At 43.8% G+C, this 70521-nt stretch overlaps 1 protein-coding gene and 1 long non-coding RNA gene across 5 annotated transcripts; both read left to right on the plus strand.

The window, feature by feature from the left end:
• The first annotated feature begins 19865 nt into the window (after positions 1 to 19865).
• Positions 19866 to 60612, plus strand: LOC121858630 (transmembrane protein 131-like). 4 transcript variants are annotated; one of them, XM_042355151.1, is made up of 27 exons: positions 19866 to 20027; positions 24103 to 24427; positions 37052 to 37116; positions 37724 to 38410; positions 40804 to 40832; positions 41894 to 41977; positions 42348 to 42471; positions 42986 to 43099; positions 43379 to 43501; positions 43726 to 43889; positions 44464 to 44647; positions 45046 to 45154; positions 46263 to 46415; positions 46933 to 47138; positions 47748 to 47918; positions 48355 to 48579; positions 49384 to 49575; positions 49780 to 50008; positions 50192 to 50361; positions 50558 to 50742; positions 51550 to 51790; positions 52854 to 53058; positions 53406 to 54637; positions 55046 to 55384; positions 55701 to 55907; positions 57246 to 57642; positions 58836 to 60612. In XM_042355151.1, the coding sequence occupies exons 2-27, from the start codon at positions 24193 to 24195 to the stop codon at positions 59201 to 59203; spliced, it is 6438 nt and encodes a 2145-aa protein (XP_042211085.1). In that variant the 5' UTR covers positions 19866 to 20027; positions 24103 to 24192; the 3' UTR covers positions 59204 to 60612. The 4 variants fall into 4 exon arrangements, with proteins under 4 accessions (XP_042211085.1, XP_042211087.1, XP_042211084.1 ...); XM_042355153.1 differs by lacking the exon at positions 37724 to 38410 and having other exon boundaries at positions 19877 to 20027; XM_042355150.1 differs by lacking the exons at positions 19866 to 20027; positions 24103 to 24427 and adding an exon at positions 35059 to 35874.
• Positions 60613 to 61773: 1161 nt separating this feature from the next.
• On the plus strand, positions 61774 to 65704 carry LOC121858746. Its single transcript, XR_006087503.1, has 3 exons — positions 61774 to 61867; positions 64459 to 64588; positions 65595 to 65704. It is a non-coding gene; the product is annotated as an uncharacterized LOC121858746 (long non-coding RNA).
• The last annotated feature ends 4817 nt before the right edge of the window (positions 65705 to 70521 follow it).

Genomic DNA, 70521 nt, shown 5'->3' on the forward strand with positions numbered 1-70521 from the left:
GAGAGAGTGAAGATGTGGCTGAGAGGAGAAGTGAGAGAGAGAGAGTGAGAGAGTGAAGACATTAGCTGAGTGAGGTGAGTGAGTGACGTGAGAGTGAGAGAGAGTGAAGATGTGGCTGAGAGTGAGAGAGAGAGTGAAGTGAGAGAGTGAGAGAGAGTGAAGATATTAGCTGAGAGTGAGAGAGTGAGTGACGTGAGAGAGTGAAGATATTAGCTGAGAGAGAGGGTGGTGAGAGAGAGTGAAGATATTAGCTGAGAGAGAGGGAGTGAAGTGAGAGAGAGTGAGAGGTGAGATATTAGCTGAGGTAGAGAGTAGAGAGAGAGAGTGAAGATATTAGCTGAGAGAGAGTATATGCAGTAGTTGTGTGTTGTTTTGTGTAGAGAAATGGTGGCAGTTCACCTTTAACATGTGATGTCTAGGCAACACCTCTACCACCACCATAACACCACTACAACATCTCCCATCCTACTTACCACTCACCATCTCTACCAACATTATAACACCATCTACCACCACCATAACACCACTACCACCATCTCTACCACCACCATAACATCACTACCACCATCTACCACCACCATAACACCACTACCACCATCTCTACCACCACCATAACACCACTACCACCATCTACCACCACCATAACACTACTACCCCCATCTACCACCACCATAACACCACTACCACCATCTCTGCCACCAACACGTTTACTGTTGTTGCTGTGGCAGGCGGACACCTCATCTTTAATACACAGCTTTGCCAACACCGCCAGTGCCACCTCTCACTATCACCGTCACTCTACCACCAATTCCCAATGTGGCACTATCACCATTGTGGCACCATCACCGTGGCACTATCACCATCACCGTGGCACTATCACCATCAATGTGGCAGAATAGCTCCTCAGATTTAACACTTGGCAACAACACGCGTAACACCACCACCACTACCAACCATCAACATTATCACTAGTATAACCAGTATTTGCATCACCACTATTTGCACCTGTATTACACCACTATCATTATTACCATCACTAAAACCACTACCACTATCACCCAAACATGTATATACTCAAAAAATTTCACACACACACACACACACACACACACACACACACACACACACACAAGAGTAATTCTGTCTGTGTGAGAGTGTGTACACCGAGGCGTCAATAATGACTTACTTAGAGAAGTCTTGAGTAATGCTTCTGTGAACCTCTTTATTACAACCTTGAACTAATATGTGTGTGTGTGTGGGTGTGGGTGTGTGTGGTCAAAATATCGAGTCATCTTTGCACCCAAACTTCCCGCGGTGTGAGATTTTGGCCACAACACACACACACGTTATATAAGAGTAAAGAGAAGACAGTGAGGTAAGTTTCTCCCTCCAGGTGAGTATTGACAGGTAGATCGTTTACCTTGATGCTGTACCGTAACTTACCTGTTGATATGCTCAGGTATTTCCTCTGTTGTGTCTGATGCTCTGTCGTAGGTGAGGTGAGGTGAGGTTAGGGTAGGTTAGGGTAGGTTAGGGTAGGGTAGGTGAGGTGAGGTTAGGTTAGGGTAGGTGAGGTGAGGTGAGGTTAGGGTAGGGTAGGGTAGGTGAGGTGAGGTTAGGGTAGGTTAGGGTAGGATAGGTGGGGTTAGGGTAGGGGTGGGTTAGGGTGGGTGAGGGAGTGAGGGTGGGAGATAGTGGGAGGTTAGGGTAGGGTAGGTGAGGTGAGGTGAGGTTAGGTTAGGGTAGGTGAGGTTAGGGTAGGGTAGGTTAGGGTAGGTGAGGTGAGGTGAGATGAGGTTCGGTATGTCCGGATAAGGAGGAAGTATAATACACACGGACTCGTTTTGTTGTCCCACTTCCTCTTCCGCTGTTATTGTTGTTCTATTCCACTTGTTTATTCTTCCGTCCGTCCTTATTCTTGTCCTTGTGTCTTTGCTGTGTTGTCCTTCTTCCTTCCGTCTGTCCTTCCTAGCCTCCGTCTGTCCTTCCTAGCCTCCGTCTGTCCTTCCTAGCCTCCGTCCGACTGCATTTGCGTCCGTCCGTCCGTCCATACGTCTTTCCGTCCGATAATTTAAACATTAACGATTGATTTCAGCCAAACTTTCTATAGAGACAGATAAACAGACTGACACATACAGACAAAGACAGATAGACAGACAGACATACAGCCACAAATAAACAGACAGACTTATAGACACAGACAGCCAGACACAGACATACCCTTGGGTGTCTCTTGTGGCCTGATGATGGTGAGCGATTTTCCTTTGTGTCCCTCCGACTGAGAGACCCTCCTCCTACCTTCCCTACCCCCTCCCCTATTCTCACCTACCCTTTACCCTCCCTTACCTACCTCTACCCTTCCTTTATCTCTCCTTCTCTACCCACTACGCCTGTCTTGGTCTCCTATTTCTCTCACCCCTTCTCCCTACCCCCCAACACACGCCTCACCCCTTCCTCCACCCCCAACACGCCTCACCCCTTCTACCCCCCAACACACGCCTCACCCCTTCTCCCTACCCCCCAACACACCTCCACCCCCTTCTCCCTACCCCCAACACGCCCCCTTCTCCTACCCACACCTCACCTTCTCCCTACCCCCAACACACGCCTCACCCCTTCTCCCTACCCCCCAACACACGCCTAACCTAACCTAACCATAATCAGGTGTTCTAAGTTATCGTTCTTATGGCAGTGAAAATAATTAATTGACAAGACCAGTCGACTGTGTATGTGTGTTTCGAAAAATCGGGTCAGCATTGTATAACTCTCCCTAATACGGGATTATAGCCGTGACCTCGTTAATTACAAAGGTCAAAGGTTATTAAAGTTTAGAGGTTATATTGGGGATGTTAACTACAGGAAGTTAGTGATTAGTGTAAGAGAGGGAGTTAGTGAAACGTGGGTAGTGGTGACCGTAGACTTATTTGGTTTCAAAGATAGACCTTTTGTGTGTGTGTGTGTGTGTGTTGGCCAAGAGGTAGCTAATATACCTGCTTATCGAGATACCAGCTGGTCAAGGTATGAGGCTTAGGCAGGTGGTATATGAGATCCATTCGCCAGTTGGTACATCAGGTAACTATACAGCTGGTTGACCCATAAGCCACGTGTTGGTTGAGTCAGATGGTTGGTTGGCAGAAGGTTGGCAGATCGAACACCAGCTGGCGGACGTGACGTGTACCAGCTGTGGGGATTGAGTGGGTTGGGGGGGGGGGTGCCAACACTGTTACGTCAGAGACACCCCCGCCACCCTGCCACCCGCGCTACCACCCACTGCCACCCACCCACCAACCAGTCTTAATGCCAGCCAGTCCTCGTGTATTCTCATCCACCGAGGTGTGAGTGATGTTGGCTGAGCTTAGGTTAGGTTAGGTTAATGATGGCAGTGATGGTAGCGGGGATCGTTACCTGGAAGTACCTGGCCGGTGGAGAGGGAACATGATGACACTTTTACAGGTAGCGATTAATTAGCGGTTCCCTGCTTACATGTTGTTGATCAGAGTCAGTTGTGTTTTACGAGGTAGTGCTGGCTACCTACCTCTACCTGGTGAGGGGGGGGGGGTAGGGAAAGATTGGGTAGAGGGAGAGTAAGAAGGAGGAAGAGATGGAAGGAACGAGGATGAGAGGGAAGGAGGTGTGTTTTTTTGCACCTGTCGTTTTGCTGTAAGTGATTGGATGTTTTATTGGACGGTTGGATCTTCTTCTCTCCTCCTCCTCCACCTCTCCTCCTCATCTTCCTTCCCTTCCCTCCCCTCCCTCATTCCTCTTCCTTCCTCTTCCTTCTCCTCCACCCATCCCCCATTCTCCCTTTCACTCTTTTCGTCCTCTTCCTTCCTCCTTCTTCCTTCCCTCTACCCTCCTCTTCCCCCTCTTCCCCCCTTCTCCTTCCATCCTAACCTAACCTAACCACCACACCAGCAAGAGAACCAAAATCAATAGGCGGCTCCCTCATTCACTGGTGGGTCTGGCTCGCCTCGCTCACGGGTTGCGGACCTGGCACTAGGGAGATGCGGTGTGGGTGAGTGGCACTGTGGGGGGGTGACAACAGTGGCACGTGGGGGTGACAATAGGTGAGTGGCACTATGGGGGGTGGGGTGGCACTGTGGGGGTGACAATATGGGGGTGAGTGGCACTATGGGGTGGGGGGTGACAATATGGAGGTTAGTGGCACTATGGGGTGGGTGGCACTGTGGGGGTGACAATATGGGGGTGAGTGGCACTATTGGGGTGGGTGGCACTGTTGGGGTGACAATATGGGGGGTGAGTGGCACGGGGGTGGGTGGCACTGTGGGTGGCACTGTGGGCACAATATGGGGGTGAGTGGCACTATGGGGTGGGTGGCACTGTGGGGGTGACAATATGGGGTGAGTGGCACTATGGGGTGGGTGGCACTGTGGGGGTGGCACTATGGGGGTGGGGGGTGACAATATGGAGGTTAGTGGCACTATGGGGTGGGTGGCACTGTGGGGTGACACATGGGGGTGAGTGGCACTATTGGGGTGGGTGGCACTGTGGGGGTGACAATATGGGGTGGTGGCACCATGGGGGGGTGGCACTGTGTGCACAGAGGATGGCATTGGGCAAGTGGCACTGTGTGTGGCACTGTTGGGAAGGCTAGTAGGTATAGGATAGATATGGAGAGAGAGAGAGAGAGAGAGAGAGATAGAGTGTTGAATTGATGAGAGGAAGGTGATGGAAGGGTTAAGAAATGAGAGATGAAGAAGGAAAGTGGGGAGATGGGAGAGGAGTAAACAAAGAAGGTCTTCCTCCTCCTCCTCCTCTTCCTCCTCCTTCTCTTCCTCTTCCTCCTCCTCCTCCCATTACTGCTACAGGTCAGGGTCTCAAGTCTCCTCAAGGTGATAGTAGGAAGCTGTCTAGTGTTGTAGCACACACACACACACACACACACACACACACACACCAGAGAGAGAGAGAGCAATATTCAACGAATCCCCAGGTAGCAGAAGACAATGGGGGAGGGGAGGGGTAACTGAGGTGATGGGGGGGTGAGAGGTAAGGGGTGGGAGGGGGGGGTGGGAGGTAAGGGGTGGGAGGTGGGGGGTGGGAGGTGGGGGTGGGAGGTGGGAGGTGGGGGGTGGGAGGTGGGGTGGGAGGTGTGGGGTGGGAGGTAAGGTGTTAAATAGATGACAATGTTCCCAGGTGACTATTGTGTAACTCTAGAGATGTTCCTACAGGTAAGTGAGAGGCGGGGGGAAGGGGGGGAAAGTGGATGGGGAGGAGGAGGAGAGAGGAGAATTGAGGAGTAAAGACGATGGAGAAGAAGAAGAAGATAAGAGGGTAAGGAAAGATAAAAAGAGGAATAGGAAAAAGATAGGAGAAATATAGACTTGGAAAACAAAAATGAAAAGATGGATGATATTTTAGAGATCAATTTCCACCAAATTATTCGACGTACAGTGAGGTAACACACGGGGCCCTGGTCTTGTTTACCATCACCTGAGTCTTACCTTGGTGGGTCCAATTTAAAGAGGTACTACAGGTGTGAGTGTGTGTGTGTGTGTGTGTGTGTGTGTGTGTGTGTGTGTGTGTGTTTTATTATTTATTTAGGTGTTTTAATATATATGTGTTTTCTATGGGTTTGTCTATGTACGCGTATCTATCTTATTTGTGTACGTTCATGTATGTATGCATAGGTCTTTTGGGTATGTATCCCTATGTATTTCTGTCGCCATGTATGTGTCTCGTGTATGTATGTTTTCATGTCTGTATCTATGTATCCGTTCATGTGTGTACAGCCCAGTTCATATACAAGTCAAGGGTTATTGAGATGTGTTTTACATTCCGTCAGATTGGCAGAAGCGCTGACCTGACCTGACCTGACCTGACCTGACCTGACCCGACCATTTTGTATTGAACAGTGAATTAACGATGATGTTGTGCCGCTTGTGACAGTGATTCAGCTCATTGACGATTATGTTAGGGCTGGTCAGGTCAGTTTAGGTTAAGTTAGGTTAGGTTAGGGTCCTTGGTCTGACTATATGGTCTGTTATGACACTGGGGGGTCTATTATGACGCTGGGGTCTGTTATGACACTGGGGGGTCTATTATGACACTGGGGTCTGTTATGAAGCTGGTAGAGAGGGAGGGAGGAGCCAGGCAGGTGTTGAGGCGCACAAAAGCTCCTCAACATAAAGGAGTATTGTTGTGAGTTATTACTGTTGCTGGTGTGTGTAGGCGCCTCCTACTGTCTCCTGCTTCCTCCTGCTGTTTCCTCCTTCCTCCTGCTGTTTCCTCCTTCCTCCTCCTGCCTCTTCCTGCCCCCATACTCCCTGTCTCCTCCTGCCCCCTCCTCCTACTGTCTCCTCCTGCTTTTGCCTCCCTGCTGTCTCCTCCTGCCCCCTCCTTCCCCTGTCTCCTCCTGCCCCCCCCTTCTCCCTGCTGTCTCCTCCTGCCCCCTCCTTCTCCCTGCTGTCTCCCTCCTGCCCCCCTGCTTTCCCCTGCTGTCTCCTCCACCCTTCCTTCTCCTGCTGTCTCCTCCTGCCTTCCTTCCTGCTGTCTCCTGCCTCTTCTTGTCTCCTACTGTCTCCTGCCCCATCCTCCTTACACCCCGACCCCTCCTGTTGTTGTATTAGCCACGCCCACGTCCTTTCCTGTTGTTGCCATAACCACGCCCACGTCCTCCTGTTGTTGCCATAACCACGCCCGCGTGTCCTGTTGTTGCCATAACCACGCCCGCGTCCTCACTGTTGTTGCCATAACCACGCCCGCGTCCTCATATTTGTTGCCATAGCCACGCCCACGTCCTCCTGTTGTTGCCATAACCACGCCCACATCTCCTGTTGTTACCATAACCACGCCCACGTCCTGCTGTTGTTGCCATAACCACGCCCACATCCTCTTGTTGTTGCCTTAGCCACGCCCACGTCCTCCTGTCCGTCTTCGTCAAGCTGCTGGTGCGTGTAGTGTAACGAGTCAGTCGGGACGTGGCTTAACGAATTGCTTTGGGACATACTTGTCAAGAAGTGCGTGGGTTAACGAGATAGTTAAACCCACACCTGTCAGCTATAGTTAAACCCACACCTGGCAGCTATAGTTAAACCCACACCTGTCAGCTATAGTTAAACCTACATCTGTCAGCTATAGTTAAACCCACACCTGTCAGCTATAGTTCAACCTACACCTGTCAGCTATAGTTAAACCCACATCTGTCAGCTATAGTTAAACCTACACCTGTCAGCTATAGTTAAACCCACACCTGTCAGCTATAGTTAAACCTACATCTGTCAGCTATAGTTAAACCTACACCTAGCTATAGTTAAACCTACACTGTCAGCTATGAATAACCCACCACCTGGCACTATAGTTAAACCCACACCTGTCAGCTATAGTTAAACCCACATCTGTCAGCTATAGTTAAACCCACATCTGTCAGCTATAGTTAAACCCACACCTGTCAGCTATAGTTAAACCCACACCTGTCAGCTATAGTTAAACCTACACCTGGCTATAGTTAAACCCACACCTGTCAGCTATAGTTAAACGTACACCTGTCAGCCCACACCTGTGATTGTGGTTGTAGATTTGTTTTAGTGTGTGGGTATGAGGGGGGGGCGTGGTTTAACAGGGTAGTTAGTCCTGCAAGCGTGTTTTCGTTTCTTGTTTAATGAGAGTTTGCATAGTTTAAGGCTCAGGTCATCCGGATTTATGAACACCTGAGGTATTTATTTACGAGAGAGAGACGACCTATCACCTGACAGTATTGAAAACAAATCAACCCACGGGGGGTCATTTCCGCATGCAAATTAGGGAGATGAAGCAAAATTATTTCCTTCATTTACTCTCCTTAAGATCATCAATTATCTTTGGGTCCGCTGAGGTGAGTGTGTGTGAGGTGTGGTGCGTTGATGGTCCGCTGAGGTGAGTGTGTGTGAGGTGTGGTGCGTTGATGGTCCGCTGAGGTGAGTGTGTGTGAGGTGTGGTGCGTTGATGGTCGCTGAGGTGAGTGTGTGTGAGGTGTGGTGCGTTGATGGTCCCTGAGGTGTGTGTGGGGTGGTGCGTTGATGGTCCGCTGGTGAGTGTGTGTGAGGTGTGGTGCGTTGATGGTCCGCTGAGGTGAGTGTGTGTGAGGTGTGGTGCGTTGATGGTCCGCTGGTGAGTGTGTGTGAGGTGATCTGGGTCTTCCTGTTGTTTATGGAGAGAGGAGGAAGTGGAAGGAGGAGGTGGAAGGGAGGTGGAAGAGGGAGGTGGAAGAGGGGAGGTGGAAGGGGGGGGGAGGTGGAAGGGGGGAGGTGGAAGAGGGGGAGGTGGAAGGGGAGGTGGAAGAGGAGGTGGAAGGAGGAGGAGGAAGAGGAGGGGAGGGAGAAGGGGGAGGTGGAAGGGGAGGTGGAAGAGGTGGAAGGGGAGGTGGGAAGAGGAGGGAGGTGGAAGGGAGGGTGGAAGGAGGGAGGTGGAAGAGGGAGGGGGAGGAGGGAAGAGGTGGAAGAGGTGGAGGTGGAAGAGGGGGAGGTGGAAGAGGAGGTGGTTAGGTAACAGTAGTAGGTGGTAGAGGAGGAAGAGGTGGGTTAGGAGGTGGTATGGGATAGGGAAAGGAGCAGTAGTAGTAGTAGTAGTAGTAGTAGTAGTAGTAGTAGTAGTAGTAGATATGGACTATGAGGCTACTGTCACTGAATGCCGTATACATCTGCGGCTCAACTAATTCAACACAGACAGGATAGCTACTTATGTATTAGGATATTTAATATTAAGGTAATAAAATGGTGGCGAAGGTGTGGCTATTAGGAATACGTTTGAAAAAAAAAAAAGTAGTAGTAGTAATAGTAGTAGTAGTAGCAGCGGCGCCCATAGAGACACACCGGTAATAAGGAAGGCGATAGAGGTGTGTTACCTGGCTCACCAAAACAGCCTCAGACAAGGACACCCTGTTTTTGTTACTCTGTCTGGGTCCTGCTAGATGCTGCGACCACGCCCACCCCTCCACCTTACCCTACCCACCCTTCAAACCCACACTACCCACCCTACACACCCACACTACCCACCCTACACCTACCACCCCCTACCCATCCTATTATATTATTATTATTTATTTATGTGTGTGTGTGTGTTTATATTCAGTCTATTGGTTGTCTGGTGTTGCGCAACGAATTAAAATAAGGATGTGGAAATCCGTAGAGTTTACTAATAGACCTATACAGCACAGTAGGTTAGGTTAGGTTACGTTACGTTACGTTACGTTATGTTAGGTTAGGTTAGGTTAGGTTAGATTAGGTTAGGTAAAGTTAGTGTTTTTGTTTTTAGGAGGAAGTAGAAAATCTGTATACAAATAGGAGTTGGCGGCAGAGATCAGTGTTGTGGTAATGAAGCCGTCAGTGCCAGCGTTGGTGGGTGGGGGGCTAGGTAGGTGGGTGGAGGTGAGGGAGTGGATGGGAGAGGATCTAGTACACACACACACACACAAGGGAATCCTTCTGTAGCAGACACCATCCAGGAGCACCACCAATTACGTCTTTTGCTTGCTTGTGTTGACTGTTTGTTACCTGTTGCAGTGTTTTATTTATTAACCTTTAATGTTTTAGTGTGTGTGTGTGTGTGTGTGTGTGTGTGTGTGTGTGTGTGTGTGTGTGCGTGCGTGTGATGTGGGTGTGAGGGTGGAGGGTGGTGACGTTCACTTACGGTCAATCACAGCAACACGAAATTCTCCTCCTCCTCCTCTTCTTCTTCCTCCCTCTCCTTCTCCTCTTCCTCCTCCTCCTTCTCCTCTTCCCTCTCCTCCCTCCTCCTCCCTCTCCTTCCCTCCTCCTCCTCCTCCTCCTCTCCTCCTCCTCCTCCTCCTCCTCCCCTGACCATTCGTACAAGTCTCTCTCTTACCCTGGTTCATTTACGGCTTCTGACGTCATTAACCTGTTGTGTGACGTCAACCATTCCACACACACACACACACACCACACACACACACACAGAGATCACATGCAATATTTTCAGACGTGTTGGTAGTGAAGAGAAGCGAGCTAGACTGACCATGAGCGGGTGGGTGGGTGGGTGGAGGGTGAGCAAGGGTGGGCGTGGTTGGCGTGGTGGACAGTAATTACAGCAGGTATAATTGCAACTCATTGTGAGATTGAGAGGACTAAGGTCATGGTGGTGGTGGTGGTGGTGTAGTGGTTGTAGTAGTGGTGGTGGTGGTAGTAGTGGTTGTAGTAGTAGTAGTAGTAGTGGTGGTGGTAGTGTATAAGAGGTGAGGTGTAGGTTGGTGTAGATAGTGATGGTGGTTGTGGTAGTACTTCCCTCACCCCCCCTCAAGGACTATTGGGCGTGGTGTGGCTCCTGGTGATGGGCGATATAGTGAGCACCCCCCCACCCACCACCCCACCCACACACACACACACACACACACACACACACACACACACACACACAGACGCCTTAAAACTTGCTCTAGTGAAAGAGTGGACAATGACACTGCCTACAACCTTCACCTTGGTCCAGTACTTACCGAACGTCTACCGTCTTCATTACACAACCAGTACACGAAGATTTGTTTGTTTTGGAAGTATCTATGGTTATTTATATCATCAAGGCGACTAATAAACGAGTATGTCTATCTCAAAGCCCCCTCCTCCTCTCTCCTGCCCCAAGAGAAGTTCCGGGACAAGAACACCTCGGAATGTTAGTTAATCTCTGGAGAATACTGTCCTTCTTGGCTCCTCATGCATAATTACACCCTTCCGCCCCGCCTGTCACACATTCCTGGGGTCACATCCTGGAAAACGTCCGTCCGTCCGTCCATCCATCCATCCATCCATCCATCCATCCATCCATCCATCCATCCATCCATCCATCCATCCATCCATCCATCCATCCAGAATTCCAAATAGCCGTCTGTGATTGATTCTCTGTGTTCATTGGGACGGCCCTTGTGTGTGTGTGTGTGTGTGTGTGTGTGTGTTGTGTGTGTGTGTGTGTGTGTGTGTGTGGGTCACGCAGCAGAAGTCACCTGTCATGTGTGAACGACTTTCTCTCCCTGCGTGTTAAGTCATGGGCCGTGTGAGAACTTCCCTGTATAGATCACCACCGTCGACTACTCCACCAGGAAGGACCCCAGTTAAGCACATCTCCTCACGCGCTGGAGAGAAGAAAAAAATAAGTGCTTTAGCCTCGATCTCCTGTGTGTGTGTGTGTGTGTGTGTGTGTGTGTGGTGAATAAGATACTACAAGTAGATCTGGGAGGCGAGGTGGTTGCTGGGTAGAGTTGCCCGTTGGTGCTCTGCTGTTGCCTTGGGGGGTGTGTCTAGGTGAAGGGAGGATTGATGGAGGGAACTAGGAAGGGGTTACAGGGGGCAGAGTGACGTCACGACTTACCCCTACCCCCTCGCCGCCTCCTCCCCACCTTTGTTATTTTTACCAACCTCCCCCACCGCTACCCTCACCCTCCCCTTCATATGACGTCATTGGTCTACCTCTCACCACACTCCACCATGGTAAATCAGGACAATAAATGACGATTTTTGTTGTGTGTGTGTGTGTGTGTGTGTCACCCAACCTTTTCTATATTAGTACCTGACACCTTCCTAATTTACTAGACAAGGACCCTTCCTCCCTCATACCTTGCTCTCCTCGCCCCCCCCCCCAGCCATAGTAGGGGTGGGTGGGTCAGGAAAGCAGAGGTAGGTGACTCCGCCGGCGGTAGGTTGAAACTGGCGGCGTGGGTTCCAGTTGATCCATTATATAACCTGCCTGCCTGTCCCTCCCTCCACCCCCCCCCAACTACCCCCCCACCCCCAACATTCGTGCACAGTACACACACACACACACCTTTCTGCTCATCCTCTCCCCCTCCTCCCCTCTCTCCCCTCCTCGTTCTCTGCCTTCACCTCATTCGACCCTTCCTCTCCTCTCCTCGTCCACACACTCTCCATAGCTGCTCATTCGTATCATTATCATCAACTTTGTTCTTCTCTTATCTTATTCCTTCTTGTTACCCCAGAGGTGTGTGAGTGAGTGTGTGAGTGAAGTGTGTGTGTGAGTGAGTGTGTGAGTGAGTGTGTAAGTGAGAGTGAGTGTGTGTGTGAGTGTGTGAGTGAGTGAGTGTGTGAGTGGTGTGTAAGTGAGTGAGTGGTGTGTGGTGGTGGTGAGTGTGTGAGTGAGTGGTGGTGTGAGTGTGTGTGTGGTGAGGTGTGTGAGTGAGTGTGAGGTGTGTGTGTGGTGAGTGAGTGAGTGTGGTGAGTGTGTGTGAGTGAGGTGTGTGGGTTAGTGTGTGAGTGAGTGTGTGATTGAATGTATAAGCGTGTGAGTTATTGAGTGTCGTACAGTAGGAAAAGCGTAGTTAAGAATGTAAAGTTGGTTGAGCGTAGTTAATGTGTCGTAAATTACGTAGTTGTGTTAAATTGGGCAGTTAGTGTATCGCAAATTGGGTAGTAAGTGTGTCGTAAGTTTGACATGGTGCTCAATTGAGTAGTTAGTGTAGCGTAACTTTAGCATGGTGCTTAATTGGGTAGTTAGTTTGAAGTCAATTGGGTAGTTAGTGTGACGTCAATTGGGTAGTTAGTATGGCGTCACTTGGGCCTAGTTGGAGGCAGTAGGTACGATAGAGAGAGACAGGGGGCAGCAAGGTCACGTTGGTGTATTTGCGTAGAACCTTGACGGTGAGGTGCGTAGGGGTGTGTGGTAACAAGGTGAGGGAGGCCGTAGGTGTGGAGGTAGGTGGTGAGGGAGGGAGGCCAGGTAGAGATAGGTGGTGAGGGAGGGAGGGAGGCCAGGTAAGTCATTTGTGTGTGTGTGGTACAGGAGGTTGGCCAAGGCCTAGTAGCAAGGTCGACTCATAACACACAACTTTCCTCTCGACTCGACCGAACCAAACGTCAACTTAGGTTACGGACATTAGGGTGTTTGCTGATCAGGTGAAAAAATATATAATAAACAAGTAACTTATATTCTCATCATTAATCTTCCAATCCTCAAGTCATATCAGCATCGCCAGACGAACCTCCGCCTGGCTGTAGTGACCGCCGTGGGGACACCTTATCACCTGGGGGAAAAAATATCCACACTTATCAGACGCACAGGTGATATACATTCTTATCACACCTTCTCATCACTGACTTACCTGTGTAGTAAAACATCTACAGGTGTATAGGGATTTCACGGTTAGGCTGCGCATTTCCAGCAGGGAGACACACAGACGGACAGACAGACAGATGGACACATACAAACAGACGGACACAAACAGACAGGTAAACGTAAATTGAAAATATATAATCAGGGGTTTAAAAGCTTAATCCAACGTTCTCAAAAGATTAACCACTAGAATGTCGTGTCATAAACAATAAAGATGACATTTCTTCATTAGTTACCCCTACTATAACTGTCTCGGGCGTCATAGAAAACGTATCAAAACATCGATCTTTTAAAATTACTGAAGCTATGTTCAGTTTATTCTGGAACTATAATAGAAATAAAAGAAAAATAAGAAATAAATATAATTATCACGTTTGGAAAGTAATTAAAAGAAGAAAATTGGAATACAGGAAGAATTATAATTTAGGCTCTCGGGCTATCGATAAACTTTGTGTCAATCTACTTACTGAGGTTAGGTTAGGTTAGTCTTTAAGTGAAATGAGCTGGGGTGGTAATTCTTCAGGTCATCCCTGTTTGTTTATCAGTGTGGGAATACCTTAGTCTACCCTTCAGTGTAGTGATGGTAGAAAACGTGTCCCTGTATGGTGGTCGCTGGCACCCACGCCTTTGTTTACGTCTCATAGAAAACGGTGCTGTACTGTGAGAGGGATGACTCGTGTATATTGTCCAGGGTGACCTCAGCTGCTATGGTCCCTGTATTAATCGGCTCACCTAAGGATTAGCCCCCCTCCTCACCCTGCTTATGTCACTATTAAGATTAAACACTCTAACTTAACCTAACCTATCATATCCTGTCAAGTTTTTTTAGATGCAGTTCGGACAGAATCCTATATTTGGAGAAAGAGTCATAATGGTATCATCTTAATAATAATAATAATAATAATAATAATAATAATAATAATACAACAGCTCCCTGAGTCTCACCTCTCAACTTACCATGGTGGAAGATGACGTCACGAGTAACACCACAAAAGGAAAACAAAATATAAATATATGACGGAGGTCAGAAGACCCTTTTTAACTAAAACCTATTAGTCAATGACGTAGGTTATTAATAGGGGTTAACGAGGTAGGTGTGTGTGTGTGTGTGTGTGTGTGTGTGTGTGTGTGTGTGTGTGTGTGTGTGTGTTGTGTGTAAGGTTTTATTTATATTATTGTTACCAGCATGCATCTCTCTTCTCTCTCTCTCCCTCCAGTATTTACCTGTTAATTAAATCTCTTCTCTCTTTTTACAGGTGAGTGTTGAAGACCACTGAGTGTAGCAGTGGTGAGGTAGGCAGCTACACCTATCCTGAGTGGGTGGGTGGGCGGGCGTGGTGTGGGTGGGCGTGAGTGTTGGTGGTCGGGAAAATCAGAGTACTGGATGTTCGAGTGGGCGGGTGTGAAGGTGGGATAGGGTTTGGGCGAGTGGGTGGGATAGGGTTGAGAAGTGTGGGTAGAAAATAGGGGGAGGGAGGGAGGGAGGAGGAACCGTGTGTATGTATGTATGTGTACCGTGAGTGCCCCAGGTGTGTGTGTGTACAGGTAAACAAGGTGACCAGTACACACCCACGGCCTTCCTCGGCGTCTTTCAGTAATGTGTCTAACTCTATCTCCCAGACACACAGACAGACACACAGACAAAGGTCATATCTTCACGTGCGGCTCTGTTTGTCTGAAAAAAAAAAAAAAAAAGAGAGAGAGAGAGAGAGAGAGAGAGATCGGGGTCACCTCACCGTTTCAATGTAGGTCGAGACGTCTCCTAATTAAGACAGTTATTCTGGGAGTTAGTTTGACTATGTCATTATTGAGAGTGCCAGGGTAAGAGTGCCATGATATGAGTGCTATGGTTAGTGCCATGATGAGAGTGCCATGATATGAGTGCTATGGTTAGTGCCATGGTGAGAGTGCCATGATATGAGTGCTATGGTTAGTGCCATGGTGAGAGTGCCTTGTTGAGAGTGCCATGATATGAGGTGCTATGGTTAGTGCCATGGTGAGAGTGCCTTGTTGAGAGTGCCATGATATGAGTGCTATGGTTAGTGCCATGGTGAGAGTGCCTTGTTGAGAGTGCCATGATATGAGTGCTATGGTTAGTGCCATGGTGAGAGTGCCTTGTTGAGAGTGCCATGATATAGGTGCTAGTGGTTAGTGCCATGGTGGGAGTGCCATGATATGAGTGCTATGGTTAGTGCCATGGTGAGTGCCATGATAGAGTGCCATGATATGAGTGCTATGGTTAGTGCCATGGTGAGAGTGCCTTGTTGAGAGTGCCATGATATGAGTGCTATGGTTAGGTGCCATGGTGAGATGCCTTGTTGAGAGTGCCATGATATGAGGCATGGTGCCATGGTGAGTGCCTTGTTGAGAGTGCCATGATATGAGTGCTATGGTTAGTGCCATGGTGAGAGTGCCTTGTTGAGAGTGCCATGATATGAGAAAACCTGTTGAGGTGATGATAAGGCATGGCCGGCATGGGGAGTGCCATGATATGAGTGCTATGGTTAGGTGCCAGAGAGTGCCTTGTTGAGAGTGCCATGATAGCCATGGTGTGCCATAGGAGTGCTATGATTAGGTGCCATGGGAGAGTGCCTTGTTGAGTGCCATGACATGAAAGCTATGGTTAGTGCCATGGTGAGAGTGCTTGTTGAGAGTGCCATGATATGAGTGCTATGGTTAGTGCCATGGTAGTGCCTTGGAGTGCCATGATATGAGAGCAATGGTTAGTGGTGGGAGTGCCTTGTTGAAAGCATGATATGAGCGTGGTTAGTGCCATGGGAGTGCCTTGTTGAGAGGCCATGACATGAGTGCTGTTAGTGCCATAGAGAGGTGTTTTAAGAGAGTGCCATGATATGAGTGCTATGGTTAGTGCCATGGTGAGAGTGCCTTGTTGAGAGTGCCATGATATGAGTGCTATGGTTATGCCATGGTGAGAGTGCCTTGTTGAGAGTGCCATGATATGAGTGCTATGGTTAGTGCCATGGTGAGAGTGCCTTGTTGAGAGTGCCATGATATGAGTGTGTTATGCCATGGTAGAGTGCCATGATATGAGGTACAGGCAGTGCCATGGTGAGAGTGCCTTGTTGAGAGTGCCATGATATGAGTGCTATGGTTAGAGTGCCATGGTGGAGTGTCGTTGAGAGAAGATGATATGAGTGCTATGGTTAGTGCCATGGTGAGAGTGCCTTGTTGAGAGTGCCATGATATGAGTGCTATGGTTAGTGCCATGGTGAGAGTGCTTGTTGAGAGTGCCATGATATGAGTGCTATGGTTAGTGCCATGGTGAGAGCTCTGTGAGAGTGCCATGATATGAGTGCTAGGTGCATGGAGAGAGTGCCTTGTTGAGAGTGCCAGAGATATGAGTGCTATGGTTAGTGCCATGGTGGGAGTGCCATGATATGAGTGCTATGGTTAGTGCCATGGTGAGAGTGCCATGATGAGAGTGCCATGATATGAGTGCTATGGTTAGTGCCATAGAGAGTGCCTTGTTGAGAGTGCCAGATATGAGTGGGGCTATGGTTAGGTGCTACAGTGAGAGTGCTTTGTTGAGAGTGCCATGATATGAGTGCTATGGTTAGTGCCATGGTGAGAGTGCCTTGTTGAGAGTGCCATGATATGAGTGCTATGGTTAGTGCCATGGTGAGAGTGCCTTGTTGGAGAGTGCCATGATATGAGTGCTATGGTTAGTGCCATGGTGAGAGTGCCTTGTTGAGAGTGCCATGATATGAGTGCTATGGTAGTGCCATGGTGAGAGTGCCTTGTTGAGAGTGCCATGATATGAGTGCTATGGTTAGTGCCATGGTGAGAGTGCCTTGTTGAGAGTGCCATGATATGAGTGCTATGGTTAGTGCCATGGTGAGAGTATGATGAGTGCCATGATAGAGTGCTAGTTAGTGCCATGGTGAGAGTGCCTTGTTGAGAGTGCCATGATATGAGTGCTATGGTTAGTGCCATGGTGAGAGTGCCATGGTGGGAGTGCCAATGATATGAGTGCTATGGTTAGTGCCATGGTGAGAGTGCCTTGTTGAGAGTGCCATGATATGAGTGCTATGGTTAGTGCCATGGTGAGAGTGCCTGAGAGTGCCATGATATGAGTGCTATGGTTAGTGCCATGGTGGGAGTGCCATGATATGAGTGCATGGTTAGTGCCATGGTGAGAGCTCGTTGAGAGTGCCATTGTAGGGGGAGGGTGACCTTGTGGTGGACTGTTCGTGAATGTCCTTGTTGTCTCAAGTACAGCTGTGTGACTGACCATGAAACTGCTTTTGCCTTGCTTGTTAGCTTTACTGTGTGTGTGTGTGTGGCTTGCATACATTGTTCTCATAGCTGTGGTATTGTATTAACTGTTGGTGCTGTATTCATAGCTTTGGTAGTTTACCTCTTAGTTGAGGTATTGAACACACACACACACACACACACACACACACACACACACACACACACATAACACTTGAAGCAAAAGAAATATCTATTTATCTTCTGTTATATCAGTTTAGGAGAGAGAGAGAGAGAGGAGTTATCAGAGGTCTTTCCTGTCGCTTTCTGCACGTGGCCTTACCCCAACCCCTCCTCTCTCTCTCTCTCTCTCTCTCTCTCTCTCTCACATAAACATAGATAGATAAAGGTAAAGAAAGTAGATTCAAGCAAGGGCAATAACACACACACACACACACACACACACACACACACACACACACACATATTGCAGTGCAGTATACAGGTGGTACAGTATACAAATATATCAATGTATTTTCGTGTGTGTGTGTGTGTGTGTGTGTGTGTGTGTGTGTGTGTGCAGAGGCAGTAGCATGTTAGGACTCTAACTTCACACAGGAGCGCACACCACATTAGTTATGACTCGACCATCTTTTTGTGCACTCTTGTGAGGGGAGGGAAGGAGAGACATGCTGATGGTGGGGAGGAGGGAAGGATGGTGGGGGAGGGAGGATGGTGGGGAGGAGGATGGTGGAGGAGGTGGAGGGAAGGATGGTGGGGGGAGGGGATGTTGATGGTGGGGAGGGAGGTGTTGATGGTGGGAGAGTGTAAGGAAGGTTCACTGTTCCTCAGAACTAATACACTGACAACATTTTTATTACTGGGTGCTGTAAGGAGTCAGAGTGATGTGTTGTAGTGTAAGGAGTCAGTATGATGTGGGTTTGTATGAGCTGGGGCAGGAGATGTGTTGTAGTGTGTAATGAGTCAGTATATGTTGTGGTGTGTATGAGTCAGTATGATGTGTTGTAGTGTGTATGAGCCAGTATGATGTGGGGTTTGTATGAGCTGGGTATGGTAGTGTGTGAGTCATGATGTGGGTTTTATGAGTCAGTATGATGTGTTGTAGTGTGTATGAGTCAGTATGATGTGTTGTAGTGTGTAGGAGTCAGTATGATGTGTTGTAGTGTGTATGAGTCAGTATGATGTGTTGTAGTGTGTATGAGTCAAAGAATATAAGAGCTGGCGATGTGTTGTAGTGTGTATGAGTCAGTATGATGTGTTGTAGTGTGTATGAGTCAGTATGATGTGTGGGTTTGTATGATCCAGCACACCACTACCCCTGTATACCTGCAATAAAATATTCTCGCCCGGGTGTTTAATTCACAAGCTTTCAATGTTACCACAGCTACGGATGATTCACCTGTATACTGTTTGTATGATTGGGTATGATTCTGTAAACTGTATGAGCTCATGACTGCTGATGTATGATGACCTTGTGTAATGTCTTTAACCGTTCCTTGTATGGTGGATTTTAGGATCATTAATGTATGTTGTATGTTCTCTACAACCACAAACGTACACACGACTCTGCTCATGTGTGTGTGTGTGTGTGTGTGTGTGTGTGTGTGTGTCAGGTGGTACTCAAGACGCAGTTATATCTCCGATGTTTTCTTGCGGAGACGCTGGTATCCTGTTTGTCTTAGTATGACCCCTCTCCCCTTCCACTTCACCACTCCCCACCCCTTTAACCCCCTGACCCTCCCTCCCCACTAGGGTTCTATCTATGCTTAAATCGACGACAGTTTCCCTTATGTGGCGGATCTCAGTCTTGGGTTCTTGTATTTGTCACTTAAAGGATGATGTGTGTGTGTGTGTGTGTGTGTGTGTGTGTGTGTGTGTGTGTGTGTGTACATGCTCACATTTTCCTTGTCCTCGTTGGTCTTTCTTTTTACCCTTTCCTCCCAACCCCTTCCCCCTTCCCCCTCCCCTTTCCCTCCATCCCCCTTTCCCCTCCACTTTCCCCTAGATAGGTATTTCCTCTCTCTAGATAATCAGAATTAGCTGATTTTTTCCCCGGAAGCTAAATCCACCTTCAGTTTTTTTCCTACTAGTGTTAGGTTAGGTGGAGGTTAGTAGGTTAGGTTAGGTAGGTTAGGTTAGGTTAGGTTAGGTTAGGGTGTGTGTGGTGTTTGGTCAGGCTTCCTTTCCTTCCATACCACCTCCCCCCTCGCCCATTTCTCTCTTTCCCTCTCTTTCCTCCTCTCATCCTTCCTCCTTTTACCTCCTTCCCTCTTTCCTCTGTAATTGGTCACCCGATTTATTGAGAGAGAGAGAGAGGACAGTGTTGTAGGATTCTCTTGTGAGTTGGTGTAAGAGGGGGTGATAACAGCATTTCCTGTCGTGTGTATGTCAGTCACCGCACACACACACACACACACACACACACACACACACACACACACACACACACACACATGCACATACACTGTCTCACGCACATAACAGTTGTGACTCGGCGGGTATAGTAGTAGTGTCATGCCGCTGTTACTCGCAGATGGTGGCACACTTCTGCAGGTGGTCACGTCTGTACTGTTACTCGCAGATGGTGGCACACTTCTGCAGGTGGTCACGTCTGTACTGTTACTCGCAGATGGTGACACACTTCTGCAGGTGGTCACGTCTGTACTGTTACTAGCAGGTGGTGACACACTTCTGCAGGTGGTCACGTCATGTGTATTCTGGTGGTGAGGGACTGAAACCAAGCCTCTGTTCTAAAGTGTTTTTTTACGTTTTAAGAAGCAAATATTGTCTCTTCCTTGTGTGTACGTCTTCCGTGTACGTCTTGAATTACGTCACCATCGTCGTCACACTCCGTCACGTCGTTATGTTACTGTCATTGTTCGGCCATTTGTGACGTATCATTACACTGTCTTTGCTTGTTGTGTGTAAACAATGATGTGCTTATGTGCGTGTTTGTTTATCTTTTGAGATCAGGATGTTGTTTGGGTGTAGTGTACAAATCCTTACGACACCTCCTTACCCCCCCTCCCTCTTCCACACACTCTCTCTCTCTCTCTCTCTCCCTCTCTCTCTCCTCTCTCTCTCTCTCTCTCTCTTGTGACACTTAAAATGGTTTATATTGGTAATGGACGGGAGGTGGCACAGGGCGTTGGTGATGTGTACCTAACCTAACCTAACCTAACTATGTGTGCGTTAGTGAGATGTTGCAAAGAAAGGATGGAAGAAACCAGATTAAGCAGTGGATTGATACGGAGAAGTTGCCAAACTAAACAGCGGAGGTACCATGTTGGACCCTTTAGGAACCCCAGCTACCTCCACTGTTTTATTTTCTTCGTCTTTTGTGTAATGGTGTCAGGGTGTGGTGGTGTCAGGGTGTAGTGGTGCCAGGGTGTAGTGGTGCCAGGGGGTGTGGTGGTGCCAGGGTGTGGTGGTGCCGGTGTGGTGGTACCAGGTGTAGTGGTTCCAGGGTGTGGTGGTGCCAGGGTGTAGTGGTGTCAGGGTGTGTTGGTGTCAGGGTGTAGTGGTGTCAGGGTGTGGTGGTGTCAGGGTGGTGGTGCCATGGTGTGGTGGTGCCAGGGTGTGGTGGTGCCAGGGTGTGGTGGTGCCAGGGTGTGGTGGTGCCAGGTGGTGGTGCCAGGGTGTGGTGTACCAGGGTGTAGTGGTGCCAGGGTGTAGTGGTGCCAGGGTGTGGTGGTGCCAGGGGTGTGGTGCCAGGGTGTGTGTGGTGCAAGGGTGTGGTGGTGCCAGGGGTGTGGTGGTGTCAGGGTGTAGTGGTGCCAAGGGTGTAATGGTGTCAGGGTGTAATGGTGTCAGGGTGTAATGGTGCCAGGGGAGAAGCACAGTATTTCCACCACATCGAGACATTGGTGCCACGTGGCATTTCCTGTCCTTTTACCATACTCCTCCTCCCCTCCTCCTCCCTCCCCCTCCCCCTCCCCCCTCCTTTCTTCCCCCACATCTCTTCCTCCTCCTTATCCTCCTCCTCCTCCTCCTCCTCCATCACCACTCCATGAACTCACAACACCAAGAGGCTGCATGACAGACACTTCACTCGATCGCCTTCACTCACCAAACTATACAATTATCAGCTGGGTGGAGCGTGTCTGCCCTCGGGATGCGAACCAACAACTTCTTAAGCCTGGAGACGAGTGCTGTACCCACGTACCGCCCCGACTCTGTGTTTAATTATCACTGTGACGTACTTATTACTATCATTAACACGTGTTTTTATCGCCTGTTAAACGACCATTATTTCTATACCTGTGGCCACCTGCAGCATATTAAGTGAGATTAGGTGAGGTCAGATTAGATTTGGTTAGGTTAGGTTAGTGTAGGTTAGATTAGATTTGATTAGGTTGGTTAGGTTAGGTTAGGTTAGGTTTGGTTTGGTTAGGTTAGGTTAGATTAGTGTAGGTTATCTTAGGTTAGGTTAGGTTAGGTTAGGTTAGGTTAGGTTAGGTTAGAACAGACGCGTTCCTTTCATCTTGTGATATATGTTTTTATAGCTATATCAATATTTTATTTTAGTCGTCGTGTCCCGCCACTCGTTATCTCCCTCGCCTCTGGGGCTGTGTTCGCTTACCTGGGGTTGACATTTAGTGATTTAGTGTTGTGATGCCATCTAGTGTTTGGTTAGGTTGGATTAGATTAACCTAACCAAACACTGGTATATCTTATGTCAACAAAATCCTGAGACTCTTTGTTCATTGTACGTGTGTGTGTGTGTGTGTGTGTGTGTGTGTGTCGCTAGTACACACACACACACAAAAGTTTTGTATTATGCTTCTTGGTTTTAAAATCGTGCTTGGGAAGATAAGATTAGAGTGTTTTCGTGTTTGTTTTTCCACTTCTTTCGTCTCTCTAAGGTCGAGTTGCTTAAGGATCAATTTCTATCCACTTTACGGCCTTTATTAACTTTACTTCGTGTGACTTTGTTTTTGTTGTTATTGTTGTTTTTTCTTTGTTCAGTGGCGTTTAAAATACTATAACATATAAATAAATATCAAAGATTTCGACCTAGTGTAGTGAATTGGTGGGCGAGTCCTCTGGGTCATGACGTCAGGGTGCATCTGTCAAGTGATTGGCTGGTTATGGGCTCCCCCTGCCACGACGTCAGTGATTGGCTGGTCTCTCTGGATCTCCTACCATCAGCCGCCACGTAGCTCGAGGCAAAACTCTCTTGGTTTATTCATGTAAGTTGTGTGAGGTGGGGGTCTCTCAACTCCGTGCTAAATAAAGACAACTTTTTCTTTGCCGATCACATGAATATTAGCTACCTTGACGCTAACCTAACCTAACCCCCCTCCGATATGGTTAGGGTGTTTAATTATCAGGTGAAATAAGATGTGGGGGCAAATCTTCAGGTGATCTACAAACGTTAACACACACACACACACGGCGGGTAACCTTCACCTATGATGTGTCTATCCCAAAGTCCCTGTGATTTTGACAGACGGACGGACAGACAAACAGACGGATTGGCAGTCAAATGTGAGTGGTGTTGGTGGTGGTTGAAGTAGTGATGGTGGTGGTGGTGTTGATGATGGTGTTGGTGGTGGTGTTGGTGGTGGTTGGTAGTGATGGTGGTGGTGGTGATGGTGGTGGTGGTGGTTGTGGTTGAAGTAGTGTTGGTGGTGGTGGTGTTGATGATGGTGTTGGTGGTATTGGTGGTGGTTGAAGTGAGTTAAGTGTTGGTAATGGTGGTTGAAGTAGTGTTAAGTGTTGGCGTGGCAAATTATGGGGTCATCACTTGTCTTGTGGAAATTAAAGATAAGACGGGTAGTGAGGATATCCGTCAACCTCACAGCTGTTCCCTCACTCTCCCTCCCTCTCCCCTTCTCTTCCATCTACTCCCCTCCCCTCCCTCCCTTCTTCTCCCCCACTCTCCCCATGTGTGTGTGTAGGACGGGTATTCATCCTGTACAGCACTGGTGGCCCGGGTGCTCGCCAGACAACACGTTCACAACAGGTTTGGCAACGGGAGGTTAGGTTAAGGCCTCCCAACGCCCAGCCTGGCGCAGTGTTCGCCAAGGTGGAGAGTGAAGGTGCACGGTGTGTTGTGACGATGGAGGAGGAGGTGATGTTGGTGGAAGAGGAGGTGAAAGTGTTGGTGGAAGAAGAGGAGAGGTGAGGTTAGTGGAAGAAGAGGAGGAGGAAGAGGAGGTGGAGGAGGAGGAGGAAGAAGGGATGGTGGAGGAGGTGAGGTTGGTGGAAGGAGGAGGAGGTGGAGGAAGGGAGGTGAGGTTAGTGGAGGAGGTGGAGGAGGAGGAAGAAGAGGTGATGTTGGTGGAAGAGGAGGAGGTGAGGTTAATGGAAGAGGAGGTGGAGGAGGAGGTGATGTTGGTGGAGGAGGAGGAGGTGAGGTTAGTGGAAGAGGAGGTGGAGGAGGTGAGGTTAGTGGAAGAGGTGGAGGAAGAACAGGTGATGTTGGTGGAAGAGGAGGAGGAGGAGAGGGTGTTGGTGGAGGAGGAGGAAGAAGAAATATATACAAATTCTAAATTAAATCATTTATAGAGACAACATTATGAAACAGTGACCCCCACACACACACACACACGCTCAGCTACAGGCAGAGTGTCAGCCAAGCTCCTGGGTAACCTACGGTACTGACGTCTCACAGGGTGGGCCTCATGCAGTCCCCCACAACAACAAGAGTGTGATGGTGACGAAGATGATGACGATAATTGTGTCCACGTGGATGGGTGATAGTGACGTACTGCGATTTTTATTTGGATGGTGATGATGATGGTGTGTATGGTGACTGACCAAGACATTGATTTGTTTTGTTTGTTTTTACAGTGAAATAAGAAACAAACACTGTACGCGAGACTTAATTGATAGTGAGAAGTGTTAACTGATAGTGAGGGAGCAACAGAAGGGCTGAACACCATGTTGTACTCCGCCCCTGGACCAGCCATCACTCCTGAGGCCCATACCGAGACCTTCCCCATGTTTCTGCTGCCCCGCCTCCTCCACCTCCCCGTCAGCCCTCAGCCGCTTGGGTTGGGTGGTGGTGGTGGTGGTCCTGATCCTGTTCGGGACGTGTGGTGCTTCCGTCTCTTTCCCTTCAATGGCCTTAATGAATACACTATATTGCTACACACTGTTGGTTCACGTACTCGAGGTGAGGCATCCCACACTCACTCCTGTCCGCTTCCTCGCCACCCACCTCCACCCCTACCACCGATATAACCATCCCTTGAATTATTTGACCCTCCAACCAGCTCGCTACTCCCGCCCACTGCCCCACTATCCCGCCCTGCCCCACTATCCCGCCCACCTCTATCCCGCCCACTCATGTTACGTCAGCCGCCCAATGTTAATGATGGTTGTAATTGTCTTCGTTGTTGTCGTGGTGGTGTTTGTGGTGGTCATCCTGTTGGTGTACTACCACCACCACTCACACCACCACCACCACCATCATCCTGCTGGACTTCCTCACCCCACATCCACTGACCCTCTGCCCTTACTCCAGCCTTCTCCATCCTCCTCTGGTCCTCCCCAACAAATCCTCAGACCCCACCACCAGCCTCCTTAACCCTCCCACCCACCCCTCCCTCCCCACCACCCTCCCCTCCTCCCCACCCCTCATATTTATGTTCTTACTCGTCATAATTAATGTTATTAATGGCCTGTGAATCTCCTCTCTCTCTCTTTGGTAAGTGGTGGTGACTACAGTCCCCCCTCCCCTCGCCACCTTCAGAGTAAAAAGTAGGTGAAGGTGAGTCCTACAGCTGTCCAGGTGAGTAAGGCAGGTGTTGTGGGTGAGTCGTCGACATGATGGTGAGTAAAACAGGTTAATTATAATAAAAATTTGAAGGGGGGTAGGCAGGTGAGGGTTAGTTGTTAATTAGATGAGTGAGACAGGTGAGAGTATTATAATAAGTAACAGGTGTGACGGTTCAGATGAGTTACATATGTGAGTAAACTAGATGAGTAACATACGCAAATAAGTAACACGTGTGGTTATCAGCAGTGTAGTAACAGGTGTCAAGTTGATTAAAAAAGGTGTGACGGTACACGTGTAATCAATGATGAGTCAGTCTCCCCGTGTTATGGTTGATGACGTCATTTGTTATATATAAACCCTCTTGTATACCTTCTCTCATATACGGATATATAATTGTTGTAAGTTATAACGTTTACGTACTGTATATTACCGATTTGTTAAGTTACCTGGATATGGTACGTGTGCGTGTGTGTGCGTGTGTGCGTGTGTGTGCGTGCGTGTGTGTGCGTGTGTGCGTGTGTGTGCGTGTGTGTGTGCGTGTGTGTGTGTGTGCGTGTGTGCCTGTGTGTGTGCCCTCCGAGGTGTTGGTGGATCATTGATGTACCCACACACACACAGTCATGATTTATGCACTGAATAATTCTTATGATTCGCCCATTATGTCATTCAGCGTGGGCCAGGTGTGTTCCAGAGTATATCAGACAGGTATATTTATCAGGTATATATCATGATTTTATCTTAGTTACATCTCACAGGTATATCATTAAGCATAACTGTTTAGGTAAATCTGACAGGAATACTTACGAATTAATGAAGTTTTTAATATTATATCAAAATATTGTATGAGGTATGGATGTGTTTTACATTAAGAGAGAGAGAGAGAGAGAGAGAGAGGGGTAATGGGGTGTTTTGGAGGAGTGTGGTGAGTGAGGCAGTGGTCAGGGAGGACAGGTCGCGTGTGTCTGGCCACTTTATAACACTTTCTTTCCCCCGGTGAGTGGCTCGTAATTATTTGTTATCTGTGTCTTGTTGGTAGCGTGACCCACCTGTACTAACCCACCTGGCCTGACCCACTTGGCCGACCCACCTATACTAACCCATCTCGCCTGACCCACCTTTTCCGGCCCACCTTTTCTCCTGGCCCACCTTTCCCCCCGGCCCACCTTTTCCCCTGGCCCGCCTTTTCCCCGGCCCACCATTCCCTCCGGCCCACTTTTCCTCCTGGCCCACCTTTCTGAGTACATAGACAGGTTGTAAATGTGTTTATTGCAGAGAGAGAGAGGCGTGATGTGATTGGTTTAGAAAGCACAAATAGCATGTGGAGTGCCATGGGTGTAAGTGTCCGGTGTGAGTGAAGGTGCTGATTCCTGTCTTCGTAACACATCAGCTGATCATGTAAACAAAGCCACGTGGGTGATATCTCCTGGGTGCACATCAGCTGACCATGTAAACAAAACCACGTGGGTGATATCTCCTGTTGCACATCAGCTGACCATAACAAAGCCAGGGTGATATTCTCTGGTAGCACATCAGCTGACCATGTAAACAAAACCACGTGGGTGATATCTCCCGTTGCACATCAGCTGACCATAAACAAAACCACGGGTGATATCTCCTGGTCGCACCTCAGCTGATCATGAAAACAAAGCCACGTGGGTGTTATCGCTGGTCGCACCTCAGCTGATCATGAAAACAAAACCACGTGGGTGTTGATTCATCTCCTGGTCGCACATCAGCGATCAGGAAAACAAAACCACGTGGGTGTTATCGGTCGCACCTCAGCTGATCATGAAACAAAGCCACGTGGTGTGATTCATCTCCTGGTCGCACATCAGCTGACTGGAAAACAAAACCACGTGGGTGTTATCTCCTGGTCGCACCTCAGCTGATCATGAAAACAAAGCCACGTGGGTGTTATCTCCCGGTCGCACCTCAGCGATCATGAAAACAAAGCCACGTGGGTGTTGATTCATTCCTGGTCGCACATCAGCTGATCATGAAAAAAAAACCACGGGTGTTATCTCCTGGTCGCACCTGACATCGATGACAAAGCCACGGGTGTTGATTCATCTCCTGGTCGCACATCAGCTGATCATGAAACAAAACCACGTGGGTGTTATCTCCTGGTCGCACCTCAGCTGATCATGAAAACAAAGCCACGTGGGTGTTATTCTGGTCGCACCTCAGCTGATCATGAAAACAAAGCCACGTGGTGTTGATTCATTCTGGTCGCACATCAGCTGATCATGAAAACAAAACCACGGGTGTTATCTCCTGGTCGCACCTCAGCTGACCATGTAAACAAAACCACGTGGGTGTTATTCCTGGTCGCACCTCAGCTGATCATGAAAACAAAGCCACGTGGGTGTTGATTCATCTCCGTCGCAACACCGCTGACCATGGAAACAAGCCACGTGGGTGTTGATTCATCTCCTGGTCGCACCTCAGCTGACCTGCAAACAAAACCACGTGGGTGTTGATTCATCTCCTGGTCGCCATCAGCGACCATGAAAACAAAGCCACGTGTGGATTCCTGGTCGCACCTCAGCTGACCATAAAACAAAACCACGTGGGCGTGATCATCTCTGGTCGCACATCAGCTGATCATGAAAACAAAGCCACGTGGGTGTTGATTCATCTCCTGGTCGCACCTCAGCGATCATGAAACAAAACCACGTGGGTGTTGTTCCACTTATCTTCAACCCCTGGACATAGCCAGGCAGGGGGGTTCGTTAATCGGTCCCGACCAACCTGTCACACACACACACACACACACACACACACACAACACACACACACACACAACACACACACACAGCCTGAACAAGACCATAACTCATAGACTTGACGCCAGGGAACTGAGAGACGAGAGCCTGATACCTGCCAGACATGTGAGAGGTGTGGGTGGTGGGGTGTGACAGTGACCTGGGGTGTGGTGGGATGTGGCAAGGACCTGGAGGGTGGTGGGATGTGGCTCACAATCATCTGGTGCAGGGGTGAACGCACTCAAATTATTAAAGGTGTGGTATACGGAATTGTGGAGGTGTATAGAGATTATTGCCTGGGTTTGTTTTACATAGAGCTTGTGTGTGTGTGTGTGTGTGTGTGTGTGTGTGTGTGTGTGTGTGTGTGTGTAGTGTGTGTGTGTGTGTGTGTGTGTGTGTGTGTGTGTGTGTGTGTGTGTGTGTGTGTGTGTGTGTGTGTGTGTGTGTGTGTGTGTGTGTGTGTGTGTGTGTGTGTGTGTGTGTGTGTGTGCTAATACTGGGGAAATAGGTATGAATTATCCTCACGCTGCCAGATACATACACAAGTATGTCAAATAAATATATTGCACTCTTCCAAGAACACACAAATGCATACATAACACGAGAATAGACTATACACACACACACACACACACACACACAGGGGACGGTCAATACATTCTTATGTGTTCCAGTGTAGGTGTGTCTAGCGTTTACCTGGAGTGTGTGTGCGTGTGTGTGTGTGTGCGTGCTAAGTTCTGTCTGTGTCTGTCTCCCAAACAGCCATACTTGACTGAACACGTTAAGGACCCAAGACACCGCGGCGCCTCACACACACACACACACACACACACACACACACACACGCGCGCACACAGACACACACACACAGACACACACACACACACACACACACACACATACACATTAAGAAAACTGATATTGATTTCTTAAGTCAGTCAAGGCAAGCACGAGGCAGTAATTGTTGTGGTACTGGTAGGTGATGGTGGTAGTGGTGCAAGATGAGGGTAGTAGTGGTGGTAGTTGAGGGAAGTGTTGCTAGGTAGAGATAGGTAATTACTAGTGCAGTGTTGCCAACCATTATCAAGTCTACTTAGGCTGATAATGACCTATCTTCCTTCCTATGGTGGTGGTGGTAGTGGTGGTTGGTGGTGTGGTAGTGGTGGTGGTTGGAGTACTAGTGGTGATAGTTGTGGTAGTGGAGGTGGTTCTAGTAATGGCGGTGGTTGTAGTGGTAGTGATGGTGGTAGTAATAGTGGTAGTGGTGGTGCTGGCTGTAGTAATAGTGATGGGAGTAATAATGGTTGTAGTGGTAGTAATAGTCGTAGTAGTGTTAGTAATAGTGGTATTAATAGTGGTAGTAGTGAAGGTTGTAGTAGTAGTAATAGTGGTGGTGGTAGTGGTAGTAGTAATAGTGTTAGTAGTGGTAGTAGTGTTAGTAATAGTGGTAGTGGTGGTAGTAGTAGTAGTAATAGTGGTAGTAGTGGTAGTAGTGGTGGTAGTGGTGGTGGTGGTAGTGGTGGTGGTAGTGGTGGTGGTAGTAGTAGTGGTAGTAGTAGTGGTAGTCTTCAAACATAGGGTATTGACTTCACACTTCACATAACTGCTGCTCTAACACTGTCACTTTCCTCTCGTCCATGACAAGTGTGTTGTGATGTGTTGTAGTGTGTGTTGTGTTGTATGGTGTGTTGTGGTGTAGTGTGTGTTGTGTTGTAGTGTGTGTTGTGTTGTATGGTGTGTTGTGGTGTAGTGTGTGTTGTATGGTGTGTTGTGGTGTAGTGTGTGTTGTGGTGTAGTGTGTGTTGTGGTGTAGTGTGTGTTGTGTTGTAGTGTGTGTTGTGTTGTATGGTGTGTTGTGGTGTAGTGTGTGTTGTATGGTGTGTTGTGGTGTAGTGTGTGTTGTATGGTGTGTTGTGGTGTAGTGTGTGTTGTGTTGTAGTGTGTGTTGTGTTGTAGTGTGTGTTGTGTTGTATGGTGTGTTGTGGTGTAGTGTGTGTTGTGTTTTGTATGGTGTGTTGTGTTGTTTGTATGGTGTTGTGATGTGTTTTGTATGGTGTGTTGTGTTTTATGGTGTTGTGATGCACTGTGTTTGTGTTGTAGTGTGTTGTAAAGTGTTATAGATGGAGGGTTATACCGCATCTTCCCATCTGTGACCGAGTATGATGAGTGTGTGAGTATGTGACTGAGCAGACAGGTAGCCACACACTCTCTGTACAGTACTAGTTCATGAATATTACAGCCATAGCCTTCCCCTCAGTGATCCAGGGATTAACGTGAGGGGAGTGCGTTCGTGGTGTTTAGTAATAGTGGTAGAGTGCGTTAGTGGATATAGTAATGCAGTAACGTTGGTGGTAGAGTGCGTCAGTGGTGGTGGTGGTGGTAGTGGTGTTTAGCAATAGTGGTAGAGTGCGTCAGTGATGGTGGTAGTGGTGTTTAGTAATAGTGGTAGAGTGCGTCAGTGGTGGTGGTAGTGGTGTTTAGTAATAGTGGTAGAGTGCGTCAGTGGTGGTGGTAGTGGTAGTGGTGTTTAGTAATAGTGGTAGAGTGCGTTAGTGGATATAGTAATGCAGTGACGTTGGTGGTAGAGTGCGTTAGTGTTTCCGTCATGAAATAGGATGACTCATTCTTTGATAAATTTCTTTGTTATAAAAAGGTGTGTTTGTGTGTCGCTATTGAGAGAGAGGGGGGGGGGGTGCGTGCGTGGCCAGCCAATCACTGAGCCCCACGCCTGGTTATAAACAGAGAAGGGGCGGAGCTAACCTGCCTGGCTCTCAGCTGATTGTCCTGTGTGTGCATGTGTGTGTGCGTGTGTGTGTGTGTACCTCAGTCAGTCACCACACGTCTTAACTGCAATTTTAGGAGAGGGCCATGTCCATCTGCCTGTTAGCCATGTGTCTGGCAGGTATCTCTCCCTCTCTCTCCTCCACACACACACACACACACACACACACACACACACGTGGTAGTTTTAAAGGTGTATAATGGAAGGTGTTTATGCTGTGTAGTGTAGTGTATACTTGACTACATCAGAACTATATTGTACAGTATTACTCTCAACTGTTGAAGTGATCTGGGGGAAAAAAAACAATCATATGTTTGTTAATTGTAATGTGGTAAAGACGTGTGCTGATGTGTGTATATATTGAACAGGTGTAGGACAGGTGTGTGTGTGTGTGTGTGTTTTCCTCGTGGTCACATACAGTGATAGACAACAAAAAATACACACACACACACACACACACACACACACACACACACAACAATAACAATAATAATCAACTTCCTGTATTAATCCTCTACATTACTCAGTGACTAAGAGCATAGAGGTGGATTACTCTGATTGGCGGTGCCAAAAACCCCGGACAAGTGATATAGAACCAGTCACCAAGAGGATTTCAGACGCGTAGTGATTGCAGGGACAACCTGGTACCTGTAGTCGTTACCTGTACCCGTAGTCGTTACCTGTACCCGGTAGTCGTTACCTGCACCTGTAGTCGTTACCCGCAATCTTTTAGTCGTTACTCTGTACCTGTAGTCGTTAATTGTGAATACACACCGTACCTGTAGTCGTTACCAGTACCTGTAGTCGCTACCAGTACCTGTAGTCGTTACCTGTACTCTGTAGTCGTTACCTGTACCCGTAGTCGTTGGCCTGTACCTGTAGTCGTTAATTGCACCCCTGTAGTCGTTACCTGCACCTGTAGTCGTTACCTGTACCCGGTAGGTCGTTACCTGGTACCCGTAGTCGCATCTGCACCTGCAATGTTACCTGTACCTGTAGTCGTTATCCTGTACCTGTAGTCGTTATCAGTAATTTGGTAATTTGTATTACTACCCGTACCTGTAGTCGTGTTACTCCACCCAGAATGTTACCTGTACCTGTAGTCGTTACTCCGTACCCGTAGTCGTTACCTGTACCTGTAGTCGTTACCTGTACCTGTAGTCGTTACCTGTACCTGTAGTCGTTACCTGTACCTGTAGTCGTTACCTGTACCTGTAGTCGTTACCTGTACCTGTAGTCGTTACCTGTACCTTTATTCGTTACCTGTACCTGTAGTCGTTACCTGTACCTTCAGTCGTTAACTGTACCTGTAGTCGTTAACTGTACCTGCAGTCGTTAACTGTACCTGTAGTCGTTACCTGTAGTCGTTAACTGTACCCCTATATTTGTACCTGTAGTGTATCTGCTGTTTATACTTAACTGTAAAAAGAACCGCGTCAAGAGAATGAGGACTTGTTAGATTAGGTTAGGGTAGGTTAGGTTAGGTTAGGGTAGGTTAGGGTAGGTTAGGTTAGGGTAGGTTGGGTTAGGTTAGGGTGTGTGTTGACAGCTGCACGCGGATCAATACCCTCGCCTGGGCCTACATACCGTCCTCGCCTGGCCACGTTCTGGGGTACACAACACACACACACACACACACACACACCGTCGGGAAGGAAAGGTTCACTCACATGGGTGGCACCCTTGGCACTGATTAGTACACATGTGACACTCCTTTATTTTCATAGCATACGGCAGTGATTGGCGCATGTCGCAGTGACGCATACGGCAGTGATTTACGCATTCCACAGTGATTAGTGCATATGACAGTAATTGGCGCATGTCAGTGATTTATCCATGTTAGCGATTGGCGCATACTGCATTGATGTACGCATACCTCAGTGGTTGATGCATACCTCAGTGGTTGATGCATATGACAGTAATTGGTGCGTAAAGAGTGATTAGTGCATACCATAGTGAGATCGTCGCATACCTGTACACACTTACGATACACTTATCTAATTTATCATTCCATGGTGGTGAGTGTGCAGTGAAGTGTGATGAAGCGGCCCTGTTGTGGGGGTAGTTGGCCCTGTCTTACTGCCTGAGAGAGAGAGAGAGAGAGAGAGAGAGAGAGAGAGAGAGCGCATTGTAAGTGAAACGTGACTGGCAATATCCGTAGATTTTTCCTTGCTCCCCTCTCGCTCTCTCTCTCTCTCTCTCCAGTATTAATTCCTCGGTGCACATAGTTTTATATACAGTAAGGAGAGCACCAGTGTTGTTACAGATATTACAAACACTTGGCTGTACCTGTATCATGACCTTACTTTTATTGTATCGGCGTTACAGTGTGTTATTAGTATGTGAGGAATTGTTTTGGTGTTGTTGACGGTGGTGGTGGTGGTAGTGGGGGAGGAGGCGGGGAGGTGGAGGAAGGCGCGGGGAGGTGGAGGAAGGCGCGGGGAGGTGGAGGAAGGCGCGGGGAGGTGCAGGAAGGGAGGTGGAGGAAGGCGGGGAGGTGGAGGAAGGCGGAGGTGCAGGAAGGCGCGGGGAGGTGCAGGAAGGCGCGGGAGGTGGAGGAAGGCGCGGGGAGGTGGAGGAAGGCGCGGGGAGGTGGAGGAAGGCGCGGGGAGGTGGAGGAAGGCGCGGGGGGCGTGTCAAAGTATTGATAAAGTGTGTTAGTGTATGCTGTCCGTACCGCAATCTTTTAATTATTAATCTGACCCCACCACCTCGTCCCCAGAAACCACGCCCACACGCCCACATACCCACCATTTTCACCACGCCCACACGCCCACCATTTTCACCACGCCCACACCAATGATCACGCCTCTACCACTACCCTCCTCAACCCCCCTTCAACTACCCACCCCCCCCCTTTACCATCCTCAAGTGAGCCAGTTAAACACGTTCCCACATCACCAGTTAAGTGAGCCAGTCAGATACAGTCTCTTAATAACCAGTTAGTTAGTGCCAAATATAGCTTGTAATAGAAGCTTTTGTTAACATTGGTTGGCAAGGTCAAAAATTAGTCACAGGTGTTGATGTAATTGACACACACCTGTATATACACGGTCTTTGTCGTGTGTGTGTGTGTGTGTGTGTGTGTGTGGTAGTTGAATGTATGTTTGGAAAGTGTGCTTGGGGGTAAAATGTGTATGTATGTATGTATGTATGTATGTATGTATGTATGTATGTATGTATGTATGTATGTATGTATGTGTGATGAGAGAGTGGGTGTGGTGGAGGGAGAGAGAAGGGGGTGATGGGGTAGAGAATGGGGAAGGGAGGGGAGGGAGGGAGGGTCACACATTACCTGGTAGTGGCCAGGTGCACTTATTGGGAGAGTAATGTCCTTCCTCACTAGCGACGAACACCTGGTGGGTCGCCGGCGTACAGGTGTTACGCTGCCCCTCTCCTCCTCACCACGCGCTCACCTTCTCTCACCACGCGCCCCTCCTCCAGACGCGCCCCTCCTCCTCCTCCCCCACGCGCCCTCCTCACCACGCGCCCATCCTCCTCACCACGCGCCCCTCCTCACCACGCGCCCCTCCTCACCACGCGCCTGCCTCCTTCACCTCTCACCACTCTCCCCTCCTCCTCCTCACCACGCACCTTCTTTCTCCTTCATTCCGTCCCCTCTCTCTCCTTCTCTTCCATTCCGTCTCCTCCTCCACCCCTTTCACTTTAAACACGTGCGTGGGGTGAGAGAGGCAGTGTGGCGCATGATACCAAGTGACAGAGTGGATGAGAGTGAGAGGGAGTTGACAAAGAAGGTCCCCACACGTATGTTAATCACCCCTAACACTTGTAATGGGGGGGGCAGTGCAGTATAGGTGGAGAGTGAGTGAGTCAGTACCTTGTTGAGGTTGACACTTATCGTCGGTGTGTCCCTCTCTACCTGTCACACGAAACACACCTGTGTGTGTGTGTGTGTGTGTGTGTGTGTGTGTGTGTGTGTGTGTGTGTGTGTGTGTGTGTGTGTGTGTGTGTGTGTGTGTGTGTGTGTGTGTGTGTGTGTGTGTGTGTGTGTGTGTGTGTGTGTGTGTGTGTGTGTGTGTGTGTGTGTGTGTGTGTGTGTGTGTGTGTGTGTGTGTGTGTGTGTGTGCGTCTGTCTTTGTTCACCACTTAGAGCTGACTCAGACACATGTGTGGCACCTAGGGGAAGCAGAACACGTGGGAAACTGTGCTACGATTCTTATTGCTGGTGGTGGTGAGGCCGTGTTGACATGTGCCTCTGATAGTGAACGTAACCTCATGTTAATAAGAAGCATTAACAGTGAACACAATCCTGGTAATCGTCAGATGTTTAGACAGTGAACAAGTGCCTTGGTTAACACATAGACTTAAGAGGGTTGGAGAGCGACATTACCCCGCTTAGGTAAACATTCTACGGGGTGCGTTATCTTCCACGACCCAAAACTCCTGTTAATTTAGTTTGTTATTCAGTGTTGACAGACAGACAAACAGAAGCGATAACCAGCAATATAAACAGAAAAAAAAGATTATAAGCTTGTTTAGTGTTTGTGATGTTTTTAACTAATGTGTTTGTTTATGGCGCCATCAGGGTATGAGAAACATAATTGTAAGATTATGTGTAAAACCTGCACGTGTAGGAGAGTTTGGTGACGGTGTGACGCTGCCTCAGACCACGCCAGACCTGCAAGTGACGGAAGAGTAACAAGGTTTTTAATGAGAGTGTTGTGAGTGACATTATTGGAGAGCTGTGAGTGACGGTTAACGAGTCTCACTTGAGGAGTAACTGTGAGGGTGGTGAGACAACTTCTATACTCCCCTTGAGGAAGATGGTGCTGGTGTTATTAATATGGACGAGACTTTGGTTGTAAACAAGAATCTCTTTAGTGACAGAAAAAATTACGAGATCATTTAAAGAAGTGTAAACAAAAATGATTGTAACTTGAGTTTAAAAAAAAATACCTTTATTGGAGTGTTACTTGAGCATTAACGAAAAGGGAAACGAAGCGAGAGTCAACACAGAGCTATGAAGTTGAGGACAGTGGCAGTGGTGTTGGTGATGATAGGAGGGGCGTCAGCATGGGGAGGCGGCGGTGGTGGTGGTGGTTGTTCATGTGCTTGTCAACGATGTGGTGGTGATGGTGGTCACTACATCCCCCCGCCCTCGCCCTTATCGCCACCACCGCCCACACCACCCACTAGCCCTCGCGGTCCTCTTCCTGCTGGTGGGGATCTGGAGAAGCCATCTGGGTTCCTTGGCCAGCTTGCAGACGACGCCAGCGGACCCAACCTGACTGTGTGGGCGGTGATGGGCGAGCTCATTGCCCCCTTCTCCCGATGTATGTCTTCCGCCTCACCCCTTCCTCTTCCTCCCTTCCTCCTCACCCCTTCCTCTTCCTCCCTTCCGCCTCACCCCTTCCTCTTCCTCCCTTCCTCCTCACCCCTTCCTCCTCACCCCTTCCTCCTCACCTCTTCCTCCTCACCTTCCTCCTCACCCCTTCCTCCTCACCCCTTCCTCCTCACCTCTTCCTCCTCACCCCTTCCTCCTCACCCCTTCCTCCTCACCCCTTCCTCTTCCTCCCTTCCTCCCTCACCCCTTCCTCTTCCTCCCTTCCTCCCTCACCCTTCCTCCTCACCCCTTCCTCCTCCCACCCCTTCCTCCTCACCTCTTCCTCCTCCACCTCTTCCTCCTCCCCTTCCTCCCTCACCCCTTCCTCCTCACCCTTCCTCCTCACCCTTCCTCCTCACCCCTTCCTCCTCACCTCCTCCTCCCCTTCCTCCTCACCCCCTTCCTCCCTCCCCCTTCCTCCTCACCCCTTCCTCCCTCACCCCTTCCTCCTCACCCCTTCCTCTTCCTCCCTTCCGCCTCACCCCTTCCTCTTCCTCCTTCCTCCTCACCCCTTCCTCCCTCACCCCTTCCTCCTCCCCTTCCTCCTCACCCCTTCCTCCTCCACCCCCTCCTCACCCCTTCCTCCTCCTTCCTCCTCACCCCTTCCTCCTCACCCTTCCCTCCTCCCCCTTCCTCCCTCACCCCTTCCTCCTCCACCCCTTCCTCCCCTCACCTCTCTCCTCTCTCTCCTCACCTCTTCCTCTCACGAGTCTCCTACGTCTTCTTCCTCCTGCTGCACGCCCACTCATCCTCGCCTTTCTTATCTCCTTGTGTGTGTGTGTGTCGTCATTCTTACCTGCCTAGCACCTCACCTTTGCCGCCTCACACCTTATAATTAAGTACCTCACACACACACACACACACACACACACACACACACACATATGTTGGTTTTATTTTGTTTAGCTTAAATGAACAAGTATGAAAGGTTCCGTATTATCGTTAAGGGAAAATTATTATAGTTAGTAATAGTCGTAGTAGAATTTGTGTTGTTGTTATTATTCTCCCTCACTCTATATCTGTATCTTGGTAGGTCAGGTCAGGTTAGGTCAGGTCGAGTCACAAACTAACAATCACATTGAGCATCAGATAAAGACACTAATGTTTGTTCTCTCCGGTCTTTACAGCCTTCATCCAGGTGGATAACGAGTTGAAATACCTGGTGGATGGCGTGGCAATACACATGAACGAGGTAAGTTCACCCACTGATGACCTGTGACCCGCCTGTGACCTGCCTGTGACCTGTGAGTGATCATAGGTGTTTTGGTCTTACCTGGAGTGACCTGTGGGTATCTTTATCTGACCTGGGAGTCTGAGTGGAGGACCTGTTATCTGTGGTCTGACTTGTTGTGACCTTGTGTGTGTGTTCAGGAAGGGCAGGTATTCGTCCTAATGTGAAACTTCTTTAAATCACTACAAAATTGTCCAACAGCTCAGTAACATCATCTCAAAGATCGCCAAAATTCACTCAAATTAAGGAACCTCGGAAATTCGCTATCTATTTGGTGAATTTTCAACTTGGTTCGTAAAACACCGAATTAGGGGTTCGAGGTGGGGGGGGGGGTGAGGGTTCGGTTGGATTCAGCTGGATTAGGGTGGAAGTGGTCGTGGGCTTCGGATGGTTTCGAAGGGGGTCGTTTAGAAAGAGAGAGAGAGAGAGAGAGAGAGAGAGAGAGAGAGAGAGAGATTTTAACATGTGTAGTGTTAATCTGCATTACGGGTGTATAGTGTTTAGTGAGTGTTACACATGTGTTGGTGTAGTTTTACAAGTGTAGTGTTACAGGCAGTATGTTACACAGGGTACGGTGCCCCTGGAGCTGCTGCCTGGGTTGGCTTACCACTGCGCCCAGCACCACGAGGAACACCCGCCCCTACACCCTGAAGAGCTCAACCTACGGCCCTGTCCACACCAGCGTCAGCGTCTTGACCTGCGTGACTGTGACCGTGAACAAGGTGGCCTGCTGGACCCTCGCACTTGTATCCGGCTCCTCCACCACAGCCCCAGCGTGCCGCCTCCGGGCTCCTGCACCCTCGACGTGTGCTACTCTAAGTCCTCCACCCAGGAGCAGAGTTGTGTGGACGTGTTTATGGACACCTTGCCCCAGGAGGCGTGTGTGCCCCAGTACATGGTGAGAGACCTCCTGCACGCCGGGAAGCCCTCTACCCTCCCCCGCCTGGACACACAGGTGCACATCATGCACGTGCACGAGACCAAGAAAGAGACGGACCTGCCGATGCTTGTGCTACACCTGCATCAGTATGCGCAAGATATGGACGTGGAGAGGCTGCCCCCCAGGCCATGCCCCTCCCCGCCCGACAACTGGACGCCCAGCTTCAAGTCTAACATACCTTGGCCCTCGATGATGGCGTCGAGGACACCGCCGCCCCGACCACCTCAGCCTGAACACCACTGCTGGAACATGAGTGGTGAGGGACCCGAGCCTGGCCTCACCTGCCACTTCAGACCACTCTGGTTACCCACCAAGGTACACCACCTGCTGCCGCCACCACCGCTCATAACTCTTGTTGCTCTGCTGTGCTTGTAGTGTGTGGGTGCTTGGCCACGGTCAACTCTACCCGCTGTTGCTTACTGGGTCAGGCTCCACGGTGTGTTGGGCTCCGTGGTGGGGCAGCTACACCTCGCCGGGGTTGTAGTAATACCACTTACTGGACTGTACCTGTCTTAAGCTTTGACACATGTTGCTACCTACCCGTGTGTGTGTGACTATGGACGTGTGTGGGGGAGGGTGTGCGTGTGTAGGATGTGTGTGTGTGTGTGTGTGTGTGTTCCCAAAGCTTTCCTCTCAGACGACGTGTGACACAGCTCCTGCAGGCGACCCCCTCTCACTTCCTTGTATTAATTAATGCTGTTTATCTCAGGGAGTTAATGTGTGGATGCTGTTCTTATGTGCCGCTGCTGCCTTCACCACTACCACCCCCACATACCACCACCACCATCACCACCACCTACACCTACCATCACCACCACCTACACCTACCATCACCACCTACAACCAATGTCACCACCACATTACCTACAAACACTACAACATCACTACTCTCTCTTACCACACGTAATTGTGGTGTGTGTGTGTGTACCAACTGTGTGTTCACGTCACATCTTGCTATCATCCTCCTTCATCAGTACAACCCCCATCTCCCTCCCCCCTCCCCCACATATAAGCCTTACACCCCCCCCCACACATGGCTGAGAATACATTAATACATTACTGTTGTTGTTGTTTTAGGGGAGGTTATTGTGTTATAATTAAGGTGTAACATCTGGCCTTTGATTCACCTGTCGTGGTGATTATATTGTCCTCAAACAAGATACCTGTAACCTTCCTTCCTTCTCTTTTTAACCCTCCCACTGTTTTATCCCTCTCTCTCTTCTTTCCTTGATCTATATATCAGCTGTGCTTCTGTTTGCCTCATATTCAGCAGTGATTTGTGGTGGTGTTTCTCTTTCTTTCTGATAAATATGATCTCAGTGGAAAGAAATAACACACACACACACACACACACACACACACACAGTAACGAGTTCTCCCTATGGTTATCTCATTATACAGTAATCCCGTGTTTTTCGCGGGAGTTACATTCCTGAAACCCCCGCGAAAAGCCCAAACCGTGAATACTCTTTTAGGATTCACTGTACCTGTGGCCACCAAACAGCTCAGGTAGGTCATGCACTTAACCACACCATGCTCTCCACTCACGGCCCAGTGGTCACACTGATCACTGATGCACTGTACCGGCATTTACTAACATCATTATTTGAAACTAATCATATTGTAGTATAATAATGGAAAAACGTAAACACAGTTATATACAAAAAAAAATTATTTACAAGTAAATAAAAAAATGTATATTTCGCTGAGGTCGGCGACACCCGCATGGCCAGCCTCTCCCTGCCCTCACGCCAGCCAGCCAGTCCACTTCCACCCACATTCCTCCACTTGAAGACTTGTATTCCGACAAAAAACACAAATGAATTGTCAATCTTCACCACATCTCGAGCCATAGCTCATACCACCTCTGAGCTTGTCCAATAAAACTGTCACTGTAGAGTCTGCTAGTAATATTTGCCTTTGATGAGGCTGGCTTATGTCCCGGAGCCATGTGGAATACACGTGAGAGGACAAACAGGAGAGGTAATCACAGTACGGTAGGCACGTGTGGACTGAGGCTTCTCGGAGCAGCGGGTGTCTGAGGCGGGAAAGGGTGGTGTCTGTTTGCTGCACCGCACAGGGGAATATCGAAAATGGTGCGAAATTAAAATTTTTGTTTTAAAGGATATTTTATATATACAGGGAGTATATATATAATTTTTAGTAACAAAAAACGCAATAAAAAAACCGCGAAAAACAAAGGATTACTGTACCTAACAACTAACAAGAAGAAAACACAACTTTAATTTATGTAATGACAAACAAGAACTTTTTTGCTTTCACCCAATGACTCCCAAAATTGGACATACTGTACAGTATATAGATATAAGGAAAGCAAACAAAATTATACTTCTTTCAGGAGAGTTAGAAAATTTATGTTTATAATTATTTAATACGGAGGAAAAATTACTTATAAATATATACCGTAATAGTGGAGACCAATAATAATAATAACACTGGCATTTAATATCAGTTTCATTGATCACTGGATAGTCTCACATAACATGAAGAACATTACCTCATGTGTTATAACATTGAACAGTGAAGAACTAATGAACACTGTTGAACTTAGGTGCTTCTCAGTCTTGCTTTATAAAATACTTACAAATGCTGTACGTCTGTCATAAACATACAGTACGTACAGTAATTAAGTTTTATTTATATTTTATTTTTTCATCAGAACTAACTTTAGGATTTTCTCGTTTCAGATTATAAAAACTGGAGAAACAGAAATAAGGTAAGATATTGGTTTAGTTTAGTTTTAATTATGAATATTAATGTTTGGTTTAAGTTTCTGTCAAGAGTATTGGCATTTTATCAATGAATAATGTTTGAAGTCTAAGTTTTATTTGTGTTAAGGTTTAGTTTTAAGTTTTATTTGAGAGTAATGGTAAGCCAAGTAATAAATGAAGATTGTATTAATGAAAGGAAAAATCGTAAGTTTGTGTGAAGATATTATAAACTTTTTAGAGAACTTTACTCAGATCAAATATAATTTTTTTGTACCGAGAAAATACTGTATTGTAAGTGTAAAGTACAGGTACTGTATCACTCGCTCCAAAGGTTATCTTTACCGGGGTGGTCCAATGAATTTCATAATGAATACTGACTCCTGTTGTCTCGGTAGGTGTTCAGAAGCCTCCGTCCATTGTGTCATATTGTCTCTCATAAAATTGTAAAGATATTTTTTGTGCGAGTGTTACAGTAATTACCTAGTGGTGAAGTAGTACTGTACACTGTGTTAATATAGTATTGTACTGTATTCTACTCTACTCTACTATACTTTACTCTATTCTATTTTGCTCTACTTGGCTCTACTCTACTCTATTCTGCTCTACTGTATTAATAAATGTACAGTGTAGATTTAAGTGTAAACTCCAGGTACAATACAGTACAGTACAGTAATTCCCATATGGCAGCTGTACCTGTATCACAAAAGTCTTTGTTTAACTTAGACATTTATAAAGAAATAATCTGTACCATATGCCTCAAATTACTGTAGTTAAATTAATTGAATTTCAGTTTACAGTACAGTATACAGTGTACTACCCCTAGAGAATGCAGAATATATTGCCTTTTAAATAGGAAAGATGTTAGGACTGTTGAACCCTGAATTGTATTGGTTCTTCAGATTTTTTTTTACAGTAGTTATGGCTTCTTTTCTATTTATGAAAGATCAATTTACTCTTTTTACGGAACACTTATGCCTGTAGGTGTAGTGAGTCTCGGATGATGATGATGTTATAATGTGTTGTGTTGTTATTAATTCCCAATGAATGCATTTTTTTTCTCTTACAGATATGGGGACATTGTTGACGATAAGGGGGTCCCTTCAAAAAATTATATTGTTTTCGATCCTCCACATTTAGATTTTAAAGAACAGTAAGTATAACTTTTTTCTGTGTGTTTACAATAATTAATTATATATATATATATATATATATATATATATATATATATATATATATATATATATATATATATATATATATATATATATATATATATATATATATATATATATATATATATATATATATATATATATATATATATATATATATATATATATATATATATATATATATATATATACACACATGTGTGTGTGTGTGTTACAACTGGAGTATTGGAATTAATGCGTCAGACTCTGTGTTATATGTGACAATGTAGTGCGAGAGGATTAAGTTAGGTGTTGGGTGTCTGAGGTGAAGGCCATCACACTGAGCCGCACCTTCACTTGTTTCCTCAGTCCAACAGGGATGCCCCTTATGCGGAAAGTAGTGGTGCAGAACAGCAGCCCAGAAAACAGTGTGCAGCTCCACTCATTATCGGGCAACACACTCCACTTCCACTGTACCTTTTTCCAAGATAAGGTCAGTTATGGAAGCTTCTCTTAGTTTATTTACATTAGTTATCTAGAATTATTTTATGCAGATAATTGAACAGTTACTGGGAGCACCTGAAGATTAAACACCCTAGTGCTAACCTAACCCCCACCCCCTCCTAGGTAGCATAAGGTAGCATCAGGTGAAATAAGCTGGGGGGCTAATCTTCAGGTGATCCATTTATTGTACTGTACAGGTATATATAGGATTCACAAATGTACCTCTAGTTGACAAAAGTTATACTGTAGTCTTGTTGACAATACTTTATACAAAACTTTTCATTCATATCATTAATGAAATATTTGAGGAATGCCTCCAGAAATATATTTTCTCATGGTTGTGAGTAATGCAGTAAATCACAGATGTCAAATATGTTTTAAACTTATAAATATTTTGACCATTAACATTTTGCTACAGTTCACTTAAATGTACAATACGACGTATGATACAAGAGTGTATTCTACGGTGTATTATGAAGCTAACGTTCGGTGTGGTCTACCAGGTAGTGTTACCGGGCGGGAACACCTCCTTCGATGTGGTGTTTTTGGGCAGGGAGGAAGGCCTCATAGAAAACACTATCTTTATACACACCTCCATAGGCACATACAAATATGGGGTACGTATGTCTTCGTCTCGTGTACTTTATTACTCAAGTACCGTCCTGGTTGAACATTTAGTGGCAGAGATATTCAGTGTCTTTTTAGAACTACTGTACTGTATATCATATTTGCCCTTTTAAATCATATTTCTTGTATTTAAAATTTCATGTTCAAAGTTATTACTGGCAACTTATTTTGTTTAGGAGTAGATTATATTAAATAAAATTGACTTTGTGTTGAGATATACAATGTTGTACAGTTGTATATGTGATACTAATCTCTCTTGTATTTTATAGGTACGAGCAGTGGGAACAGGGAACCCCTACAGACTGAGGCCGCTGGTAGGGGTTCGCATGCCTCTAAACTCCTCATACTCCCCCTTAATCCAGCTGCACAATCCACATCCACATTCCCTACAGGTGAGTGGCTGGCAGCTGATTGGCTACAACAAACTTGCCTACTGTCCTAAGGATTGGGGGTTTGAGTCACACAGCTGTTAATGTGCACAAGAACATAAAATTTCTGTGTATGATTTTCACCGTCCATACAACTAACTTCCACTGTTTAAGATATGAAGAGGAACAACCTGGAGTCTATAAAGCAATACTGTAATAATAATCGGTCTCCCCCCCCCCCTCCCCAGATCACAGAGATGTACAGCACTGGGGGGGACCTCCACCTTGAGCTGCTGTCCGGTACACAAGAAGGTCAGAAGAACGTGTGGAACATCCCGCCCTACCACACCCGGGCGCTGATGAGAGCCAATTTTGTTGCCCGTAGAGAGAACAACCACACTGCTTATGTCAGGTGTGTGTCACGGTAGACCTTCAAGTGTCGTAAGAGACTACAGTATGCTTAGATATTTTTAAAAAATTCATCATGCACGACTTAATTTTACATGACGAAGGAGTGCGGCAGCAGAGGAGACACAAGCGGATGTCGGGAATTTTACTCGACGTGTGTTTAGACCTTAACCACTTTTGTACGGGGTCCTCTCTGTGCCGAATAAGATATTAAAACTGGCATCCCTGTAGTGAAGGGGTCAACGGTCTTCACAGGAACACATGTCAAGAGTAGAATTCCCAGCGTGTTTCCTCTGCTCTCTACCTCACTCCCATCTGTCCAGGTGAGTTATATTTACTTACTAAATTATGACTACAGTGAAACCTCTATATAGTGCACTCTTCTCTCCATGTAATCTGTTCGATGGGGGTCTTACGTCTCACAGACCCTCAATATAATGGACAGTCCTCTCCATATAGTCCATTAAGTAGCGGTTTCACTGTATAGAACGATTGAAAATTGTAATGTGTTCAATAAATAATATACGTGTATGTCTCTCTCCTGATAGTTTGTCATCAGTCGCTTCCTCCCTTGACAGAATCGTGACCAGCGAGACGGACAGTGACTACCTTGTGGTACCGGTAGAGGTGGAGGTCTCCGGTCAGCCTGGCCTCTTCTGTCCACACGACGGCCTCCATTTTGGTCTCCGCACCCCACACGATCCTCCTTCGTCGCTTCCCTTACACCTCCTCAATTCTGCCCACAAGCACATACACATTCAAGTAAGTCTCTCATCATGTGCGGTGGTGTGTTGGGGTCGTATTTTGAAATGCATGAATAGATTTGCACTGTACAGCCACTCAAATGTGTATTTAATGTACATGTGAGGTCCTGAAATCCTGTATGTATGTTAATTGGATGTATGTTACCTGATGTATATTAACAAGGTAAACATTAAGCCGCCAACACTGATAGTATATTATATATTAAGAATCTTTATTGGTGTACTGGACTGTAGTGAAGTTGGTGCCTTGGTGGGGTGTAAGTGGGCCACAGCACCTGAGCTGTTGGTATCTCATGTTTCCTTTCTCAGGTAGCATTAGTATGCAGAGTTGCTCAGTGGATAAATTATACACTCGGTGACTGTGCTCAAGATTGTAAGGAAATTCATTACTTTCAGAATGTGATAACGACTCCGGTGAATGATGCAATAACGATTGACTTTAAGCCAATGAAGATACCGCCTGGAACAGTGCGACCAACACAAGTAGCGACTGTAACCTTCGATCGTTAGTGTTTTGTTGCTCTACTGTTTTGTTATATATATAATGTATGTACTGTATACTACATTTTTATTACAGTATATGTATATATGTACAATCAAAAACAAAAGTCATGTCGAGGTTTTATCCCAAGATTAAATATAACTCGTGAAACATAATGAGAGCCCCCTACCACAAGGCAGAGCGCACCAAAAGTTTAGTCCTTCGGCATATGTTTTCACCAAATTTCACAACACGACTTTTGTCTTTCATTGTACACTGCACTGTTTTGTTGTACTGTACTGTATATGTATGTTCACTGCACTCATTTGTTATGTATACTGTACAGTATATGTAATTACACCAGTGGATCACCTTGCCAGAATATAATAATTTTATGTGTTAATACAACACCCTTACTGGGCACCACAACAGTACCTTCACCTCTAAACCTGGTTAAGTGTTTGCTGATTTTATTATATGTATTCTGTTGATCCACTCATTAATATTTTAGCTGAAATTATGGTACAAGGAGCTAAAAATATGCATCTGACCATCATAGGTGTTCAGGTGTGTCTTGTAAAACACACCATCAAATCTAGACCTGCCCTGATTGGCTTGTAAACAGACCATCAAATCTAGACCTGCCCTGATTGGCTTGTAAACAGACCATCAAATCTAGACCTGCCCTGATTGGCTTGTAAAATACACCATCATATCGAGACATGCCCTGGTTGGCTATTTATTGGAAAGTATGTGGCCACTGATTGGTGCTCTCATGCCAAGATGTAATAGAAGGCTACTATCCACTGGCTCTCTCAGTTGCAGTAAACAAAACTAACCATTTAAGACACTTGCCGTCACATGCTCTCTGCCTTCTGCTTGTGTATCATTCATCTATGTCGTGACACATACACACTGTTGTTCATTTGACATACAAAACCATCAGTTCCTTTTATTAGTAGGTTGTATTATTTATTTATTTATTTTTTTACAAACATAGGAATTGTTTGAGAGATGTTGTGCTCAATGAAAATCTGTTCTTGGTCATATATATGACTGTTGAAATTTATATAAATCCTAAGAATACACAACTTAAGTTATACATGTACTAATACTCTCCAAATCTCAACAGCTTCAAAAGTGACAAGTGGCAAGAAAATCTCGGGGAAGATCCTGATTAAAAGTAAAGTATCGGCTTATAAGCTGAGTGTTCCCTATACAGTCGACCTCCTCCAGGGGGCTCTGCTCTATAACACCTCCATCACAAAATTTTACACCGGTGCAGGTGAGAACATTTCCTGTGGTTTTTTATGTTAAAATGTCCTTTAGAATGTTAAAAGTTTGCATTTGTAAACATTTTATCATGATGCAGTACAAACCCTAGTAGAAACTTAATGTAATAATCTTTATTAGTAAAACTGGTGGTCATGTCATGTGATGGCTGCCAACAATGGGTCTTGGATATATTATAGATGTACCAAAGTGTTTTGTTGTAATGATGAGGTTTCCACATACTGTAGTTGTGTTAACTAGTTTACACCTGTAGTACTTTAAATTCACAGGATCTCCAAACATTGCCTTGTTATTATTGTTGTGCACTGTGTCTTATTTATTACCCCTTCAAACCTTTACCTTCCATGAATGAGGATAATCACAAACACACAGTCATTCTCCCTTCATTCATTGCCATTCATTTATTTTTGTTACTGTAATAGACGTGTTCTCCCTCATCTATCCGTCCAACTTTATTTAAAAAGTATGTACAGTTGAGCCTTTACTAAACACTGCTTCCATTTTCACAGATATTGGATCTTCTGAAGCACAATCGGGAGTATCTTTCGGGACGGTGGCAGGTGTTGTGGCCGCAGCGGGAGGTGGAGTGGGCGGGGGAGGTGGCACAAGCAACCCCAGCAGTGAACCTCGCAACCTCACCCTCACCAATACGTTTCCCTGCCCGGTTGTCATATATAACCTGACCCTTCCTGACGAGGCCAAGAAGCATTTTGAGGTACAGTTTAGTTGTATATAATTAATGGCGAGTGATTTTCTGATTTTGATATGTAAGGACAATGATATATATGGGAGATTATAGCTTAAAATTCATTGTAATTGGAAGTACTGTATGAGCTGTACCTCAGAGTGTCCAAAAATAATTAATTGAAGTCCGGTACATAGAAGCTTTACTGAAAATGAATAAAATAAATAATTATATAAAATGCATTTCCCTTAAAACAAGTTGTACTACTGGTGGTATACGCAGTTTTAACAAGATACTGTAGTGTGTTTGTTAAAACCTTGAGTAGTGGAACTATAGTCATCTCAGTGGCCATAAAACAATAATAATGATGATCATTAACTTAGGAACACTCCAGTTATTTCACCTAATGATTAAACAACCTAATATTAAATGGGAGGATAGGGTGGTTGAGGTTAGGTTAAGTTAGGCAGGTTAAGTTAGGGTGTTTAATCATCTGGTGAAATAAGCAGAGGTTTTCTACTCTTCATGAAGGCTAAGGTAATTGAAGTACTAGAATTCAGTTTTATTCTACAAAGTATAAAAGAAAACTAATAATAGTTGACTATCTGTAGTAATGCTAATAGAATATCTTATTTTTAGATTGGCTGGGACGGTCCAGTGGTTGTACAGGAGGGACAAAGTGCACATGTGGCGACCCTGCAGCTGCTCAGTGTCGGCACAGACGCCCGCCTCTCCACTGCCATCACTGTACACACCAACATTACCACTATCAAAATTCCATTACGGGCATATAATGGCAAGCTCACGAAGGTAGGAGCTTCTTGACTCGCTTTGTTTATGGTGTATTTATTCATTTCATGACATGCTGCACATAAGATGACCATTGAAGCTTAAAGAAATTCCCCTAAGACTAGAGGTTATTTTATAGACCAAATGTAAAATGTGAACATTTAATAATTGACAGCAAGTAAGGAGAGTGTCACCTGGCATTCTCTGTTCATCTAGGAACCATTGTGTTTTGGTTTTAGTCCAGTATTGTGTTATTATTGTCTGTGAAGTGTTCAAACTAAACACATCCTGGTGTTGGCACCAGTGTGGCATCTTGAATAGAAAAAGTGCTATTACTTCACTCAATTTGATTTATTCTTGATTTAAGAAAACTAGGGGTTGGGAAGGCTATTTTCAGGTGATTCATTAGATCGATTCTGTAAAATCTCATATGAAAGTTTTTGTTTTGTCTTTTCAGTACATTCCTCCGGTTGGTGGCGACTCTTGGTTAGACTTTGGCACGCTAGGCATGGGAGACCATCGTGATATATATTTTTATGTTATTAATGAGAATCCTGTGGAACTTCGGCTACGGGGCTGGGGGTCAAACTTAACAAGGAGTGCAGTGGAGCTCATGGGTGTGGAAGAAGGAAATGTGACAACAATAAAAAACCGTAACAACATGACCTACGCTTCTAAAAGTGTGAGTACTGCGTGTGATGAAAATATCTCTTTCGCTCTCTCTCTCTCTCTCTCTCTCAAAACACACAAGTCACTGTGCAACTTCGTTATCCCAGTCACTTTAAACAGAATATACCAGTCCATGGCCCAATAAGAATATACTTAAACAGTATCAGTGAACTTCCCATTAGCCAGAATAATTGGTGCAGAGCAGTTCCAGGTTTGAGAGGTTTCCTGGTATTGAAACAAATTTTCTTATCTCTGGAATAAATCACACATCCCCAGAATTTTTCCCGTCATTGGTGAATGTTATGCATAAGACTGCAGTCAGACAGACGCAGAGCTGTAGTTATTTATGCAAACACTACTGTACACATACAATATATTGTAAATAAACAAAGTATACTACTGTATACTCTTTACTGTACTCACTAGCAGATGCTGTCGTCTTAAGCTTGTAATGCTGGTAGGCCAAATGGTACTATGATGATAGAGGATGATGATCTGCTTTTATCCTTTAGCATCTACTGTAGCAGGTGTTGTTAACTGCCACTTCCCTCTCCCTCCATGCACTGTATACTGTACATACACCCTCTACACACTAGCCTACAGTAGGCATACACTGTCCTCTCTCTAAATAATGTTAATGTAATAATTCAAAATCTGAGCTCCCTCTACTAGTCCCGTCAGTAACCCGGCCTCAGAGATCTTGTTCCAGTGTCCCTGCCATCTCTGTGTGCCTCAGCGTATCTGTCATTCTCTTCCTCCATTAGAATTCTTAATGTAATGAACAATTATTGATATATCTTTTTATTTGCCATTGCAGTTATTTTTGAAGCCCAACCACTATGCAGCGTTCAGAATTGGTGTTCTGACCCCTGACACCGAGGGTATATTTATTGCCGAGTCATTCGTCCAGACACAGTTTGAGCAAATCAAGATTCCCTTTCGATTACGCACAGCTGACGGCTCACTCAGTGTGGTACCAAACACGCTAATATTCATTAATGCTTTTCCAGTAAGTATTAACACTTGTTATGTTTATTGTAACATTTATCAAGCCAAATGTTGATGATATCATTTCCTGGTAGCCCATAAATACTTCTACTTACAGTCCAGGTACAGCATCCTTAACCTTCACTATTGAAACTCGAAGAGTGAATTGATATAGATACATTATATATTTCTTATGTTTTACTGATTTTTTGCTCTCGTCTTTCAGGGAAAAATTTCTCATCAAAATTTACACATACTATCTACATTTGGTCATCCAATGACTGTAAAAGAAGTGAAGCCTCTACCATCAGACACGAGGTTTTCATACGAGCCAAGTCAGAGTTCTCCGTCAACTTTACAACCTGGACACAAGAGTCATATTGGGAGGTTGGTGTTTGACCCCAAGGTTGAATGTGGCACTGAGTGTTACACTGGCTTCCCACTCTCAGGCAAAGGTGAGAAATTCTTTTCGCTCTACTGTATAAATTACTGGCATCCCATTTTCAGGCAAAGGGCTGGAAAAACTCACGTAAAACATATGTAGCTGATGTTTTTTAAACAGTTGAATTTTTATGATCATCTAATCCTAATTATATAGAATTACATTGCAGTACTGACATAATTAATATAATTTACAGCCGGTCAGCAATGGGTGAATACACTGTCTTTAACGTCACACGTGGCAGACACCGACACCAATTTATACTCAACATTACGAAGTCGTTATCTCAATCTATCTGCTGCAATCTTCAATACCTCAATAGTTCTTCACACATCGGAGGTTCATGGCTTCCACTTCACTGCTCAGGTCAGAACTGGACCTCCAGAATTTCTGTATGTCTACAAAATATTTATGAACATTGAAGAAAGTAATGAATGTCACATCATTTGGAGTACAGTATTGGCTAGATTTATTTGTCTCAAGTGAAATTACTATTTGGGTGAGATACATATTTCCATTTTTATGATAAGGAAGTTTGATTTCTTTTTCTGTATCCTCTCAGGCTGCACTCAATTGGCCTGTTTTGTGTTACCCTCAACACCTGACTTTCCCCTTAACACAAGTGCTCAACACAAGTATCCATGATGTGTTTGTGGAGAACCCAGCGAGTGTTCCTGTAGTGGCCCAGATACTGCTGCTGCATCACTACCCCGCCACACAGCAGCTCCTCTCTATCATACACCATCAGTGAGTTCCTCGTAATCACTTCTTTTAGCAGGTCCTTCGTCGGGCTTGGATGGTGACTTATTCTGGCACATTGACTTACACTGTCTGCATTTCCTTCTGGCCAATCATTTTGTTTCCCTAGGAATTTTTTTATCTGTTTTCATTATACTTTTGTGTATGTCTGTTGTGTTTTACGGAGAAGAATTTATCTTAAAAGTTTAAGAATTTAACGGAAGAGAATATTTGTTGAAAGTACATGTAAAATATTGGTAATGATGAATGCAAAAAAACCCACAAGAATGATTTGTTTCTTTTTCTCTTGAGTTTATTAGTGGTTGTGTCTGGTAAATCATCTCCCAGTGGCCTTCATAAACTGGTATTTTACTATTTCTCTTATTATGTTCCTAAATTTATCTTAACTTACCGGTAACACCTTGATACTTATGAACTCTTTCCATAGTACTGTGTATGTTAGCCGTGATACCACCTCATTATCATCATTGTTTTACGGTCATTTTCCACACATGTATTGGTTAGCCATGATTAACGTGGTGTAAGTGAAATATGGAAACGTGAAGTAATTTGTAGTAATGTGAAAAGGAATTTATATGTGCAAAAGTCATTCTGCAAATTGTAAATGTATATAAAGATGTTAAAACAAATTGGTGTTGTATACTATATGTTGGGGTACAAAATGGAAATGGAAATTTTTTTTCAAGTTCTGTAAAAAGTTATTCTGTATGTCAGATCTTTACAATTATTTCCTCCAGAATGATTATTGTATGTCCATATTCAAGTCAATAATATATATATACCTCGCTTTGACAGGTTACCAAATGGACACACGCTCTTGAACGAGGAAGGTAGTGGAGGAGGGAATTCAAACGACGTCTTCACCCTGGTAGATGCTGATAGTGTGGGAGGTGGAGGGACTAGAGGGGGCACAATGCCACCACCAGCCCCAGAGATAACAAGTGGTCTGGCTCAACATCGTAGGACTCTGGAGGAACAGTTCAAGACTCGGGTTGCAAAAGACAGTATTGCCATAATCCTCGAACCTGGAGTGAAGGTGAGATGAAATAATTATTTTGATATTTAAACGTGTTGTTGGCTTCGGCATGAAAATTTACAGTTCATCATTTTGGAAAGATATTTACAGATCTTTGTACATTTAACCGTTCTGCACTCAACTGTAAATGAGTTCATTATTGGGTACACTTGCTGAGGGGGAGCACCTGGACCAGCATCTGCTCACACTATATCATAGCAGCAAGAGGCTGTGTGAAAGAAAAAATCCTATTACGTACAGTTTTATATTTTAATTCTGTGCAGTACAGTAGTGGAGTGCTTGGGGAATAGGGATGTGAGAGTTTGTTAATTTACACTGTACAGTGAGGGAAATCCTGACTTAACTAAAGTGTACATTGTATATCATATATCTCACTGCATTCACAAGTAAATAATCTTTAAACTGTGGTATAATACATCGAACTTGAGTAATGTATGGAAAGTAGGATAGAGTGAAAAAAAAAGAAGAATTAACAGAGTCAAAACTGTAGAGACATAATAAGTTTGAATGTGTGTGATAGATCCAGCAGTGTTGATGTGTGTTTGTGATGATCGTGAGGCTTGCGAGTAACTTGTCAAGAACAGTGCGCCAGAACCGGCTCATTCTAACTTCAGTATAATATTGTTTTAAATTACACCGTTTCACATATCCGTTGAGACATTGTTACATAACTATTTGACAAATTTCATAACCGAATGACAGACACATATCAAATGTGACAATCTAAAATAACTGTTGGTGGTATGTCGTTCTCCAATTGTTACATTCTCAAACTATATGTAGACTGTCGGTTTATTGTTCACGTCTGTCAACTTCATAACTTATGTCAATCATTTCCGTTAGCGTGAACGAACAGTTAATTTAGATTGTCATTCGATATGTGTTCTGTCATTCGGTTATGAAATTTGTCAAATAGTTATGTAACAATTTCAATGGATATGTGAAAAGGTGTACTGCAGTAACTTTTAAAATGTGATGGATAATATATGGACAGCCTGTATGTTTTGTGTTGATGCAATTGAGGACTTTTAGTCATTGGATTTAAAAGACAATTTCTTTTTAGGTTAAAGTAAGACTCTCCTTCACACCACCTGATGAAAAGTTACATTCAACTGTGCTATTGGTACGAAACAACCTGACAGTTATAGATGCCATGCTGGTACAAGGTCGAGGAGGAAGAGGATTTCTAAAATTTGGCAATCGCAAGCCAGGGTCACCCATGCCTCTTGCCTTCAACATTGGGGCCAAACACTTAAAAGACTGTGATAGTAAGTAAATTTCATTATTTCTTTTATCTGTCAACTCCTATTTGAGTAAATTATGATTTTTCTCTTCTCATTTCCAAAGTGTTGACCTCTATGTGATGGTAACTTAAGAGTGAACAAGTTAGGTTAGGATGTTAGTATGGTGGTCATGGTCTATGAGTACATAGTAGTGAATAACGTAACACTGATCTAAGGATTGAGTCTAGGAGTATTAATTGGGTCTGAAGACTTTAATGTGTGCTTTAACTACATTAGTTTGTTATCAGAGTTTGACTATTCATTCAAAATTAATGAAATTATGTAAGAGAGTTTTACTCAGTTGTGGGTATATTTCTTTTCTATTATTTCAGATGCCAGAAGCTCAAAATACTATCAACCCAACTTTACAGTGAAGCGTTCATTTATGGCGCGCAACACTGGGGAACTGCCCGTCCAGGTGTGGGGCTTCAACATAAATGACTTACCTTGTGAGGGGTACGGGTTTAAGGTTCTCAACTGTGAAGGATTTCAGCTGGCCCCAAATGGTAGTCACAAGGTTGATATTGCGTTCACTCCAGACTTCACGCTCTCCAAGATACAACAACGGCTAATCATTCACACCAGTTTAGGATTGATAGGAGGACTGGACGAAGGGATGGTTTTGGTTACTAAAGACGAGCCAGGGAGAGTTGAATACTCTCTGGTCGCTACAGTACCGACCCAGCTGTTGGCAGAATGTGGAGCAGCTGTACCGAGACCAACATGGGAGCCACTTCTTTATTATGCTGTTCTGCCCCTAATGGTTGCCATGTTGGTTGGAGCAGTAATTCTCTCTGCCCTAGAAGCTGACCATATTCTCAAGACGACAATAATAGCCATGACCACCTCGTTACCAGCTAATGGACACACGCCGGGCTTTGACAAAAGTAAAGTATTCGACCTGAGGACCATAACCCACATAGACTCCAAAAATATGTCTGTCAAAAATGGCTATGCCAATGGCCACGCTCACATAGAAAACATAAAGAACAATAGTCCACTGAACACAAATACTAATAACAAGAAATCGTCATCAATGTCGCCCCTTGGTGAGGTAATGACCAATGGGAGGAAGCCGTGCTCAGGAGCCAATAGTAAAAAAATAGGCAACAATCAGATCACAAATTCTAGTACAAAGCCAAAGTATCTAAAACAGTCAGATAATAAGTCATGTCAGTCTGTTGCAGATACTTTCTCTGGTATCTCTGATAATCCTGCCACACAAAATCAAAGTAAAAATAGCAAAGGAAAAGGAAATAATGCTAAAGGAAACAATAGAAGTTTAGAATCCATGTCTTGGGCCAGATTTTTTCAGAGAGCCGTTGGTAAGAAGGAAGACAGCAACACAGAAACAAGTGATTCTTCAAATGGTAAGAAGTTTCTGAATAGTAATAACAGAGATGATTCTTCTGTGCTGAAGCAAAGTGTAGGTACAGAAACTGACCTGCACATTGTCGAAACATATCCTAAATTAAGAAGACGCATGAAACAAAGCAATGAAGAAGAAACTTCATCAACTACTACTGAGAGTTCAAATACTGACGACTTATCAATTAGTGAACGGGTAAGTAATTATTGTTATAAGCAGGTAAATGATGTGGTAATGAAAGTGTAATGACTGAATGGAAAGTTGATGATAATGATCTAAGTTTTGTGACAGGAAAAATGGCTCCTAGTAAAAGTAGGACTATGTCACTGATGTTTAATTATTACTCTATTGGTCAGTGTTTTCATGAATGAAGTAGGAAAAGATGAGAGCTAGAGTAACCCTTATCTGGCGGCAATCAACAGTGGAAGTTTGCATTACATTAGCTTGAGGATCATTAAAATTACTTTATTTTATGTACAGTAATAAGCATTTAGAAGTAGCACTGAGTGTTTACTTATATAAATACCATACATTACTCTTGTTACTGCCTAATAAGGAAATAACATTGATGTTTGTTTATATACATTGTACATCTCTTGCCAGGATACACCAATAAGTAAATCATCGGACATGACCTCATCTAGTCAGAGTGGGAAAACTTCCAAGAAAAGGAGCGGTAAAAGCAAAAATTCCATCAGTAAAAGCCCCAATAGTCAAGGGTCTCGCTCATCGTCGAACCAAAATGAAGATAATTCTGGTTTTGAAATCAGTACAAAGGTGAAAGGGCTGAAAAGATGTAAGGATCCCAGCGGGCGGAATTTCGGAGGCGATATCTTTCAACCCAACACGCTGGAGCTGCCGTACACCCTCAAACCCTTACGAAATAGAGAATCTGACCGAGAGAAGGACAGTCAAAAAACTCCCAGAGCAAATATTATTAAAGTAAGTCTTCCCTCAACTGTTCTTCTCCTCCATTACTTACAGTATACTACTGTATTGTTGACGTTTTACTAAATGTCTTGGATCATAGGGAAAAACACTGATTGTACTGCTGTATAACTTGCTGAGCTTAAGCAGTGTACTGTATGTGTAAGACTGAGTGGAGAGTGGCGATGGTTGTCTTAATTGTAATTCCAAATTTTGATAAGAAAGAAGGTACTTGTACAGTAGTAAAGATACTTACGGTAGGTGTAGTACTTCAAGGGTATCACTGACCAGTTTAGGGAAAATATCAATGGTACTTTTGTGTGTACTGCAGAGTACTGACTCAATTGAGAGTGTGGGCAGCGGCCGGTCTTCACCAACTCCAAACTGGGAAGAAGCACGGCAAACGTCAACAGATAGCCTGTCAGACCTGCCAACGCCCACCTTCACAGCAACACATCCAAAACCTCAATCTCAACCCCAGCCATTGGCTCCAAGAGAGTCCTCATACTCAGCTATACTGTTAGGAACAGATAAACAGGTGAGAAGACTCCTTTCATCGTAATCAATGTTGCAGTGCCAATTTTTAAGGTGCAGGAGCTGTCAAAATAATTTGTTTCCTAAACCGTGTATATATATATATATATATATATATATATATATATATATATATATATATATATATATATATATATATATATATATATATATATATATATATATATATATATATATATATATATATATATATATATATATATATATATATATATATATTGTCAATAGCAAGAGAAACAATTGAGTGTAAATGAGGCAGAAAGTCAAACCAGCAACCTGGGACTTAGTCACAATTATCGTGATGCCATATGGCAGCAGGGTCAACCATTAGACAACACATTATGCTTCCTAGTGCGAACTCTAGCATGATTATATTCAAATTAATCGCTATCTTATAAGAATTCCAGCAATGTAAATTATATTCTCCCCGGCCACTTCTGTGACATTTTATACGAAAATCAATCTAAAGAATATAAATAAACAAATAAATACTTCACTAGACCTTCGGCACCAGCTGTCAAACATGTCACTGTCACCTCCCCTCCCTCCCTCTTCCTCTCCCAGCCAGGGTTTGGTGGTTTTAAGTTTTTATCTTATATAATATCACAGACTAAAGTTAGGAGAATATAATTTGCATTGCTAGAATACTTGCAAGACAGCGAATAATTTGAATATAAACGTAATATATTTTACACAAAAGATAAAAAAATTTGCCATTTGTAATTAGAAATAAAATTCGTATGTCTTATGCGAACAATAGCATGTTTGTATTCAAATTAATCACTATCTTATAAGAATTCCAGCAATGTTAATTATATTCGCCCAGGTCAGTTTAGTGACATTTTATGATAGAAAAACTTAGTCACTCTTAAGGGCAGATAGATAAATAAGCACTAGACCTTGGCATCAACTATCAAATGTATCCCCCAATCTTCCCAGCGAGTAAACAGACCATTTTGCATCCCTTAATTTTAGCTGTGTTGATTTATGAGTGTTTCTTTTAACATAATACAACAAAAAACAATGTTTTGTTTATTCTAGGAGATGGACTGAGGTGCATCTGGGTAGACTGTCAATCATTTTAGTATTTTGTGTTTCTCTCAAGTACCAAACTAAATTATTCCATTGAAACAACACTTCGATTTAGTGTTAAAGCACTTCTCATGGAACGTGTATCTCCCGTTATATCGACGTTCTACTGTACTTGATCTACTTTATTGTGTTTTTCACCCATAAAAATTAAAATCTGTAACCTTCTCTTTTTTTTCTAGTAATTAAAAAAAATGCAAGAAAATTTCTAACAAAATTCATACCTTTTCAGAAAGCTAAAGTGACACCATTTGCCAAAGTTCCACCAGAGGTAAAGATGGTTGACAAACCTCTGGGTGTGATAGGCCAGAAGGTGAATAATACCAACAACAATAACATGGGCACTCAGCGTGGGGCGCCCAGTCCTGCAACAAGTGTGGCTGTTTCCTCTATGTCCTCCTCTCCACTCTTCACCATATCTGACAATAATTTTTCTCACCGCCCGAAGGAAGATCCTTATTCACGTAGTTTATACAGCAACTATGTGGAGTGTGGGTCACTGACTGCTAGTCAAACAGGCAACAGCATCCACTCCTGGGACCCCAAGACACTGACTGCTCCAACCTTGAGACCACCACCTGGGTTAACTCAGTCACATGATACACCACACAGACACAGCTCTCTTTCAGGTGGGTTTGATATTTTGTACTACAAAACTTTCTCACTTTTTTATATATTTTTGTTTTTCTGTTTAGTGGGATTTTCATTTACAGCTGTGTGGGTAAGTAGAAACTTTATAAGAATACTTTAATTTGGGGACTACAGGGGATCCCCGGGTTACAGACGGGTTCTGTTTCCGAGTATGTTCGTAAGTCGGATTTGTACGTAAGTTGGAACACATGCTATATGCATACCGTACGTACAAACAATGTTGAAATTCCCAATACATCATAGCCTAAGTCCTTATATACAGTACATCTAAAATCAATTAATTTATAATAAAAAAGAAATAGAATGACAAAATACATTTAAAAAAGGAAAAAATAAGTCATCAGGTAAATAAAATACTGTAAATTTCAAGTTTAACCCGTTCATATTGGCAGGCATTCATAAGTTGGGGACTTCCTGTATATGATGACTAGCCACCCCAGCTTATTTCACTTGATTAAACATCCTAACAGTACCTGGGAGCTTAGGTTAGGTTAATTTTTTGTTTAGGTTAAGTTAATTTAACATATAGATTAAGTTAGCTTTAGGGTGTGTAATCATTAAGTGAAATAAGCTTGTACAGTACAGTAGTGGTATTCCTTATATTATGATCCAATTTTTTAAATATGTTTTTCAGATGTGAAGAAGTACCACAGCCAGTGATATTTTTCATGTTGATCATAACTAACCATTATCACAGTTAAGGAAACAGTTGTACCTGTACATGTGCTCTTCTTCTCTAACTTGTCATTCAGCAAGGTTGTCAAATCTTACCCTAATCCCACCCACCATATCAACATTTTATTACACTACTTTACTGTATTAGCCATTGCACAGTGTTACACTTCAGTGAGATGAAACTGCTCCATTCTAATAACAAACAAGTCAAAAATTTTCAAGTATAACTTAGGGTAATGAACTGTTTCAGGGTTTTTCTGTCACTATTCTGGGTATGTGTTTTTCTTGCAACATCATCATCTACTGTATTTTGCCCATTCTTGAATTTCTGTTTCTTTTGGTTCACTTGAGCTCAGAGGTTGCAGTGCCAGGTAGATTCATTCATTGTCTAATTGAATCTCTGATGGATTAATGTGGATTATCAGATGCTTTTATTCTCTGGTCAAGGTGTAAGAAGGGAAAAATTTTATAAGTTGAATTTATTTGACCCTTCCAGAGGATGAATGGCCTCGTTACTGCCATTCACAAGTTGGAGGTTCGCTGTGGCCTGACGGAAGTGGTTATCATCACGACGGAATAAGTCTCAACTCTGGCAATGCTCCTGCACCAAGTTTATGGGACTCCCTATCAAACATCTGGTCGCCACCCTTCTGGTCGTCAAATCAAGGGTCTTCTCCCCAGTCAACACCTCCATCACCTTGGGGCACAACCCTCTCCCAGGCACCAGTTAATGATGCTAGTGGTGCTGTATCAAAGGGACTCGGCTTTGATCCCTTTTGTTCCGTCGGTAACATTTGGTCTGCACCGACGGGCCACGCGACTGGTGACTTATGGGCGCCGCCAACTTCCAAAAAGGACGTTTAAGCTGATGTACATTGTGCATTACTTGTACATCCTTCCCGATCATGATGCACACTACATCTAAAAGAACAAACACGAAAAGGAAATTTTCATCTTTTGATTTTTTTACGCTTCAATAAGAAAGATAATAATAATGAGCAGGCCTCTGTGCATTATCTTTAATGGTATGGTGTGTTTCCAGTATTTTTTTTTTTTTAATAAAATTGTCTTTTAATTTTTATAGTCTAATGGAATGCAATTCCATTTTAGTCTAGGAAGGCCTTTTACTTAATGGTACATATTTGTTCTTTGATATAAAGTTTTATTTGGAAGGGCAACTGTTATCTGTGGTCCATGACAGGTAAATTACACATTTAATAATTATGTTTATCTCATTAAATGAGAAAATATAAGTAAGATACAGACACACAAATATGCGCTAAAGTGCATAGTATTTTACCAAAGGAATTTATATTGATTTGTCCTTTTTAATTAAATATTGTAACTGAAAATCAGTTGTGTAATTTTGTTTTTGTAAAGGAACTACTCACCTGTTTTATTTAATTACAAAATGATGGAAGTTTTATCTTTTGTAATGATTGACAATTTTAGTTTCAACTGTTCTCATATGGAGTGAAGAATTTTTTTTAACATTTATTGCAATCTTCGTGCCATATTGAAAGATTATGTTTGCTATATGCAATCACTGCTGGTTGTGTGCAGAGCAGATTAGGGTTTACTCAGCCATGCCATTGCTATTATGAATCAATGAATTGATTGACTTTGATTGAAATTATTTCAATCTCTTTTTGAAAATTATTCACATGTTTATGATATTATCTGCCTCAAAAAAACAAAACAATGTTTTGGAAAATATGGTGGAGGCAATTTTCAGGTCTGTGTTGTTGTTCAGCCCATCCTGGTAGTCAGTATTTCAGAGGTGGCGGAGGTACAGTCAACAGAGGAAGGGACCGACCACACCTCGCTTGACTAGGCATTTGGTTCAGTCCATCTTGATTATAGAACCTAGTTCTTTATATATATATATATATATATATATATATATATATATATATATATATATATATATATATATATATATATATATATATATATATATATATATATATATATATATATATATATATATATATATATATATATATATATATATATATATATAAAGTTTTTATATTCATGTACAAGACACAAGGCCTGTGAAAGGAAGCAATTGGTCACCTTACCTTGACTGTACCTAGAGCCTAGTAATCCAACCAGTATTGTGTGTTCTCCCACTCTCAGTATTTGATTATACTCACAGATATGGAAACCCCATAATAATTCTAGTTTCCTACTATCAAGAACTCGAGACTGAGCAGATTGTCAGACATACCAAGAGTGTTTTTGATGGACAAATAAAATGATGAATTGAGTATTTACTATTTTTTTTACCTTAATGGCTCTTACTGTGAAGCTGAGTCCCAGAGTTCCCACAGTAAGACTTACAGATAACAGCGTAAGATGTTGACTAAACTGATATTCTCACATTTGGAATTGGACTGAGGGAGTGAGAGACACCCTATCCAGTATCCATGCAAGAGAAATACAGTAATCTTACTGGCTGTACACTTTGAGTTGGCCACCTTAACCCTCCAACAGAACATTTAAAAGTTAAGAGGAGCAAAAGTTTTTCTCTGGTCTGTGCTGAAGCCAAAGGGAAGTTCTTGTAAACCCTTTCTTGCCTCACCTTTGGGACTGAGATTTGCCACTTATTAAGGAATGGATGCCTTGTGTCTGTGTAGAAATTGAATGGGATGAGGGAGAGGTAGTGGATGGAGAGGAGACTGGATGATGGAGGGATAGGGTTGGGAGATATGTAGGACAAGGAGGAGTGGCACTAATGTAGTCATAGTCAGCCAAATTGCTTTTATCTTGTCCAAGGGAATCAAAATACAGTTGGTCAGGAATTAAGACTTCCTCATGAACTGATGAATAACACATCACATCAGGAGAGTAGTAAGGGTTGTAACAAAACATCTAACGTATGAGGTGGATTATAATTGGCATTTCCTGAGTTTTTAACCTGAACCCAATATCACATGTACAGTATAGAGGTTTGTGGGTGTCGGGAATGGACTCCAATCCTCAAGGTTAGAGAGATTTATTAGGAGTGGACAGTATAGGTAAGGTTAGAGTATTTAGACTGTGCCCAGAGTGTCAAGGTTAGGTTAGATTATATAATTAATTATTTCAGGAATCCTCCGGGGTTCGAGCCCGAGGTCGAGGATAGATAAAGAAAGATATTTCCTAATGCATAAACGATTTTAACACGGCTCTGTATATATATATATATATATATATATATATATATATATATATATATATATATATATATATATATATATATATATATATATATATATATATATATATTACTGTATGACTAGGTTAAATAAATTCTAGATTATTGTAAAAACTCTATCATATTGTATAGGCCATTAAATCACGTTTTAGCCTTACTAATAGAGGGTAAAGGGCGATAAAGGTAAAGGAACTCCGCCCGCTCAGGAACCTTAATGTTAGTAAATAAACAAACTGACCTGGTGGCGAGGCTGTCACCTGTGCCAGTCATAAATTATACACTACTACAGCACCTCGTTACCTGTGTATGGGAAACAGCAGATGCAGGTATGTGCTTATTTTAATTCTAGTAACTAATTTTCTAAAGTTAATAAAGCAGCAAAGGCAAATATACGGCTGGTGACCGTCAGTGGTTAAGTAATTATGAGTTTTTTTAAAAGAGAGTTTTGGTTAAACTGCACTTTTGGACAATACCCCTAGTAGTTGAGCAATGTGTTTTTCTGATTGTTTAGACAATTTTAAGACACTTTTCTTCGATGATGATTCCGGTACATTTAAGTAATTTGCGAGGGATACGTTAAAAAAGAAGTGTCTTAAAATTATCTAAACAATCGGAAAAACACATTGCTCAACTCGAGATCCATATTGTCCGAAACTGCGGTTATACCACAGTTTTGTTCACTGATTATGCTTTTCATTCTATTAATTTTCTTGTGCAAATGCTTAGTATTCTAGATATAGGCGAGTTAAGATATAGGTTAGGTCAGGTCAGGTTAGGTCAGGTTAGGTCAGGTCAGGTCAGGTCAGGTCAGGTCAGGTCAGGTTAGGTCAGGTTAGGTTAGGTCAGGTTTTATTAGGTTTGGTTAGGTTAGTACATGATTACCCTCATTTTAATCTTTTCCCCCAACATAATACAGTATTCCCTAATGTAATCAGTGAAAATTGGGGTGAAATTTCAGTCGTGCACCGGTCTTTCTCTCGCTATTATTAATGTGTTTTTCGTGATGTTTAGACAATTCTAAGACCTTTTTTTCTATGATATTTCCGCCGTAAATTGACGATGACCGAGATGTAAATTTTTCAATATTATTAGATTTGGTCAGTTAAAAAAAAGTCATGTATTGTGAGCCTGTGTTAGGAGTTTATGAAGATGAAAATAATGGGGTCATTTCTGAGAACAGCACTACCACCAGAAGGAGTTGTTCGATTTGATTAATTTTTCCACAGATGTTATAATTATTATAGTAAGTATTTTAAATGAGGCTACATTTACTAGAACCTAATAGAACCTGACCTAACCAACCAAAGAAACCTACCAAACCTTACCTAACTTCTAGCTGGGGAGGCTCTGTTCCCCGAACTTCTTGCCATATTAAGCAGAAAGTTCTTACTTTGATATCTAGTACCAATAAAAGCAACATTCTTAATGTGTCATGGTGTCTTAAACTGCAGTTTAATCAGTCAATTGAAAGCACATAGCCACACACATTTATGGTAACTTTAGGTTACACAGTAGTTACAGGACTGTCACTCTGCCAACACGGGAGCAAATACCATTTTACCCCTGCATTTTCCTTCCATAGTAATTGATATCGTGCTTGAACAATTACTTTGTGTTTGTAATTATACATTTTCAACTGCAGTTGTGACAGAATTTAAAGATCAATTATACAGAGTACTCTCCTCATATCTGTGGGTTGGCGACTACAGCCCAAGAACCTTTAGAGTGGAGGACTCCTCCACTCTAAAGGTTCTTGGGCTGTTTTTACCAATCCTCTGAGGTTATGTATCTCTCTGGGAACCCAGTTAGTAATTTATTTCATCCATCCCAGTCTCTGCCTTCCCTTGGCCCTCCTATCCTCAACTTTGCCCATTAATATTTGTCATTATTCCTTCATCCCTAATTATATGACCAAGTATCTCATTTTTCTTTTTCTCTACATTTCAAGTATTTCTCTTGAAGTTCTTAATTTGTTTTTCTCTCAGTGTAGACTTTTCTAAGCATTCTCCTATAACACCACTATTAAAAGGCCTCCAACTTCTGTATAGCATCTGCTGAAAATGTCCACAGGTTAGGATGTTAGATTAGGCTAGGTCAGGTTCTAATAGGTTCTGTATAATCTTGCTTCCATTTTCGTTTTCAGTGTCATGCAAATAATATCTCCAGGAATTTTGGTTCAGATCCATAAGTTACTTCTGGTGGTAACTGTCTCCTCCACCTTTATCAATAATATTTGAAATTGTTCATCTTAATTAGTTATAATACTCGTACAGTATTACCTTTTCTTAACAAAAAAGATTGCCATCAAGAATGATATGAATCTGTGATAGTCATCTCAAAGTTTAATGTTTAATTCTTTCACTTCACTATCAGCACAGCAGGTGTGGGTGGTGATGAATCATGTTAAATCATTCTATGTATTTCAATGGTAAATTTAAGGTACAGTATGGGACTGCAGCCCTAAAACATACACTCAAAATTCCTGGACCCTTAACTGCACATTACAGATCTGTGGCTAACTTTGCTGTGCACAAAATATTTTGGTCTTTAAATTTTAAACTTACCTTATAAAACTTTTAGCGTGTATACAAATTAAAAGGAAAACACAGTATAAGCCTGAAAGGTCTCCCCCTCCCCCCACACCAAGTTTACTGCACCTTGTAATTGTGGGATCACCTGATGAATCTCCACCCTAGTTTATTTCACCTTAAGATTGGCCACCCAAATGCTAACCTAACCTAACCTAACCTCATCCCCCACAAATAGCATTCAGGTAACTAATGGAAGTTTTCCTCTGTATCGCAAAGAATATTCCATATTTTTTTTAGTTCCTTCAATATGAATTTCATTACTCAAGCTTCTGTACTTTGAGGGATGCCTGTACAGTATTTCACTAACTCACTTTTTATTGTGACAGATGAAGGCGAGGTCGGGGAAGTAGACTGAGTGGATCGACCAACAAAGATGCATTAGAGAAACTGTCAAAAGTTCGCCCACTTCCTTCACTCATCCTGCAGTGGCCCAAGATAAACTCATCTCTTTTCAAGGTAAAACATATACCATGCCACGTCCAGTATGTTCACTTGTGTGTTGTTACATGTTTTCCAGAAGGTTGGTTAAATGCAGTACCTCTTCTTTAACATATTTATAAGACATCTCTACTTTCTCTCCATATTTACACCTATCTTACACACACACACACCTCATCTGTACACTTCCCTGTATCCAGTACCTTTTAAAAACTTGTCTTCATTTGATATTACCATTTAAAAGCATAATAACAACTGAACACTCCTGGACACTTACTTTCCTATATGATTGCTGGAGCTTTGGTGGGTGGAGAGAGGCACTGCACTTTGGCTACTCTGACATTCTTAACATTAAAGTAGAAATATGTACAGTACTCTACAGTATTACACTAAACTTAAATTTACTTTACTTTACCTGTACTGTAGTGTACTGTACTGTACTGTACTGTACTGTACTGTACTGTACTGTACTGTACTGTATTGTACTAACTATATAATCACTACAATCAGTGCAAGACGAAGGGCTGTATTAAGACATGTTGAAGCCCTAAGCTATGTCAATATTTAGAGGCTCCATACCTCAAAAAAAAGTATACAGTACCTTCTTGTGGTACTGTATACAGTATTGTACCGTACCTGGTGTTTGCAGTCAAGCAAAAAACACTTTCTTCTTTACAGCTACCAAACTACAGTACATCAAAACCAGTAATAGTGTAAAACAATTCATAGCTAAACGTCAAAAATACATAACAGATGAAGCTGTTTCTGTATTAACCCCAATATATTATATTGTTAAATTGATCTGCCAACCTCGGTTAGTCCAAGTGCAATGTATTGCTTGTTAAATTTATCAGAAAACTTTCACTATTTCTCCTGTAGACATACTATTACTGATTAGAGACCTAGCTTAAGCAAAGTACCCTACTATAAATAAGTATCTGATGGCTTTGCCAATTAGTAAGTCTGTGAATCTATCTATTTATCATTAAATCTACATAACTATTTAAATCATCTAACCTTACAGAAGTGAAGAACAAGGGACAGACTGATGACAGAGGCTACATCACCACCACCAGATGACAGAGGCTACATCACCACCAACACCAGATGACTGAGGCTACATCATCACCACCATCAGATGACAGAGGCTACATCACCACCACCAGATGACAGAGGCTACATTACCACCACCAGATGACAGAGGCTACATCACCACCATCTGATGACAGAGGCTACATCACCACCACCACCAGATGACAGAGGCTACATCACCACCACCAGATGACAGAGGCTACATCACCACCATCAGATGACAGAGGCTACATCACCACCACCAGATGACTGAGGCTACATCACCACCAACACCAGATGACTGAGGCTACATAACCACCACCAGATGACAGAGGCTACATCACCACCACAGATGACAGAGGCTACATCACCACCAGCACCAGATGACAGAGGCTACATCACCACCACCACCAGATGACTGAGGCTACATCACCACCAACACCAGATGACTGAGGCTACATCACCACCAACACCAGATGACAGAGGCTACATCACCACCATCAGATGACAGAGGCTACATCACCACCAGATGACTGAGGCTACATCACCACCACCAGATGACTGAGGCTACATCACCACCACCACCAGATGACAGAGGCTACATCACCACCAGCACCAGATGATTGAGGCTACATCACCACCAGCACCAGATGACAGAAGGCTACATCACCACCAACACCAGATAGCTGGAGCTACTGTAGTATGGTCTACAGAGCTGGAGCTACTGTAGTATGTGGTCTACAGAGCTGGAGCTACTATAGTATAGTATGCAGTCTACAGAGCTGAGCTACTATAGTATGTGGTCTTGTATTGTGCAGTGTGGTCTACAGAGCTGGAGCTACTATAGTATGGTCTACAGAGCTGGAGCTACTATAGTATGTGGTCTACTGAGCTGGAGCTACTATAGTATGTGGCTCTACAGAGCTGGAGCTACTTATAGTATGTGGTCTACAGAGCTGAGCTACAGTATAGTATGCAGTCTACAGAGCTGAGCTACTGTAGTATGTGGTCTACAGAGCTGGAGCTACTGATAGTGAGCAGTATGCAGTCTACAGAGCTGGAGCTACTGTAGTATGTGGTCTACAGAGCTGGAGCTACTATAGTATAGTATGCAGCTCACAGAGCTGAGCTACTGTAGTATGTCTACAGAGCTGGAGGTACTATAGTATAGTATGCAGTCTACAGAGCTGGAGCTACTGTAGTATGTGTTCACAGAGCTGGAGCTACTATAGATAGTATGCAGTTCCAGAGCTGGAGCTACTGTAGTATGTGGTCTACAGAGTTGAGCCATTGAGCCGAGTTAATTATAAGAGCTGGATACTGTAGTAGGAAACAGGAGGTGCTGGAGTTGTGTTCACGATATAGCACACTAAATCATCCATTAACATACACACCTAGGCTAGGTTAGGTTCATGGATGCTATGGTGTAAATATCCTGAAGACACATTCTGCCTCGGTGACCACATACTATAGTAGCTCCAGCTCTGTAGACCGCATATACTACAGTAGCTCCAGCTCTGTAGGCTCACACACACAGTAGCTCCAGCCTGCAGACCACATACTACAGTAGCTCCAGCCTGTAGACCACATACAGTAGCTCCAGCCTGCAGACCACATACTACAGTAGCTCCAGCTCTTGTAGACCACATACTACAGTAGCTCCAGCTCTGTAGACTACATACTCATAGTAGTCCAGCTCTGTAGACCACATACAGTAGCTCCAGCTCTGTAGACTGCATACCATACTATAGTAGCTCCAGCTCTGTGAGACCACATACTACAGCAGCTCCAGCCTGTAGACTGCATACTATACTATAGTAGCTCCAGCCTGTAGACCACATACCACAGTAGCCCAGCTCTGTAGACTGCATACTATACTATAGCAGCTCCAGCTCTGTAGACCACATACTATAGCAGCTCCAGCTCTGTAGACTGCATATTATAGAAGCTCCAGCTCTGTAGACCACATACTACAGTAGCTCCAGCTCTGTAGACCACATACTACAGTAGCTCCAGCTCTGTAGACTGCATACTATAGAAGCAACAGCTCTTGAGACTGTATACGATAGAAGCTACAGCTCTGTAGACTGCATAGTAGCTCCAGCTCTGTAAATCATAGTACAGTAGCACCAACTCTGTAGATCACATACTACAGTAGCTCCGTTCTTTTTTTAAAAAATTAGTTTTTCTACATATTAAAATTTCAGTGAATAAACTTTTAGATTAATCACCCTAATACAACCTGACCCCACACGTCTTCAAGCTTCTTGTGTTACCCTCTTAGTTCTATTATATTATGTACTATATAATAATCTTGTATCTGTAGTTCATACCCTAATGTGTATTTTATTATATTGGTATTGTATTACAATATTGTTTTGTTTTCTGATGTAATGTATTAATACAGCCCAAGTGGTCAACTCTTGTAAACCTTATTGACACGTCGTATGTAAATTAATGGAACGACAGCATAAAATAATGTCATTGTTAATAATAATAAAAAAACGATCGTTTTCAATATTCTAATACTCCTAAATGTGTTAATAAATAAAGCACATTATGTACAATAAAACTCTTGTTAAGATTCAAGACACTGCCCGAGCAGCTAGTAAGCTGATAAGGGCTAGAAATATACATATAACAAAAAATAAATACAAATAGGAGTAAAGGACCACCATGAAGAGGCAGGACTCAACCACTGAGCCATGACAAACTTAGTTATTTCACCTTAAAGTTCAAGAAACTGGATGAAAATAGTTATCGGGAAAGTAGATTATCGACTTTAGAAATATTACCTAATTTTCTGAAGTAGATTATCATAGAAACGGGAAATTTGTATCATAGAAAATGGGAAATATCTACTTTCCGGGAAAGTTGGTTATCTACTTTCCTGAAGTAGATTATTTATCTACTTTTCGGGAAAGTAGATTATTGACTTTTGGGGAAGTAGATTATCGACTTTAGGGGAAATATTACCTAATTTTCCGAAGTAGATTATCATAGAAAACGGAAATTTGTATCATAGAAAATGGGAAATATCTACTTTCCGGAAAGTTGGTTATCTACTTTCCCGAAAAGTAGATTATTTATCTACTTTTCGGGAAAGTAGATTATTGACTTGGGGAAGTAGATTATCGACTTTTTGGGAAATATTACCTAATTTTCTGAAGTAGATTATCATAGAAAACGGGAAATTTGTATCATAGAAAATGGAAATATCTACTTTCCGAAAGTTGGTTATCTACTTTCCCGAAAAGTAGATTATTTATCTACTTTTCGGGAAAGTAGATTATTGACTTTTGGGGAAGTAGATTATCGACTTTTGGAAATATTCTAATTTTCAAAGATTATCATAGAAAACGGGAAATTTGTATCATAGAAAATGGGAAATATCTACTTTCCGAAAGTTGGTTATCTATCTCGAAAAGTAGATTATTTATCTACTTTTCGGGAAAGTAGATTATTGACTTTTGGGGAAGTAGATTATCGACTTTTAGGGAAATATTACCTAATTTTCCGAAGTAGACACATAAAAACAAACATCATAGAAAATGAAATATCTACTTTCCAAAGTTATATTCTTTCCTGAAAAGTAGATTATTTATCTACTTTTCGGAAAGTAGATTATTGACTTTTTGGGGAAGTAGATTATCGACTTTAGGGAAATATTACCTAATTTTCCAAGTAGATTATCAATAGAAAAGGGAAATTTGTATCATAGAAAATGAAATATCTACTTCCGAAAGTTGGTTAATTTCCCGAAAAAGTAGATTATTTATCTATTTCGAAACAGATCCTTCCATCCAGATCATCTCCAGATGTTTATCTACTTTTTCGAGAAAGTTCAATTTCCGGAAGCAGACACGCAGTTCGGAAATTGTAATTATGTGTGCAGATTATTTATTTACTTTTCGAAAGTAGATAACCAACTTTCCCGGAAAATAGATATTTCATTTTCTATGATAATTCGCTTCGGTGTACTAGGTAATATTCTGCAGTCGATAATCTACTTCCCAAAAAAGTCAATAATCTACTTTCCCGAAAAGTAGAGTAAATAATCTACTTTTCGGGAAAGTAGATAACCAACTTCCCGAAAGTAGATATTTCCCATTTTCTATGATACAAATTTCCCGTTTTTCTATGATAATTCACGGAAAATTAGGTAATATTTCCAAAAAGTTTGATAATCTACTTCCCCAAAAAGTCAATAATCTACTTTCCCGAAAAAGATAAATATCTACTTTTTCGGGAAAAGTAGATAAATCAACTTTCTCGGAAAGTAGATATTTCCCATTTTCTATGATACAAATTTCCTGTTTCTATGATAATCTACTGGAAAATTAGTAATATTTCAAAAGTACGATAATCTACTTCAAAAAGTCAATAATTAATTTTCCCAAAGTAGATAAATCTACTCAGAAAGTAGATAACCAACTTTCCCAAAGCAGATATTTCCCATTTCTATGATACAAATTCTCCCGTTCTTATGATAATCCACTTCTAAAAAATTAGGCAATATTTCCCAAAAAGTCGATAACAATCTACTTCACCAAAACTCATTAATTCATTTCTCTTAAAAAGTAGATAACACCTTTCGAAAGATAACCAACTTTCCCAGAAAGATATTTACTTATGATACAAATTTCCTGTTTATGATAATCTACTTCGGAAAATTAGGTAATATTTCCCAAAAAGTCGATAATTCATTTCTGTAAATCAGTAATCTACTTTCCTTTAGTAGATGATCTACTTTCGCAGAAAGAGATAACCAACTTTCCTAAAAGTAGATATTTCTATACAACTCTGCTTTTTATGATGAATCATTACGGAAAATTAGGGAATATTTCCCCAAAAGCAAATACGTAACTGAACGCACATCA

This window comes from Homarus americanus, unplaced genomic scaffold, assembly GCF_018991925.1.
Source record: "Homarus americanus isolate GMGI-L3 unplaced genomic scaffold, GMGI_Hamer_2.0 scaffold74, whole genome shotgun sequence".
NCBI lineage: Eukaryota > Metazoa > Arthropoda > Malacostraca > Decapoda > Nephropidae > Homarus > Homarus americanus.

Bases quoted from the DNA above. Each gene is read 5' to 3' on its own strand.
- LOC121858630 (XM_042355150.1), top strand. From the start codon at position 35,562: ATGAAGTTGAGGACAGTGGCAGTGGTGTTGGTGATGATAGGAGGGGCG. The intron at 43,100-43,378 runs GTACGTATGTCT...TGTATTTTATAG, and splicing joins TAGGCACATACAAATATGGG to GTACGAGCAGTGGGAACAGG. The intron at 50,743-51,549 runs GTGAGTTCCTCG...TCGCTTTGACAG, and splicing joins CTCTCTATCATACACCATCA to GTTACCAAATGGACACACGC.